Source organism: Marmota marmota, unplaced genomic scaffold, assembly GCF_001458135.2.
Source record: "Marmota marmota marmota unplaced genomic scaffold, marMar, whole genome shotgun sequence".
NCBI lineage: Eukaryota > Metazoa > Chordata > Mammalia > Rodentia > Sciuridae > Marmota > Marmota marmota.
In genome coordinates, this window is record NW_026000205.1 from 16,260,683 (window position 1) to 16,332,436 (window position 71,754).

The window sequence follows — 71,754 nt, forward strand, 5'->3', positions numbered from 1 at the left end:
ATATTGAATTATAAAATTTACTGGAGGAAATCTTTGTGAAACTCAGCATGGATTAAGCAAGCAAAGGGTACTTAGATAGGCACCCAAAGCACGATTCATAAAGAAGGAATAAAAAGACACATTGAACTTCATCAAAATTAAACTTTTGACCTGTGAAAAATTTACAATTAAAATAAAAGCTCCAGACTAGGAGTACCTGAAAATCACATATCTGATAAAGTGGGCTCATATCCAGAATATATAAAGAACTCTCAAAACTCAACAAAAAGGGAACAAGCAGACCGGTTTTAAAAGCAGGTTAAGTATCCCAGTAGAGACTTCACCAAAGAAGTTATATGAATAGCAAATAAGGAAACATAGAAAGGTGTTCAGCATCACTAGACATTATAGAAATGCCAACTAAAACCACATGAGACCTTACTACTATACCTAACTAAACGGGTTTTTAAAAAACAAAACAAAACAAGAATATCATGTATGGGTGAATATGCAGAGCAATTGAAACTATCTCTACCAGTAATGCAAAATGGTACAAGTGCTTGAGAAATAGGCCATGTCTTATAAAAAGTAAATATATATACTCCCCATATGACCCAGAACTGTCAATCGTAGTTATTTACTCAAGAGAAATAAAAAAAGTTTGTTCACACAAAATTCTGTTAACAGATGCTTATATAACAGATTTATTCATAAAATCGAAAAATTGGAAATGACCCAAATGTCCTGTACGTGGCGAATGGATGAACAAAATAGACTCTATCCATACAATGAAATAAAAAAGACCTCGGCGAGAGCAAGGAACAAATTACTGGGTGACCGAGCAACAAGGATCAATCTCATACATCATGCTAAAAGAAAGACACCAGACCCCAAGGGCTGCATACGCTATGTTTATGTTTAAATGACATTCTTCATGGAAAGATGGAGGACGTCACTGAGGTTGCCTCTGGTCAGGAAAGGGAAGCTACAGAGGGTGACACAGGGAGAGTTTGGAGAATGATGGAAACTGTAGCCATTTAAAATTTATTCTTTTCTTTCAAGGTTTGATACTTTCAGTCTATGATATAAACTGACGATAGAGAGATGATGGGGAAAAGAACACACAAAATTTATTACATGCCTAAGGCAAAGAGGGATAAGATAGCTGACCCCTGTAGAGAGCTTGAAGGGACAGGGTCTTGGGCTTCTGGGGCCAAGGGAGATGGCCAGGCCTACAGGAGAGGGCATGTAAACCACAAGTAAGGCTTGTCTTGTTATGCAGATGAAGTCTCCCAGATAAGAGCCACTTTTAGCAATCTGTGTCAGCTGGCAGACACTCAGGCCCTCAATCTCTTCTTCTGTAGAAGATCTTTCTTTGTCAGAAAGGGCTGGGGCAGATGTCAGAGAGAAAAGCCTCCGTCTGCATTTGCTATTTATTAATATAAATAGATTTGGATTTCTTTTTACCAAAGGACAGCTTTTCAGAGTCATTCTCATATCTGCAGAGGTCTGTGGTTTCTCTGAATAACCAATTTGAAATGTGCCACAGAAACATATTTGGAGTGGGATATTTTACTCTTCCACAAAACTTTTGTATTTTGATTGTGGCAGCGGTTACACTACTCCATGTGTTTGCCAAAACACATAGAACTACACTTTAAAAGAATATGATTTATTTCAAATTAAAAAATAAAACAAACACTAATAAAATGTCTATTTTTATTTCTGGTACTGGGGATTGAAGCCAGGGGTATTCTATCCACTGAACTACATTTCCAAGCTTTTTTTATTTTTTGTTTTGAGACAGGTCTCACTATGTTGTGGAGGCTCACCTCAAACTTGTGATCCCCTTGTCTTAGCCTCCCATGTCACTGGGATTACAGGCATGAGCCACCACTCCTGGCTAAAATGTACTTTTTGTAATTAAAAGTTTCATAGCTTATACTGTAATGCCAGATTCGTGGGACCCCAACAGACCTCCAGGAGCCGAATCTGATGCAATCACACTAGAGTCTTTATTGCAAGCTCGAGCCTGGACTCACAACCATTTCCAACTCAGCGGTCCAGAGGAGTGAGCCCCGGTTCTTTGTTCAGTGAGATTTTTATAGGTTTTTGGGGATACTCTATGTGTCACAAATCACACAGCAAATCATTTCATACCGCGGGAAAATCAAACAACAACTCTTAACATTGATTAGCACATTCACTGGCGGGAACAAGTTGGGGAGGGGTGATTGGTTAGTACAAGAAGAGGATTCGTTTGAACGGATTGGTTTAATCCGTGAGGAGTGTACGTGCTAAACTACATGGTTTCCCAACATGTTATCAATCACCAAGACCACTGGGGGGTCATCTGTCATCCTCCCTGTCTCATGCTGATTAGTGGTTGCTAGGGGGGTTGCTATGGGTCCTCACCTAGCCTAACTGAGTCAGGGACACCCGGGGCCACAGATCTCTCCTGTTATTTGCAGACAAACAATTCAGCAGGGTGGGTATGTGCCTAGGAGTGCTCTGTGGGTTTTTCCAAGGACAAGGGTCATGCATGCCCCCTCCCTCTGGACAGGCCTTGAGGTAGAAGCTGTTTTCAAAAATGGAGTCACATCAGTTTCTCAATACAATATTTTTTACATTCCTTTTTACATTGTTGCCTATAAATTGGGATTTGTGTGTGTGTGTGTGTGTGTGTGTGTGTGTGTGTGTTAGAAAAGTGTGATTGTGTTAGAATTTTAAAAGAAATACTGAAATCCAAGAGTCAGAGTTTGATGGCTGCATAGGTCTTAAAGAAGGTTTGGAAAACTTTCAAACTACCTCATTGTTTCTAGAGAAGGGAGGGGGGAAAAAAGCACAATTTTCCATTGTTTGAAACTCCGCCCCATATACTCTAGGTAAAGTTCCTCCTTACATCTTCCTAGGGATTCTTCCGCTATTTTCTAAGATGCCAGGCGTCATGACTTCCCCTTCTTTCCAAAGCCACACGAGGGAATTTCCTGGCTGAGAGGACCCAGGGAGGAAGCTCGATCCCACAGCTTCCCTCCCCCCAACCTTAACAAAACTATAAATCCCCCCAAATCTCACATAACAAAAGAAATAAAACTAGGGGAGGAAAATTACACAACAGAGGCATAGAAATTACCCTACCAATGTGAGGGCCAAATTCCTGCCAAAAATCTTTCAAAAAGGGGCAACTGGAGTTAAAGAAACAAGAATGCAGGGCTGGGGATGTGGCTCAAGCAGTAGCGCGCTCGCCTTGGCATGCGTGCGGCCCGGGTTCGATCCTCAGCACCACATACCAACAAAGATGTTGTGTCCGCCGAAAAACTAAAAAATAAATATTAAAAAAAAAAAAAAAGAATGCAGAAATATGCCTGGGTTCTCAATGCTGCTTGACCCCTCCCTCACCCTCAACCCCTTAAACTGTAAAGGAGAAGAAAGACCCAGAAGACAGCACTGGGGAATATCTTCTAATTATAGGAAAGATAGGAGAATAGACGGTTATCAGTGATTTTGAGAACAGATACAGAAATGTCTTCCACACCCCTACCATCTCCAGGCTCTCTCTGGAGGTAGGAAAATCCATTGTTTTGATGTTTTCTGGCTGGAGAGCTCAGCTAGAGGGCACAGAGCACAATCATGTGGCCAGTTGCTCTAATTTTCTCTAGCCATATACAGGCATTTAGGAGACAGATGAAGGCTGTCTGGCCTGAAAACAAGTCAGAACGTCTCTCTACCTCAGGCTGCACAAGACTGATTTCCATTGACTGCGGTGAAGAAGATCTAGGATCCAGAGGCAAAAGCTGTTCTCATTTTAAAGTGAGTACCAAGGGCCTTCCTGCCCACCTGTTGATGATGGGCCTCCTGATCCTCCCAGAAATATTGTGATATGAAGTAGGCACTGCATATCTGGTATTCTGGGCAGTGTGTCCAGGAGTGTCACCTAAGCGCTATTGCCCAACCCCTGTAGGTAGGAGAGGCAACAAATCTAAGTGAATGGATGATGCCAACTCTACTTTCTTCTCCTGCCACCAGGATTGTGTTAGCAAGTTTTCTGTTACTATGATGAAATGCCTGAGATAATTAACTTAAAGGAAATAAAGGTTTATTTTGGCTCACTATTTCAGAGTTTTCAGTCTTTGGTGGCTTGGCCCTGTTGCTTTGGGCCTGTGGAGGCATAAGATATCATGGTAGGAACGTGTGGCAGAGGATGCCTGCTCTCTTTGTGGCGGCTAGGAAGTAAAAGAGCAAGACAGGAAGGGTAGGGGTCCCAGTATCTCTTTTAAGGGCACACCTTCTGCTCCCAGCAGCCAAGTCAGCAAAGCTGCCTAGGTCCTTGTTGCTGGATTCAGTCTCCTATCCTCATAACAGATAAACTAAATTTTAAAAAATTAATTCACTTGTAGTTTTGGCCAAAACTGAGGAGAAGCCGCTAGCCTGTCTCTAGTGGTCCTATAGAAGTCATTAGATTTATAGAAACAGAAGACTTTGCTGGCACTTTGCTGGGTTTTGGAAGCCATTTCTCAGTTTCCATTCTCAGCAGGAAGAAACTCCAGATGAGAAAAGCAGTTATCAGGAAGTTTGCTTTTTTCATTTTAAAGGGAGCTCAGTTTCACTTCAACTAGGCCCCGCCTCCCAAATGTTCCAATACTCCCCAATATCACCATGGGCTGGGGACCTAATCTTAACACTTATTCAAACTGCAGCAAGTCCAGATGGCTTTCAGGGCTTACCCCCAAAGTCCTGTGTCAACAGAAGAAATTACACAGGAAGCTTAAACTAGCCAGTGTCAAGACTGGTCTTTGAATTACCCAAATATTCTTTGAAGTGTATGTGTCTCTGAAATGAAGGTGCAGTCTGCCCTCAAAGCCGGATTCAGAATCCAATTCCAGGAAAAAGAAAAAAAAAAATCTAGTTGCACTATGGTGATAGTTTTTCATTCTACTTCTATGAACTTTAAAATATTTACTCTAAACAAATGACAAAACAGCAAGAAAAAAAATTTCATCAAATTGAATGTGCAGTTTAAAAATAAAAAACCCAGAAGAGCCAAAAAGCAAAACAGTACCCAAAGTCTCCTCTTGACATCCTGCCCTCACCTCTCCTCTGCTCTCTTGAAGTGGCTATTTAAATCTCAGCTATTTTGTCCCAGCGGATAGGGTTTTAAAAACCTGTGGTCAGTGTCAGGCAGGACTGAGGCTTTCTGAGCTCCCTAAGGCCCAGAGGGCTGAGGACTGAATCCCCAGCTTCTTCAAGGGAGAGGCTGGCCCAACTGTGTAGATGATGGGAAGATCAAAGGCAAAGCAAGCATAGGGCTGTCTGTGCATAGGTTCTAGCTACTCTGTTATGATTTGGATGTGAGGTGTCCCCCCAAAAGCTCACGTGTGAGACGATGCAAGAAGGTTCAGAGGAGAAATAATTGGGGGTTGTGAGAGTCTTAACCCAATCAGTGAATTGATCCCCTGATAGGGATTAACTGAGTGGTAGCTGAAGTGGTAGGGTGTAGCTGGAGGAGGTGGGACTTGGGGCGTGGCTTTGGGTATATATTTCTATCTGGCAAGTGGAGACCTCTGCCTCTGCTTCCTGATCATCATGTGAGCTGATTCCCTCTGCCACACTCTTCTGCCATAATGTCCTGCCTGACCTCAAGCTCCGAGGAATAGAGCCTGCTGTCTATGAATTGAGATCTCTGAAACTGTGAACCCCTAAATAAACCTTTCCTCCTCTATAGTTGTTCTGGTCGGATCCCTTGAACACAGCAGCAAAAAAGCTGACTAAAACATACTCTTATTACTGTTTCCTGCACTATGACCAGGGAGTGATTTTGGAATCTTGATTTCCCATTTAAGAAGCAGGATCCTTCCGGTTTTCATTCTTTGGTGTTAAAATGGTCCTGAATTTCTCCTCTTCCCACCCCTTCTTGATCATCATGAGAACTGTGGCTATAGTCAGTGTCCATCAAAGACAATGTTCACGTTGCCAAAACCTGTTTGAATATCTGGAGTCCAAATCTCCTTACTCAACTTACATTTTTCTTGAATTTGTCATGCAATGTACAGAACGGAATATCTCAATGGGCAGTATTGCATCTAATTAAAACCCAGAATGAACTTATTTTCTTTGGGTTGGGGCCATGACCCAGTTTCAAGCCCAAAGGGAAGTCTTCTTTTCAAGGTCAACGCACAGAACACTCAGCAGAGGTGAGAGGCGGCAGATAGACAGCCTTATCTCCAAGTTATGGCTTGTCACTCCCCAGTTGTGTGTACTTCTGACTCCCTCCCTAAATATCCAAGGCTATTGCTACTCCTCCACGACTCGGCATGATGATTTTCTCTCTCATTCTGCCTCCCTGGAGACTATGAGGCCGGAGAACATGAACTTGGGCTCAGTCCCCATTGTGCACACCCACAGTAGTTACTCAATATTGTGTTTTGTTGATTCCAGTTGACTCTCTTTAGGAGAAAAGGCAAGAGTTGGGAAATGAAAGGATGTTCTGATACTAAGAGGGTTGGATTCTGCCTGAAGTTTCAGCCACACTTGTTAATCTCATAAACTGTTTTCTATTTAAGAGAAATCGCTCTTGACCGCTGGCGTCACAAATGCCTCAGAAAGGGCTCGCATCTGTCTATGATTATGTCTCTTTCCCTTTGAAGTTTTCTGTTGGAGAATGAAATTTAACGTTAGGATACATGCGTGCCTCCCTTCACTGCACATGCAGAGGGTCCTCATTAACAGGACAACCACTATCAGAGAAAACAAAACTAAGGTTGAGATGGAGACATATCAAGAATGAAAATAAAAAATGGCTTGATCTCCAAAATGAAATGAAGTTATGAAAAGATTTATTTTATCTTAAAAACCTAGATTATATTTGCAGTTACCGAAAACTCTTAAAATGAACAAAGATTGAATCATAATATGGAGAAGGGCAAAGAAATTCAGACAAAAGGTGTGATTGCTTGATATGACTTCCTTCTCTTTACATTTGATTCCTATTTTCTTCTCTTCTTCACATTTGATTCTTGCTCCATGATCATGAGTCAGTTTTGCAAAAACATGTAATCATTTGATTTTGCAAAACTGACATGTAATCATTTGATCAATTTTCTTAACTCATTGAGATTCAAATCATTCTTTTTTGAAGCACCTATCATGTCATTAATCTAGTTGATCTCTTCAACTGTTGACTGGTCTATTTTTTATTGTGTTGTTTATTTTATCAAAATGAAACATTTTTAAATGCATTTACCTTCAACTCATTTTCATGTGTTAAGATCATTACATTTGCCACCCCCAATTGTTACTGCTTGATGAAAAATTAATAATTTTATTTATCTTTTATTTTTTTTGCAGTATGGTGCTGGAATTGAACCCAGGAGGGCCTTGCCCATGCTAGGCAGGTGCTCCACCACTGAGCTATATCCACAACTGTTATGCTCGAATTCGAGACCCCCAAAAGACCACCAGAGACCCAAGATCGATGTAAACAGCAAAGAGGTGTTTATTGCGAGCTAGCTCGGTCCTCCGAGCGCACACACAGCAACTGGTGACACTGAGAGGCCCCGAGCCCAGGGTTTGCAGCAGTTTTATACATTCTTTGGAGAAGGCAGGGACTTCACATACATCATAGCATCTCTTAGCAAATCATCACACACCGGGGAAAATCAAATAACAACTCTAAAACATGATTAGCACATTCACTGGCGGGAACAAGTTGGGTAGGGGTGATTGGTCAGTACAAAAGGGGTATTCATTTGAACTGATTGGTTTAAGCCAAGAGGGGGTGTACGTGCTGAACTACATGGTTTCCCAACATGTTATCAACCACCATAAACTACTGGGAGGGTCATCTGGCATCCCAGGTATTTCCCTGTCTCATGCTGATTGGTGGCTGCTAGGGGGTTGCTATGGATCCCCACCTAGCCTGACTGAGTCAGGGACACCTGGCGCAGCAGATCTCTCCTGTTATTTGTAGATAAACAACTTAGCAGGGTGGGAATGTGCCTAGGAGTGCTCTGTGGGTTTTTCCAAGGACAAAGATGATGTCCCTTCCTTGGACAGGCTTTGCTCTTAGGTAGAGGCTGGTTTTTCACAACCCTTTTAAAATTTTATTTTGAGAAAGAGTCTCGATAAGTTCCCCCTAATGAACTTCAATTTGGGATCCTCTTGCCTCAGCCTCCCAAGTAGCCTGCATACTGTACTCAGCTTGCTGAATAATCTTTTTTTTTTTTTAAATATTTATTTTATAGTTGGAAACAGGACCTTTATTTCACTCATTTTATTTTTTACGTGGTGCTGAGGATCGAACCCAAGGTCCCGTGTGTGAGATGAGCGCTCTACCACTGAGCCACACCCCCGCCTGCTGAATAATGTTTAATCACACAAGGATGACCTGTGTAATATTTTCCCAGTATTTCGTTTTGATTTTTTTTCTCCTACTATAAAAAGATACAGTGAGTTTCTCACCTAAAAGCCACCATCTTCATTACCACTCCCAGTTCCTGGTGTTACAGAGCACAGAGCCAAGGAGAGAAAACTCTTCCTAGAACAGATCTGTGGGCTCTGAGTTCACACAAACTTGACTCTGTACCTGCAGAGTTTTGGGTCCTTTAAACATGGCATTTGAGTATGATCATCTCAAAGCATCTATGGCTTTAAATTAAGAGTAGGAATACTGGCGATTGCTTATTAGGCATTTACTATACACTCCCCAGTGCGCTGAGTGCTTTTACAGTTAGGTCACTCAAGCCTCACAACATCCCAGTTAATTCAGTTCTATGATTAATCCCATGATCAATCTCATTTCATATATGAGAAAAGTGAGGCTCAGAGAGTTGAAGGACTTTCCCAAGTTACCCAGCTCTTGGCTAGTCCTTGAACTAAGGAGCCTTGGTCTTACCTGGGTCTGTATCTGCTTCATTCTGGCAAGTTCCTGTACTGTCATTCCTATTCTGTCATTGTATGGATGCCAATCCAAGGCCCCTTCATAGGGACTCTTTTTTGAACTTGGGGCACTTGATCACTGAGCCACATTCCCAGCCCTATTTTGTATTTTATTTAAAGACAGGCTCATCAATTTGCTTAATACCTGCTTTTGCTGAGGCTGGTTTGAACTCTCAATCCTCTTGCCTCAGCCTCCCAAGTACTGGGATTACAGGCGTGTGCCGCCACGCCCTGCTTCGTAGGGACTCTTATGCCCAGCCCTCTTCCATTCCCTAAATCTTCCCTAATTCTGCTTTCCTCCCTGTTAATTTAACCCAAATATGCCTGGGGTGCCAGTAGCTCAGTCTATGGGTATTGTGGTCAAAGACAGAAATACATCCTGAAACAATTTAAACAGCCTTAACTTATTAAATCTCTACTCAGTCTTTTAAGGAAATGACACAAGTGCAAAACATTCATAAGGCTTAGCAAACTTTCCAACTCTCTCTCTCCACCACTGCCGAGTCCTCTTGGCAGCAGCTGTCCAGGACTCCTTTCCCCCTTGCAGATTTCCTATTTCTTTTCTTTCTCATATTTTTCCATCTCACAGTTTGATTATGTAGATCAGTTTTACCCCACTGGTGTTTTGAGTTTCATTTTGTCCTTCATCTATTATCCCAACCCAGCACTACCAAGGACAGGCCAGCATATGACCCAGAAAGCAAAAATCCTTTTTTCCTGGAAACCAGGTGGTGATGATGAGGGGTTGAAAACTCTTAGACATGAATACTTTGAGTCTCTGTAGCCTTAGTGAGATGAATTGAGCCTCCCTTGGAGCGAGCATGGTTTCTTGCTCCTGGCAGGAAGGGAGGAAATAGTTCAAAGCAAGACTTCCTGGTATGCGTCCCTCTTGTATCTTTGCTAAAACATCCTGTTCCCTGTGCTCAGGGTCCCATTCATTTTTAAAGACGTTAGCCCCTGTTCAGCGTGGTGGGCCACCCATGGGTTCTGCCACTGAGCAGGTGTGGTGGAGGGAGGTAGGGGCGGCTCAGGCCCTGACAGCCAGAATCAGCATTTTCATCTTCTCCAAGCAGCAAAGCAGCAACTCTCCCCTCCTGCCCACAGACTTTTTATACCAGCAATAAGACAACTCTGGGAAGCTCGTCTTGCATTAACTCCAGGGAGTAATCATCTAATCACATTCCAGGCTGATTTGAGGCACTCATCTGGACCAAATGCCTCCCTGCACCCCGGGAGTGGCTTTATGAGGCGGCAGCCAGGCCCCATCGAGCCTTATTGCTTAATTAAAAACAAATTCCCCAGTAATTTATTTATTTTTTTGTTTTAAATTTTATTTTTTAATTTTTTGCCTTTCCATAAAACCTGCATCCACACAAAGGGTGAGGGAGAAGCCAGGAGTCAGGAGAGGAAGCTGAGAGTCACAGTTCTGGTTGCCGTGCCACTTGGGTTGGGTTGACATTAAATGAAAGCCATCCTGCAGGGACAGAGCCTCTGAGCGCCTAGAGTGAGGAATGCAGCCGGGCAGGATGCCTGGCTTTTGTTAAGCAATGTCATCCTTCAGCCCTTACTCCCAGTTTTAGCATGACTGCTCTGGGCTGAGACAGACCCTTCAGAATGGGGCGATAAGTTCCCTATCTGCCCAGGGTTGCTACAGAAACCTTAGTGCCACACATGGAAGGTCCTGTGTGCCTCTCCTGGCTGTGCCAGTGCCTCTTTGTGCCCTGCAAGGGTTACATTCTGATTCCTAGAAGAATCCAGCCAGGATCCAGGAGCCTGGGCACCCACAGCCCTGCCCTGCCTAATAAGCCCAGGTCAACTCTGGGCCACTCTTTTTTTCTCTGGGCCTGTTTTCCCAACTGAACAAAGAGGTTTGGTTCTATTTGTCTCACAAGGTGATGGAGGGATCAGACTGGACAACAGAGTCACATAATAGCCAGGAATTCCCTTTCTATTGCAGGGCATGAGGAAGACAGCACTGGTGCCAAGGAGACAAGTGACTTTGTTTGTGAATGGACAGTAGCATCGAAGAGCACAAACTCTAAAAACCCACCAACACACATACACACACGCGCACACTCACACATATACACACACACAGCTAGCATGGGTTTGAGACTGGGATCTAAAGTGGGGAGGCTGACCTTGGGGACTGAGGGACTGAGCCTCCAACCTGTGGGATCTGACCCTATCTCCAGGTGGTTAGTATCAGAATTAAATTAAATTAGATTGAGGATACCAGCTGGTGTCCATGCAAAACTGATGAACTGATTACCTACTTGCTGGTGGGGAGAAATCCCCACACCTCTGGTGCCAGAAGTCCTTTGTGTTGATTGCAGTGTAACGGGCAGAGGAAAAACAGACACTTTGTTTTCTGAACACAGAGGCCAAGATGACAGGGTTCAGGTTTCAACACTATCTTGGGCAAGTGATGTAACCTCTGTGGGCCTCAATTTTCTTATCTAATGATAGCCCCATAACTCAACCTCATTACACAGTTGTAAGGAGTAAATCAGTTAATTCACGGAAAGTACTCAGAAGAGCGCCTGGCATGTGCTTATACATATTGTACATCTCTGAGTGTGTGTGTGTGTGTATGCTTCTATAGGTGTCTGTGAGCTTATGCACATACTTGTGAAGGATATTTGTGTACATGTATGTGTGTGCATGTGCACAGAGCAGGCCTTAGCCTGTGTACGTGATGTGTATGGGTGGACACTTTGTATGTCTAGGGACCTATTGACTGGGAGCTGCTCACCTCTCAGTCAATAGGTCCCTAGAACCTGAACAACAACTGATAAAGAACACAGAAGACACCTGTGCTCACCAGATGAGCATCAGCATTGCCTTCTTGAGGACTAGTTTGACAGATTTCTCTGCTCTGGAGTCTGGGGCATGATTGCAGCCAACAAGAAGGAGGTACAAGCTTTTCTTATCATCTGTTGGGCTTTTCTTTCCCTCGGGACTCTGCAGGGAGCAGGGGGAATGTTCTGGAAGGATCCAGATCCCTTCAATTTCTCACTGGGTAAAGGTCACGCAGTTAGCTACTAGCTGCATGGGGAGTAAGAGACAGTTGAGGCCAGAACCTGGAGGGGACCTGGGTGAGAATGAGCAGAGCTCTGAACTGTGGAACAAACCAAGTGCCATGGCAGGGGAGGTGAGAAAATTCAAGTATGACAGGACTAAAGGACACAGGCAAGGCGCCTTCCCTGAGGTGAATCTCTAAAGACTGAAAGCCACATGCTTCCCTAAGGTTTATCAGGGGTGGTCCACAGTGTGGTTCCCAGTTCTGAATCCAAAATCTGGGCTCTTTCCTCTGTGCTCTCCCCGTGTGCGCTCACCTAGGCTTACCAGGTTAGCACTCTTCCACTGAGCTAATCCCCAGCCCTTTTTATTATTTTCTTTTGATACAGAGACTTACTGAGTTGCCCAGGCTGGCCCTGAACTCAAGATCCTCCTGCCTCAGCCTCCTGAGTATCTAGGATTACAGGTGTGCACCACCATGCCCAGGTGTATTTATTTTTTATTTTTAAAAAGTGAATAGATTTACACATCAGAATAAGAAGCAGAACCTCTCAGCAAGCCCAGAGGACCTGACTCAAGCACCCTCCCCACAACCATCTCACCAATGAGCCAGGCCTGGCTCTGCCTGTATTTTGATTTTATATCAAAGGAACCAGATACTATGTCTTTTCCTGTCTTCTTTCTCTCAGTGTTGTTTGTGAGAGTTAACCACATTGAGGGAGCAACAGTTTATTCATTCTCATTTCTATGTAGATTTCCAATACATGAATATTCTACCTTTTATTTGTCCATTTGTCCTGGCTGAACATCTGGTTTACAGTTTGGGACATTGGTAATAGTTCTCAATGAACGTTCTCATACTTGTATTTGGGGGAACATATGGGTTCATTTCTTATGGGTAACTATCCGAGAGTGGAATTGCTGGACCAGAGAGGATGTGTTTTTCTGCTTTTCTAGAGATGGCCATATGGTTTTCCAAAGTGTTTGTCCAATTTGAATACCCAAATAGGGCACAGGAGGGTTCCAGTTCCTCCAAATTCTTCCTAGACCTTGACATTATTTTCTCTGTACATTTTAGCCATTTTGTGGGTTTATACTAATAATGTATGATGGTTTTAATTAGAGTTTCTTCAAAGACAAATAAAGTTGAGCTCTTCTTTATATGCTTACTGGCTCTGTGGATCTTTTGCCCATTTTCTTTCTATTGTCTTAACTACTTTTCTTTATTTATTTGTGAGAATTAAAAAAATACTATGGGTATGATTTTACTGTTGCATATATGCATATATAATATCTAATCTGTGGCTTGTCTTTTTCTCATTTAAGGCAGTGTGAGATTTTTGTTTGTTCGATTGTGGCTTTTTCCTAAGAGTCAGGGTCTTGCTAAGTTGAGCAGGCTGACTTCAGAGACATGATCCTCTTGCCTCAGCTTTCTGAGCACCTAGAATTATAGGCAGGCCACTATGCCCCATAAGGCAGTGATTTTTTTTTTTTTGTAGTGGGGATTGAACCCAGGGACAGGTGACCACGGAACCACCTCACCAACCCTTTTGATTTTTTGTTTTATTGTATTTTTTTGGCACCAAGGGTTGAACCCAGGAGTGCTTAACCACTGAGGCACACCCCCCCAGCCCTTTTGATTTTTTAAATTTTAGACAGGGGCTTGCTAAGTTGCTTTAGGGCCTTACTAAATTGCTAAGGCTATTCTTGAACATGAAATCCTCCTGTCTCAGCCTCCCGAGCTGCTGAGATTACAGGTATATGCCACCATGCCTGGCAAGACAGTTTTAATGAACAAAATTTCTTAATTTTATTTTAATGTTGGATAGTACATTTTTAAAGTCAAATTAGAAATACACAGTGAGATTTTCAGCTGCTGCATGGGTCTTTCATTATCCACTTTGCAATTATGACTTTGTCCAGTTAGCTAGGTGTGTCTCACTTTAGAAGCGAGGACTTCTTTAAAATTTCAAGTAATATACACTTCTTCAACCCAAAATCACATTTTCCCATGGGACTTTAATTTTAAAAATTAAGGATGAGACTTCTAGAAATAATTTTGTTCCTATGATAAAGTAAAATCACTGAGAAAAAGTGGCAAACCTTTACATGACAAGTCCTGATTATGCAGAAATGAGTATGGCTTATATTGGGGTACAAACTGGAATAACTTGTTCATAGAACTAAAAAGAAAACAGAGTTCTCTTTTCTACCCTTACAATTCTGATTGCCTAAAAACTTGCCTCCTGGGGTTGCAATTTCAGTAGGAGAGCTGAGCCCAAACACTCTTCTATTCCTGGCTTTCCTCTCCTCTCATGCCCATCATCACTCAGAAATAAGAGCCAAGTGGCCAAAATCAGCTCTTGAAAGATTGTAATCAGGAGCAGAGATCTTGAGCCACTTCAAAAAGAGGCAGCCTTTTCTGGGATATTTAAGGGTCATTCATTAGCATCTGCAGAAAAACATTCTAGAGAAGAGACCCTGCAAAAGGTTGTGGTGGCAAAAGTGGAGACTTTGACTGTTAGCCACATTGGGCCCAAGGAATACCAGGATAGGGGCCCCAGGGAGTGACCCTCAGCAAAGGCAGGCAGCTGGAGGGGCTCTAATGTGGCTTCTGTTATTGGCAGGGCCTGACAGTGGTCTAGAATTAATCTGCTGAATTTGTAGAGATTTGTGGGGAAAGCAGTGGTTTCGGAGTCAGAGATCAGGGTTCAAATTCCTGCTATCCCATCTTGCCAGATGAAGCCAAATTCCTGAGGCTCATGGGTAAATTTGGATGCTTGTAATTGCAAAGATTTGAAGGAATTACCCATAGAACACCAGTAGTGGCTCAATCAATGTTACAGATATAGGAAGCAGTTTGGTTCCTGGCCCTGATCCTGCAAATTGAAGTTCAACAGCCACTCTCTGCATCTGCTTACCTTCGGGCATCCTCAAAAACTCTAGGACATACCTGTGTCCATCTGCATGGTGATCCAGAAGTGAAAGAGAATCAACGCCTCTGGGACCAACTGGCATTGGTGGATAAATCCCCAGCTCCCTCACCTTTCCTGAGAGATAACTGAGGTGGGCATTGTATGCAGTCTCCCAAAGTTCCAGTGGAATCCAGCTCCAGTCGCCCCCAGGAACTTGGTGGGTGACACTCCCTTTATTGGCTACCTTCCCTTTTCTGTGTCACTTCCCTCCTCCATTTCTAGTGTTTCTCTTTACTTCTAAAATAAACAACCTGCATTAACATCCTTGTCTCAGGTGTTTTTCCTGGGTAGGGCCAAATTAAGACAGTTTCTTTACTTCTGTCTTCTCCCCCCCCCCACCCCCAGTATCAGACTGGCAAAAATTTGATGCCACAAATTAATTTAGTCTTGTCACTAAAGCCAAATGCAACAGAGCTATGTAGACATCTTTGCCTGTTGTTTTTTGCTTGCTAGCATCTTCCCTTTTGGAAGAAACACCTGTATTCTTTGGAGAACTACATCTTTCTCTCTCTTCCTTCTTTTGCCTCAGAGAAAACTGATCCCTGTCTTGGCTTTAGAGATGGACACATGGTGTGAATCTGGCGGGTTAGACTACTGTGTTTTCTAGCTGCAGTTGGTGCAGGGACCTGCCTGTGTTCTAAGGGAGTCCAGCGAAGACCTACCTTAAGCCCTTTGCAGGGAAAGTGATATCCTGGGGAGTCCAGCTGTTCCAGTAGGAACTACACGCCTCCCAGGAGCAGTTGGCAAGAAATTTTATTGGAGAGTAGAACTGTCATGAAAGAAAACACAGTTGAGATGGAGAAAGGCACATTCCTGACAATATCTTTGAACCCCCAAATCCAGTCATGTCAGAAGTTACAATCGCTTTCGATTACATATCCAACATATCACGCCCCTCCTACACACACACTTTTTTTTTTCCTTATTGCATAGGTCAAATTTTGAGTTTGATTTCCACAGTTTCAATCTATTAAATAGTTCAATTCTGCTCAGCTTTCTGATCAGGAGGAGGAGATATATGGTCTTGATTGACACCTTGCACCTTTCTAGAGTGAAGGTTTTTTCACTGGTGACCTTGGTGGAAAGTTACTACTTCCAAGGACTGCTTGAGTAAGGGATGTGTCTGCATTCTTCCATTGGTGAGGATATTTTCAGTTTCAAGTAGGAGAACTCCAGAAACTCCAAATTGGATTGGCTTAAGTGAGAAGGAATCTTGCATAACAGGAAGTTGAGAAGTGAGAGTTTCAGGGTTGGTTGACCGAATGGTTTGGCCATGTTCTCAAGGATACTGTTTCTATCCATTTCTCTGCCTGTGGTTGTCTTTGGATGGTGGCTTTCCCTTAGACTGGCTTCTGGTCTCCAGGTGGGGCAGAATTCCAGTTTCTCATCCAGACATGGCAACCCCTAGAGGAAGAAAAGGATACTATATAAGTTCTAGTTCCCTACCTCCTTTTCATAACAAAAGAAACCTTCCTTTAGTCCCAGGAGACATTTGTAAGTCAGGATACACTAGTTTATGCAGCAGTAATAAAACATTTCAAAGAATTAATTACTTAAAGCAACAGACATTCATTTTTTACTCATATTACCTGCTATTGCAGGTCAGTAAAGGGATTCTTATTGAAGTCCCTCAGAGACTTAGGCTAAAGGAGTACAATCATCTGGAATGATATTGGTGACTGTGCTGTGGGAAGAGAACTCTGGAGGGTCTCGTGCCAGTGGGTAAATAGTCTGACTTAGAAGTGACACACATGGCTTCTGCTCATTGGCTGGGGTTGACTATGGTCCCATTCAACACAAGGGGGCAAGGAAACAACATCTTCCCCTAATAGAATTGGTGAAATATTAGGCAAACAGCACTAACAACTGCTCACTTTGGCTAGTCCTTGACAAGGAGTGTTGGACTGCTTTGCTGGCTTAGAATCATTGGAGGGCACATGGGTGCTGCCCGGTCAACTACGAGGACCTTCACAGTCTATGAATATATCTCTAAATAGCAAGATGAACACTGTGAGGGTATCCTCATTGGAATAAACCAGTGGAGGGAGGTGCAGTTGGTCATAGGGAAGATGTCCATGACTCTGCACTAGGCATTCCATCAGAGCAAAAGCTACCTCCAAAATGGATTTGGATGCCTGGCAGATGTGAACCCTCTGAGAGTGTCACTAGGAGTCCTTGTAGGCATGGGGTAGAGGCTGCTCCTGGTACTGGTTGTGGCACTGTCCCATGTGTTGTTCCTGTGCTCACTGGGATGATTTCAGAGAAGGAAGCTCAGGGACTGTTGACAAAGTTCTGTTGGAGAAGCAGAGCCACTTGGAGATTAGATATAAAAGATTATTCCAGAACTTGACCCCTGGAAGCCAGTTCAACAGCCCACATGAAGCAGTTGTTTCTGGGTCTGATGCTAGAGCCTAGAGCACACTGTGGGCCAGGTAGTGGGGAAGGGAAGATGGACGTGTCACGGAGCACGCCAGGACAGACTGGACCTTGAGGTTGGAGCTGCGTCAGCTGCTCACTCTCTCCCTGACTCCAATCTCACCCAGGGTGTTCTTTGGAAGAGGCTGGCAGCATCTTCTCAGCAGGAGGCTGGAGAAGCTGCAGAAGGGCCTGGTAGGAAGGAGCTGCAAGAGTCATGGCCTGGCTGCCTCCTGTGTCACCCTGTGAGCCAGCAGACGCACCCCAGCATCACCCACTGACTTCCAGAGCACTAAGAAGCACTAAGAAGCCTGCAGCCTCACTTCCACCTCCCAAATCCGCCCAGTATCCATCTTTCCTTCATTTTGTTTTATCTTTCCTCCCTTCTTTTAAATATAGCACCATGATTTCCTTTAGAGGACTATCCCCTTTCCTGACAACCAACCCAGGTGTTGCGAAGGCACAAGCATGTGACCTGGGCCTGGTTAATCAGTACCCTGGATGATTAACCAGGGTACACTGTGATGTACTCTGTCACCATAGGGATGGGGACCTGACATTAAGGGTAAAATCAGGACAAAGACATTCTAGGACTAGAGGAAGGGTTCCCAGAAATATCTTTTTTCTTTTTAGCTAGGCTCCAGCTAGACTGAGGGAATGCAGAGCTTGAGCAAACATCTGTAAGCTATGAAGGGAAAACCTGTCTGAACAAGGAGGCAAAACAGATCAAAGGTAAAGTGAGACAGAAGAGGTCCTGAGGATGTTGTTTCATTCTCTGGATCAAACCATTCCTGAAGGCAGTACTACTCTGACCCTTTAATTTTGGGGTTTTTAAAATTCTCCCAACTTGGGTTGGGTTTTGTTTTTTGCAACTCAAACAGTCTCAACTGATGCACCCAGTTGCCACAGGTCAAAGTGAGTGAGTGTCTCCTGGAATAGCAATTGAGAGACCTGTCCACATGGGGCTACGGTGTAAAAGAGGCCACCTTAGTGCTCCTGAGATAGAGCAGATATATCATGGGCTTCTGCAGAGGGTAATGGAGTAAGAAAACCTGAACTGGAGTCCAGCTCCAACCCTGTCAACCTGTGACTTGTCAGGCTTGTCCCTCCCTCTTCTGAACACCATTTTCCTATTTTTTCACTTGTCATTGTCCCTAGTTCCTGAAGTTGTTAGAGAACTTTCTAGAATAAACCTGATTCATTGCTCCCTGATGTCTAGAGACTTCCATTTTTACATATAACTGAAATGAAATTTGGGGAAACAACTGACCTATGTGCACTTCATTTTGGTATTTTATTTTGTAGTCTATTCTAGGTCATATTCCAGCTATATTAATGACAAGAGCCAGTAAAGTTGTGATGCACAATTTGGAAACATTAGCCCCAACACTGTAACTGCAAGGCATGCTGAGACATGGACCTGGCATGTATGTAGACTGTGGGTCAGGCAGTCAAGGGAGATGTCTCAGAAGCACAGTCTTGCCAGAGATGGCCCTGAAATGATTCACAAGTGCCTGATGACACAGTTGTGGGGATGTTCACTGATTCACTTATTCTCTGAGCACCTGCATTGAGTCAGCCTTTGTGCTGAGCCCTGGGACTCAGAGTGAATTTCTCAGAGTTCAAAGACAAGAAGGCAGACACAGGTTTACAACACAGCGCAGAAGGATCATGACAAACACAGGTTCCCGGGATCTGGTCTCTAGGTGAAGGGGCATCTGGCCAGGCCTGTGGCTCCAGGAGTGACCATGATCACCTTGGAGACCCAGGGGATGTATCTGGGGTGCTGAAGCACTTCAGTTTTCAAAGCTCAAGTTTTTCAGACTTGTTCTTGGAGGTCATCCTATCCATTCAACAATAGAAAGAGCAAATTCAATGAGCACTTACTTTGTGCCTCGCTGTCCTTACAACAGATTCTCAGAGTGAATGATGTGCCCAATGCCATGCTAATTAAAGGCATACAGATACCAGGCTCCCCCACCAGGGTTTCTGGTCTAAGTTTCGGGCTGGCTGTTGAAGTCTGGGCTCTGATATTGTCCTGAAAACCCCCCAGGTGATTCTAATGTGCACCCAGAATGCAGCTGCACTGAGCTGGATATAGGTTCTTCCTCAGAAAGGCCATCCCCAACCTTCCTGCAAGAGCCACCAGGGAGTAGAGAAGAGCAGGACTGGGCAGTCACTGCAAGGCCTGGAGAGCCAGCTTTGTTCCTCAACACTGGGGAGAGGAGAGTGACTGAGTTAGGGTGGCTGGGAAAGTCTCTCTCTAGAAGGCGGCTGTTAGTCTGCCCTCAGAGGAGGGCCAGGAGTCAGCCTTCTGTGCACTCAGTGCTTGAGATCCTTCAGACTCATGTTGAAATCTAATCTCCAATGAGATGACATTAAGAAACAGGGCCTGTGGGAGATGATGAGATCACCGAGGTGGAGCTCTCGTGAATGGACTTAGTGCCCTTATTAAAGAGGCCCCAGAGAGATGGCTCACCCCTTTTTCATGTCACAATGAAAAGATGGTTGTCTGTGAGGAGGGCCCTTAGCAGACACCAAATCTGTAAGCGCTTTGATCATAGCCTTCCCTGCATCAGAACTGTGAGAAATAAACTTCTGTGGTTGATAAGGTGCCTAAGCCTGTGATATATTTGTGTTCTGGCAGCTTGAATGAATAAAGACACAGACATAGAATGGGGGGGACCATCCTGGACAACTTTCCTGGGACCACTGTAGGCTGGTGGGGCTGGAACAGATGCCCAGCTGCCTTGTTGGCCCAGGCTTGTGATAAAACCAGGACAGTTCCCAGAAAATGTGGTCAAATTGGTCCCCTCACCAGGAGCCAAAGGACAAGAGGGAGGCTGATGTGAGGTGGGGCTGAGCGGGGCAAAGGCCAGTCCATGAAGGACTCAGATAATATTTTACTGTATGCTCAGGGGACTGGGAGGAACACCTCTGGGAGGCCTGGAGATGTTGCCACAGGGTTGCAGGGAGCACTCGAGCCTCCAGGTCAGAATGGAAGGAGCCTGTGTGGTAGTGACTCTGTCATCTGATTTGGGAACTGCAGTCGGAGCTGTCCTATTTTGTGGAGCCCCCCACCCCCGCCCCGAGCCCTTCTGTCTTCATTATTTAGGGCCACAACTTACCTTTTACTCAACAAAGCCAGAATGGGGTTGCCACCATAAAGCCCCTGGAATGGGGCCCAGGTGGCTGGCAGGGCCTCCTCAGAGAAACATAAGCCTTTCGTGAGCGGACTGTAACTATCATTTACATTAATTAGGCAGCCGGATAATAGGGTGTTCAATAGTTATTGCAGTCTTTAAATTCTGCAGCAAACACCGCCAGGAGCCAGAAGCTGGCAGGGGCTCGTGCCTTGCAAAAAAATAGTCTTTTTCTCATCCTGGCAATGGGGCTTTAAATCTGAGGGAAAGGGAGCCTTCCTCAGGTCCTGGAAGGAGGGCCGATTTGGGGAGAGGGGCAAAGCCATATGATCCACCTGCTGGCTATGTGATCCTGGGTGGATTAATTCATGTCCTTGGCTAGCAATTGGGCCACTAATGCCCAAATCTCAGGACTACTCTAAAGTTCCACCAGGAGTTGGGCCATGGAGGGAACCGCTTGGCAAAACACCTGGTCCTGTATGTCCGGAAGATGATACTGTCATCTTGGCACTCTGAGTTTTTGGGTGACCCCACACACGTGAACCTTCATCCTTGTGCTTTATTCATGATGCTTATTCTAGAGAGGACATGGCATCAGGAGGTGGTGCCTTGCCTCAGGTCACAAAGTTGAGCAGGCAAGGACCCAGCCCTCCAGCGTCCCAGCTGTGTGCCCGCATGCATCCCTCTCCCTGGTCCCGGCTTTGCCTGCTTCTTTCTAATTTCTGGCTGCCCAAGGCTCCTTCCTCTCGGACTTTCCCACCTACCCACTCCTCTCTAAGGAGACCTCAGCAGAAGTCTCAGCCCCGCTCCTCTGCCCTGCCAGCCTCAGCTTCCTGCCCCTCCATCTAACAACCCAAATTGCTGATGCCAACCCCCCTCTCACCTAGTGGCCCTCCTTAGACAACTTGGTTATGATAGATGGAGGCTCAACTGAGTCCCTGAGGCCTTGATCATGGGGTACTGTTTCTGTGTATATAATGTCAAACCTGTTGCAGGCCACGGGTGTCTTCCACAGGCCGTGCCTCCTGGAGGTTTCCTGGCCCTTACTCTGGCCCCGCTGGTTTACTTCTCCACCTCTGCCCTGGATTCCTGCTGCCCTGCCCAGTGCCTGAACGTCCAGCGGCATCTCAGCTGCTCTTCCCTCTGGGTCCTGCCCCCAACCCTAATTCCTGGCTGAAGGTTCCTTTGCCCACCAGACTCCAGCTCAGCTCTGAAATCTTGTCTTAAGGTCAGGTCCTGAGGGAAGCTTGCTCATCTCCAGATCTTCCAGGGACCACTGACTTAAGCTCTGTTCCCTTCCCTGTCCCACCCCACAGCCGCCATTCACCATCCTACCCACTAAATTGTGAGCCTCACATGGGAGGGAACCAGCAGATCTGTGGCAACCACACCCTAGTGACTGAAGTGTTGCTGAATTCTTGGTCCCCACAGGTCCAGGGCAGAGAAAAAGTCAATATTTTGAGAGGCTGGGGGAGACAATAAAATTGTGAATTTGGTGACATACTGCATTTCTTAGGACTTTGAGTTTTCTTGCTTTAAATCTGTGATTCTTAGGCAGGGGCCATTATGATAATTGGGTCCTGCTGTTAAAGAACAAGATTGCCAGAGAAATGCTAAAATCATTTCAGATACCTATAAAACATTCACAAGATAGATTTAATTATTCTTTACAAATAACATTAAAAATATTTTTAGTTGTAGGTGGACACAACTACTTTATTTTATTATTTTTTTTAGAAAGAGAGAGAGAGAGAGAGAGAGAGAGAGAGAGAGAAAGAATTTTTTAATATTTATTTTTTAGTTTTCGGTGGACACAACATCTTTGTTTGTATGTGGTGCTGAGGATCGAACCCGGGCCGCACGCATGCCAGGCGAGCGCGCTACCGCTTGAGCCACATCCCCAGCCCATAACTACTTTATTTTATTTGTTTATTTTTTTATGTGGTGCTGAGGATGGATCCCAGTGCCTCACATGTACTAGGCAAGTGTTCTACCACTAAGCCACAACCCACTCCTACAAATAACATTTTTAATTGAAGTATAACATACAAGCACACAGATACAAAGTTTATAGTGCTGTGTTTTCACCCAGCAAGTGCACTCATATTTCTAGCCCCCAGGTCACAGAGGTACATGTGACAATGACAGCCCTTCAGGCTCCAGTCCTGAGCAGGAAGGTCACTGGGGAGACAGACCCTCAAGTTCCACCAGGAGTTGGGCCGCGGAGGGAACTGCTCTGTTCACTGCTTCTGCTGTGAACAGAGTAGCTTCTGTGTTTCGGGCAATGGTGTGGTGGTAAATATTGAACAAGCCCTGACTTCTGCACGTGGTATCTGCTGTGGTGTAAATACTGCTGTGGTAGGTTCAAGCTGCTGATGTGGAGTTGGGAAGAGATGCACCTATTGGCTGGTTGGTGTGAGCCTCTCTAGTACAGTACTGGCTTCGGGCCCATGTAATCATAAAAAGCATTGTAATCACACACTTTGCGGGGAGGCCAAGGGCAACTAAGGGTGCTTCCCATCTCACCTTCACTGCAAAGCCAGCTTCCACTGAGCAGAAGGCAGGGCCATTAGCAGCATTACCTGCAACATCATTTCTCTCTCTCCCTCCTTTTTTTAGCAGAGGGTGAAGTTTAGTTTGTGTAGATTAAATGTTTCCACAATAAAGGCCACAGCCCTTTTCTTTGCATCTTTGCTGCTGGAACTAAGGTCAAGAGTAAGTTGAGCCTTGAACTGAGGTTTCCCGACTCAATGTTGGCAGCACACCTGCACCCTGGGGTTCAGTGGGTGAAACTGAAAAGGACAGGGAAGCACTGGTCACATGTCACAGCTGTTTGCAGAGTGTAGATTGATCAGTATGAATAGAAGGAGGGGAAGGCCCCAATGATGCAGGCTTTCTTGGCACCTGGGGACTCTTACTGGCAAGGGTGCTGGCCAGCATGGAAAGGTGGGGTAGCATGTTGATGTCAGGGTATGGTGTTACTCTGCAGTGGACAAGCCACCTGGGGCTCTGTCTGGGCCAAATGGAGGTCACTAGGTGGCATTATGGCTTCTGTGTGCACCAACCCTTATCCACTATCAGAACCAACCTTTGTCTCATTTTTTTCCCTTTTTGGTCAGACAAGAAATATTTACTGAACATTTACAAAGTTTGAAAAGCCATGTTCTGCATCACATGGGGTTTATGATGGTTACAATGGAATATGAGGTAGGCAACATCCCAGCGTTCATGGAGCTTACTGTATCCTAGTGGGAGAAAATGACATTAAACAAGCAGGTAAAACTGTCAGCTACTGAGAAGGGCTTCAGAAGATGTAAGATGGTGTAATATGATATGGAGGGGTTGCTGCGGGGGGAACTAGGAGGGAAGGGGCCTCCCTGAGAAGGGGGCTTCCAAGTGTAGCAAGAGAATGCAGGGGAGGAGGTCACCTTAACCTAGAGGGTCCAGGACCAGAAAGTCTCAAGAAGAAGGAGTGGTAAGTGAAAATGCTGAGTCAAAAAGCAACAGGGACAAGGACATGGGAAGGGGGACAAGATGGCTGAGGTGGCAGGTGGAGAGGGCCTCAGCAACCCTGGTCAGGAGCATGACTTAATTGTGAGAGGTTGCTCATGGTTTTTAAGCAAAGGAGTGGCCTGATTTGAGTCATGTTTCCAAAGGTCATGTGGCGTGGCCAGTGAGGGACTGGCTGGGAGTGGGATGGCGGACAGAGGAGGGCTGGTGCAGGGAAGATGAAGAGCTGGGAGGAGAGCCACCAAGACCTCCAAAGATTGATTGGGGGCATGAGCACAAGAGAGGAATGGAGGATGGCTCCTGGTTTTGCCGGCTGAGTAACGGAGAGATGATGAGGCCATTTGCTGAAGTGGGAATGGAGGGGTATGGATTTGCAGAGGGAAGTCCACGACTCTGGGTGAGGCCCTCAAGTGGGGATGCTCGTTAGATATCCAAGTGCAGATGTCAAGGGAACGGAATTTTTATTCCCTCAAAAACCTATTACAGGTCAGATATGTTTCTAGATAATTGCAAGATGGAGGCCAGCCTCCAGAACTTAGAATTTGTCTCAAAATTAAAAAAAATAATAATAAGAAGAACTGGGGATATAGCTCAATGGTGAAGTACCTCTGAGTTCAATTCCTAGTACAAAAGCAAAAACAACAATAACAAAAACTCCAAATATGGAGCTCAGGGAACATACCAACAATATTTGAAAGTTTGGAAGAGAAGAATCCACCCAAGGACACTAAGCAGCAACAGTCAGGGAAGTGAGTGAAATTTGGGAGCATGGGGATTCCGAGGAGTTTTAGGGTGTAGGAACAATTAATGATGTCTGATGCTGATGAGAGAGGCCATAAGATCAAGATGGAGAATTGACTACTGACTTTGGAAAGACGAATCAATTGAGTGAGAGCTATTCAATGGAGCGGCAGAGGCAAAAGAAAAGTGATGTTTTCCATTTAATCCCATCTCATCCTACTCAACCCACCCACCCCAACCAATTCTAACCTATCCCTGTCTATCCTATCTCACCTGCTCCATGATACCACCTATGATCCATGATACTGTAGACATCTGGTATTTAGTGAGAATCTCTAGGCAAGTTCCTATAGTTTCTTCATCTTCCTCCCTCACCAAACCCCTCCTCTTCCAGGAACTCAGCCTGATGGACCAGGAGAGAAAACCTTTTCTGTGAAAGGCATATGGAGAGGGGAGGGCAAATCTTTTCTCCTGAGAGCTTCCTGTTATGACTGGAGAGTATCATCTTCTTTAGGCAAAGCTGACCAGGACACAGGATGGTGAATCCCATTTGGGGCCTGTCCATTCAAATTCCCCAAGGGATGGCAGCTCTGATGCTACTCTGTGTGCAGCCCATCTCTGCGCCTGTCTAGTTAGCAATGCTCGTCCTTCACAGCTCAGGAAAAATTACCAAGAATGTTATTGACTCTAATTTTAATTTGTCTAACACTCTTGTTAATGATGTCTATTTAAGACATCCATTAAAGGCCCATGAGGTTAATTAAATGGACAATTCCAATACAGTTCTATTAGAACCCCCTCTATTAAATTAATATTATAGACATTTAACAGATGTCTTAATGAGGCATTATAGCTAAGAAATGCAAACTAAATTAACACTAAAGCCATTGTCCAGAAAGAAAGCTTTTTATCATAATTTATGGCTTTTTGGAGGAATGTTCATGTTTACTTTTCAGAACCTAGGAGATCAGTCATTTGATGATCTTTTCTGTCATCCAGAAAATGCTGGCCCAAGAGTTCCAAATCTTAAATCATAGTCCAGACACCAGAGCTGGAAGAGACTTTAGACACCATCTGGAGTCCACCATCCTCAAACATCAATGATTGAAGGAAACAGCTGGGGTCTTAGATAAACACACAACTATCTAGGTCCTGTCCCTGGAGTCCGATGCAGCAGGTCTGAGGTACAGCAAAGGATCTGGCTGCTTTTGACTTGCACTCTGCTGACTTGGATGCAGGAAGTTCCAAGATCTCATTTTAGGAAACCTTGATCTAGTCAAATGGCCCCACTTAGCAGTTGGTTACACTAAGACCCCCCAAAGACTTCAGGACTTGAACGGATCAGCAGAATTCCACAATCTGCCCCATGAATTAAAACTTTCCTAGCAGTTCTTGCTATTTATCTCCTTCCATTAATGAGTTGGGCAGAACCTTAGGCATCTTCTATGGGGTTGAGACTGGCAGCCACACATCTCCTTCCTATCAGTGGACAGACCCTCATGAACCTTTCTCTGATTTCCTGGGTAATTTGTGATGATCCTGCAGCCTCCTGTCCTGAACCTGGGTTTGACTACAGTCTTTAGATCCCACAGCTGCCCAGGCTTGGAGCTACATCCTCCCAGGGGCCTCCTTGGTTCATTCACGTTGCCCACCTCAGTATATATTTCCTCCCACAATAAGGGAGAAAGAGTTTGGCATTTGTAAAAATAAAGGGGAACTTAGCAAACCAAGGGTTTTAGGATCTGTAGGGAGCAGCCCTGAATCTAAGTAACTGAAAGAGCAAGTAATATAACTCAGTGGAAATGGGAGCTCAGGGTCTAGAAATTGGGCTGGTTGAACTGGCTAGTGATCCCAACACCTCATATATTAAAGCCCTAAAACTCACAATATGACTGTATTTGGAGTTAGTTTGTTGTTGTTGTTGTTGTTTGTTTTGGTACTGAGGACTGAACTCAGGGCCACTTTACCACTGAGCTATATCTACAATCCTTTTTATTTTTAAATTTTGAGACAGGGTCTTACAAATTGCTAAGATGGCCTCAAACTTGATGTCCTCCTGCCTTAGACTCCTGAATTACTGGGATTAAAGGTGTTAAGCAACTACGCCCAGAAAGAAATAGGGTCTTTAAGGAGGCAATTAAGGTTAAGGGTGGTGCCCTAATCCAACAGGACCAACGTCCTAATTAGAGGAAGACACACTAAGAGACCTCTCTCTCCTTGCATACAGATGACAGGCCACATGAGAACACAGTGAGAAGGCGCTGGCTGTCTGCAAGTCACGAAGACTTCTTCTGGCCTCAATAGAAGCCAATCCTGACAGCACCTTCATTGTGGACTGCTTGCTTCCAAAACTATGAGAAAACAAATCTGTTGCTGAAACACCAGTCTATGGTATTTTGTTATGGAGGTTTGAGCAGACTGATAGCACCCTCCAGTTGCTTTTCTCCCCACAGAGAGGCTCTGGCTTGTCCCCTGGGTGCTCTGTGCTGCAGCTAATCCTCAATTCAGAGATGGCTCTGGGAACTAGAAAGGTGCCTCAGGGCCTGCTCACTCTGGAGAACAGTGGGTCTCTGGGCTGACACCTCCTGGTTCAGAAGCCTCCTAAGTCCTACTTGGAGGTGGTAGCCACATTTTCTCCCCATTGGCCTCTCTGGCACTTTTTCTGGTGCATGATTTACAAGAGGCAGACTTAGTTATATGGAACATGGGCTTGCATTTCAAGGCCTCAGCCTCTACTAGGGTCCTGCTCCTTGGTTAGACACAGATCAGACTGCCAAGTACCACTGTGACAAGGCTTGAGTCACAGCCTGTGGGGACATGGCCATCCCTGATCCATGCTCCTGCTCTGTGTAGCTTCATCAGGACCTGTGCCCTTCCTGACTTGGCCCTCTTATGCCTGGGAGGAGGATGTAGACCTTAGTGCATGGGACCTGGTGGCCCCTAGGTGGGCCATGGAGACAAAAGTGCATCCCAGAAACAAGCAAGCACAGCCACAGCTTTGTGGCAGGTGAGGGTTCTCACCAAGTCTCCTTTGGCAGAGTGGGAGAGAAGTCTACAAATTATACAGCCACTCTCACAGAAACTTGAGTCTGCGCCAAATGAAAAACAGATTTCACATGGCAAGTGGTACCAACAACTTTTCTGGAAAGCAACTGTGTATTTACACAACATTGGATGCCTTTTACATTGCAGAGGGGTGGGAATGGGCAGGATGGCTCAGGGAGTTATAGCACCTATGCCGTTGTTACAAATGTGGCACTTTCAGCTGGTTGGAAGAACAGAAGCTACTTTGCACTGAAGGCAGACATTTCCTTAGTGGGAAGGCAGGTAGTAAAGACAGTGTATTATGTACTTTAGCACATTCTCTTTCTCTTCTTTGCAGCCATTCTACAGTAAAAAATACAGCTCTAGAGCCAGGCTATTAGGTTCAAATCCTAGCTTTTTTGCTCTCAGTCAGTGAGGCCTTGTAGATACTATGCCAGGTTCCCTGTCCAAGGTTATACTGGCACTTGAGCTCTGTCCCCTAGTCCGTGCACCATAGCAGCAAAGACTGTGTGCTAACTGGAGAGAGCACCTGCACTGCCTCCGAAGCATCCTGGAGAGCAGTGGGCCCAACACACTGGATGGAAGCAGGGCCAAGCAGCGAGGCTGGTCCCGCGGAACCGCAGATGCACTGAGCTTCCAGGAGGTGCAGTGTCACAGAGCTAGGTCTTTCTGTTCTCCTGTCACAAAGAGTCAGTGTTTACACTTCCCTTCTCCACCCTGGGTGGAAGACACTGAGAAAGCAAAGCTTCTAGCATCACTGCTTCTTCTGGGCTAAGAAAAAGCACATGAATTAGATCACCAGGGATGCTTCTGCCCTCACCTTGGTGGTCAACAGACACTTGCTTCTTACAGGGAAGGAACAATTTGTCATCCCGAGCCATGTTTCTGACCCACGTGGCTTTCCCAGCACTAGCCACTGGAAGGCTGGTCCCCCACACCATTGGTACTTTGCCCCCTGGCCTATTTTTCCTCTGGCCCTGCATAGAAGGGCCTTGTCTACTGGCCTTACAGACTCCACCACAGAGAGCTAGAGTCAGGTTGAAAAGCCAAGTCTTTCAACAGCAAAAATGGTATTAAGATACGGAAAGGTGCCATGTGTTGGGGACTTCGGTTTTCCTAGGTGAGACCTTGGAAAGTGATGCAGTTAACCTGCCTCTGGAGCCCAGGAGACTCAGGAGGGAGAATGCAAACTGTAGGTTTAAGTTACTTGTACTGGAACAACTGCTAGTAAGCACAGATGGACCTAGTGTTTTGTCTCAGTAACCCACCCCTCTTCTAATCCCTGAAGAAATGAAACAGACATTATTACTACTGTGTATATATATGTGACTGCATGACCAATGTGATTCTGCAACCTGTATACTCAGAAAAATGAGATTTTGTAACCCATGTGATTCAAATGTATGATATGTCAAGGTCATTGTACTGTCATGTGTAACTAATTAAAACAAATAAAAAAAATACCAGTTTTTTTTTTTAAAGAAATGAGCCTTAAGTCACTTAGCAACTTCATCACTCACTCCTCTTCAACTTTCCCTCTCTCTCTTCCTTTTTTTCTTTTCCTGCTACATCCCCAGCGCTCTCATAACTTTCTTTAAACTGCAACGTAAACCTTAGTTAGCTCAATGAGTTTGATGGCAGGTACTTTTAAAAGTAATGTGTCAAAGATGTGCTGCATCAATGTGAAAGGCAGGGCATGATGGCACAACTCTGTGGCTCCCCTCCCTTTCAACCTGGTGAGTTGCAGGAATAGTTCTTTTTTTAAATATATCTTTATTTTATTTATTTTTATGTGGTAATGAGGATCGAACCCAGTGCCTCACATGTGTGAGGCAAATGCTCTACCACTGAGCTATAGCCCCAGCCCAGGAATGTTTATGCATACATGTATATTTTATTACAACATGAAGAAGTGATCATCATACAACATTCAGAAAACACAAAAATATGAAAAAGAAATAAACGAATAGTTCCACTCTTCAAATCAAGCAGGGTTAATCCTGGTGTGTTCTCTGCTATTCTCTTCTCTCCATGGGAGTAATATACAATTAAGATCACTTAGAAATAGACCTCTGTCCCCTGACTTCTTTACTCAGTGCATTGTGCATTTTCCCATATTACTCCATGTCCTTAACTCTCATTTCCCTTGGGTGGAAGTGGTCTACTACCAAAATCTCTTCACTGATAGGTGGCCTGTAGGGTGTTTCCAAGTTTCAGGTATCACAAACAATTGTCAAAAGTGGCAAAGAATTCACAGGTCAATTATTCCCTTTGCTTTGAATTTCTTGGCAGACCGTTCACTTGACCGAAGCTGGAATTTGCTCCCATAAATGTAGGAAACAAAGTCATCAATTTCTACTGTGAACACACAGTTTACCTTGGGGATAACTGGGTTAGGGTGGGGAGAAGAAAAAGGATGAGAAAAAAAAAATCCAGTGGTAAGCTCAATTTATGTAGAATGTTATTCACAAAACACATGTATTAAAAAAAATAAGCTAAGAAAATAGGAAACAGGGAAACCCACCAAGGTAGCAGCACATGACTACCTGTGGTTATTCTGTCATAAAGCCAATTGACTCACATTCTAAGTATAACTCAACACCTAATTCTCAGGGCCAAAGGCTATGAACCAAATTCCCAGAACCAGAAGCTCCCAAACAACTGCAGAAACAGGTTTTTCCACATAACCTTCAGACAGGCTCTTGGCCTTATGCTCAGTGGAGAAACTTTCACACCACTTTCTGAGGTTTATAATGTTTAGCAGAATATAAGAAGGAACAGTGACTGGGGGTAGAGTGTGTGCTGGAAAAACAAGAGAGAAGGAGGTGGGGATCTCTGAGATTCTGGCAGACCCAATGTGCCTGCTTGAGCAATGCTGGCCACAATGATATCCTAAGTGTCACCACAAAAAGCATGGTCCTCAGAACTCCAGGCACAGGAGTTCTCCAGGCACATGGTCCTCTGTTATCTGTTTACTCCTGTGGAAGGTAGCAACTTTTGGAAGATGGAGGGTCCCAAACAGAACTTAGACAGAACCAAGCAGTCGGGGCTGCTGGCCAGGTAAACAAATGCCTCCTGGGAGGCCCAATGGGCAGGGGTGGGCTCTGCAGGCTAGGAATGTAGAGTTGCTAACTATCTGCAAACTGTCCTGACTCAATAGGACAAATGGAACTCCTGGAGCCCCAAAGAGATACGGTAGCAGGTAGGGAGACCACAGTCCATAATACCCTTAGAGACATGGTTACATACCTTTCAGACGATCTTCTTTGGTGATAATTTTGAAAACATGCTTTGTTTCCTGTAGAAGGATTCCTGTGACACCCACGTATGAAGGGCATTTGGATTTTGTGACTGCAAACGAGAAAGGTAGCTGAAACCTCAGGCCTCTCTGGTGTTGGAAAAGCCAGTCAGCCAGTCCTCAAGGGTTTGGGGGTGCTGGTTCCATTTACTGACCTAGTAGCAGAATAAAGGAAGCACCCAGAGGGTAGAGGCTTCACAGCTTACCCAAGTGAGAACTCAGGTTTCCCAAATCCTTGCCCTGGAGCTTTGTATGGTCTGGGTTGTTCTTATGAGATGCCCTTTGGAAGGCATGTGGACACCAGGGTCTGAGGAAGGGTTTTGGAGACAAGAGGTCATAGGTGCTCAGCATCACCAATGCCCAATGTCTGTTTTTCTGATGGAGCCAATTGTCATTGGCAGAATCTGAATGAACACCTTCCTGTTGTGCATTCTCCAGGATCTCCTGAACTCTGACTGGAATGGGAGTCCTGCTGTAGAGCAGTCAGCAATGTGAGGTGAGTCACCACCATAGGCAGCAGGTGGTGACCACTGACTTGGTGTTGTATAGACATTCACTAAGCATCTACTATGTTCCTGATACAGTTGTAGGTAGTGCTGGGAGCACAGCACTAAATGAGATAATTCTGGATCCTGCTCTCATTCAATGTTCTAACAGTGGTGGTGGTGGGGAATGTGTGGCAAGACACAGAAAAATATATTTTCTCAGTAATAAGTTCTATGAAGAAAATAAGGACAGAGTAAGAAGGTAGAGGGGGCCACTTTTAGCAATGGCAGACCCTCAGGAGAAGTGATATCTGAGAAGGGGCCTAAATAATAAGAAACAATCAGTAGATGAACACACAGGATAACTCTCTGAGCAGAGAGAAAGAACAAAGGCAAGGTCCCTAAGGCAGGGCCAAGTCGAAAGAAGTGAGGCAGAAAGAAGGCCAGTGTGGTTAGACTACTGCCCAAGCGAAGTAAGCCGGGCCTTTCAGACAATAGTAAGGAGGGAGACTTACTCAAAAAGGATGGAAAGCTCTCGGGAGGTTTAAAGGAGGGAAGAGACATGAGTTGATGTGTTCTTTTTTCCCCTTTTCTTTGTGTGTGTGTGATAGAACTCTGGGCCTTGAGCATGCTAGGCAGGTGCTCTACCACTGAACGATACCTATAGCCCTTCATGATCTGATTTCTGTTATAAAACCTTTGGCTGTGTGATCTGGGTGAGGGGGAAGTGTGTCCGCTGGGAGAGGGTTAGGGAGCACCTGAAGAAATGCAGGAAAGATGGTGGTGGTTTAGATTTGGCTACTAGGATGTGCTGATGGACTAGAAGAGAATTAGAAAAGAAGAAACATGCATATCTCTTACATGTTTGGCCTGGTAGTTCTATTAATTAAGATAGGAAAGACCAGGGGTGGGGCTGACTTGAGGGGAGACTAAAAGTTCTGTTTTGAATACATAGTTTGAAGTTCCTACTGGACACCAGGCCTTGTGTTCAGGGAAAAGGTCTATGCTGGAGATGTCATCTTCAGAACCATCTGTCAGTCATAGCAGACTTTGGAAACCATGTGACAGGCTGAAAGGGACTCTGTGTTCAAGATTCTTGGCCATGCATAAATTCCCACAGAGTGTGTGCAGAATGTGTCCAACAAGATCAGAATAGGCCCAGATAGCTATAACCATCTATGACCATGCTGATAATCTGGAGATATTTTGAGGAACCCATGTGGCAATGCAAGCGCTATGTTGCTACTGAGTGATAGTATGAACATCTGGATGACCAGGTGCTCTTAAGCAAATTACCTGAAATAATAGCACCGTGAAGATCTGCTTTTAACAGCTTGGCTTGAATCATCTGTGGCTGCCTACAAGGTAAACAGAAGCCCTTAATTTATACCATGATGAAGAGTTCTGAACAAAGCAAACAGGGTCTACAAACTTCTGCAGCCAGGCAACACAGACAGCTGCTTCCTAAGGCTGCACTGACAATTACCCTAAGATTTGGGATCTATTCCAATGGGTAAGTCTTCAAAAATCAACTCACGTGTCTGGCTTGAGACCATTGCACAGGTCCCGGATATACTGTTTCCAGAGTTCATGCAGAGGGAGAAAAAGACTGTATCTGTGATCAAGTCAGAAACAGGTGAAAAGTTAGGCAATATCAGCTTGGTGTTATAATGTTCAAATAGCACAGAGCTTGATTTCATGACAATAATGATGACCTGGAACCATTAGGGACTGGGTGTAAATCCTAATTCCACTGCTGACAATTTAACTAAAATCAGATACCTTTATCTCTTGAACATCAGTTTCCTTGAAGGTAGACCTTTTTGAGGTTGTTTCTCCTAATGAGAAAAGAAAGGAGCGGCCCTTCTTTGCCCTGTCATTCTTCCTGCTGGCTAGATACCAGCCATGACACCTGGAGCTTCAGCAGTCATCCCAGACCCTGAGGAGCATCTACAGGCAATAATGTGCTGTTTGGGTCCCTGAGGGTATGAGACTGGCTGCCTTACCAACCCAGGGTGCCATTCATCTGTTCTTCTCATGAGAGAGAAATGACTGCAGTATTATTTAAGTAACTGAAATTGAAAGCTAATCTGTCACATAATATTGAACTTAGGGAGCCCTCGGTGTACAGGAGTTGATAGTTGTCATGCTGGTACACCTGTAAGGTGATGGAGCAAGTGGTGGGAAGGGGAGAGAACAGGTGAGAGTCCCCAAAGGCCTCCCTCCAAGGCTATTATCACTTGTCTTGGTGTTTCATGGGGACTCTACTTACATGAATGAGGCCATGGGTTAGAGAAACAAGAACCATAAACTCAAAGCCGAAAATGACCTCAACTTGTGAGGACAGCAGTGAGGTAACCCTGGGGCAGGTGACAATCACCTCCTTCACCCACAGCCTGCTGCTGGTTTCTTGAGAGGGGCCATGGACAAAATGACATATTTCAATTGTCTTCTGAAATGTGGGAGGCTATTTGGCTATGGATCTCCAAGCAAAAGCCTATAAATAGTCCCAAGAAACCCAAACTCAGAATTATTGCCAAAGGGAGACAGAGTGTCAGCCAGAGGAAAATGTCCTCCCACAAGATGGTGATGCATTCCTTTCAGAAATTTTCAAAATGTGTAGGCAGAATCTTTCTCTGGCAATAAAACCCCAGTGTGTGGTTCTGTAGAGTGATATTAAAAGCTACAAAGAGTTATATATTAAGAAATATCAGTTCTTCTTTTCTAAGAAAGCCAAAAGACAAACAGCCCGTTGCCATAGGCAACAGACTCACTTATGGCACTGATCTTATTAGTTAAGGCTAGGACAGAAGCCAAACACTGAAGAGTCCTCAGTCTCACCATGCCTTGCTATTAAAAGCAAAACCCAAACACAGTATGAATTGGTAAAGGAAGGCTGCCCCCTTGTGGAGAAGATGGAGAATTAAGTGGGGCAGAAGCTGCTTAGCCAGCCACAGTGCTCCCTGCCTACCTCAAGACTAGGCAGGGATAGGACAGCAAAGCAAAGGCAGGGCTCACCTCTGTTGCTCTGGTTTAATGTCAAAGAGCTGAAGATCCCTCCTCTGTCTGGCAGAGAGGCCTTTGGATTTCTTTTTCTTCTCCTTTCGCTTCCTGCGGGTGAAGTACTCCAGAACAACAGCCTTGCGCTGCAGCTGATCCTCACAAGCTTGTTGGCTCATGTGGGGCATGCTCCGCTTTAGGAAGGCCCTCACAAAGGCCTCTGCCTGACTTGCCTCCTGATGCTGCACAGAGACAGGGTGGATGTAGTATTCATTATTCTGGGCTGCCAGGACGCCAGACACTCTCACCCATCACTCCCGAAAGCCACCATCTTCGCTGACCCATCTGTCTACCCACTGAGGCTCACACAATCTTTATCTGCCAAGTGTTTGCTACCCACAGTCATCAAGATGTCACATCCATATGCCAACTTGTGAGTCTGTCACACTCAACAGTCATGTCAAACACTGCCTTCCTGTCCTGCTTCTCTGAGGTTATTCTGTTAAGGATTAAAAAGCCTTTTTATTTAGAAGAAGACTTCTCTCATCCTCAGCAGGGAGCAAAGCTTGGAAAATGTATGACAATGGTATTTATTCAGTCCCAACCATATGAAGGAGACTTCAGTAGAATCAAGCTATGTTGTGAGGGACAGGAACCTAAAACTAGGGAAAAGAGCAAAACTAAGAACCTCAGGGTGGCCAGGAAGTAGGAATTCTCATACTGAGCCCACATCACAGTCCTCTTTCCTTGGGTATCCAGCCCTATATTCAGTGTGGCTAGTCTTTAAGTGATCTGTTCCTGCACTGCTTGAAGAAAGGTGTCCAGTGCATCTCAGGTTCTTGGCTCACTTTCTCCAATACGGCCACAGTGTCAAGGTACTGTGAATGAGCACTTGTTCTTAGAGAGGACTTTTGTCCTCTGTCATAATTGTGTATAATTCCTTAAAAAAACTGCAATTGTCACTGCCTCTCAAGTTGGAATTCCAGCAATCTATTACTCATCGGGCAGTGGGTGTCTCTGCCCTCTGGTCTGCTATAGTTTTGGACAGTACTCTTTACTGAAGACCTGCCTTTTGGTTTGGCCATTTGCTTGGCTCTTCTTGCTCAAATTGGATTATAAATACTAGACTGAGGTTAAATGAAAGATGAAAACTTATGTGTCAAAATCTCTCCATGGGGAGGTGGTTCACAGTAAGGATGGAAGGAATAACACTTGTTTCAGCTTTATACTTTTAGACACTAACCAGAAATGAATTCATTATCATTATTACTAAAGATAAGAAGATAGTTTTTTAAAAAAATTCTTTTAAATACCTAAGTGGTCTTTCTTTCATAAAGCAGCAAAATAAAGGTATAGTAGTCTTTCAAAATCTTGATTTCAAGATCTTATTAGGAGCCACAAAGTAGAGCTTTTGCCTAAATAACCAAACATGTTGAAACATCCAGATATAATCTGTAAATTCCTCTTATGAAATGTGATTTGTACACCTTCTTCAGGAGTGAAGGGAGTACAGTGACAAGGTCAAATGATAGTGCTCATCAGGGTAGTTAGAGATGGGCACGGCCTAGTACTCCCTACATAGTGGGAGATGACAAAAGATCAAGGAGTCCAAGTTCATCAAACTTGACTTTGGCACAACAGGAAAGGAGGCTGGCATATGGAAACATTGGCACAACAGACCTTGATGTAGTCAAAGATGTCTACCAGAAAGATGAGAAGTAAATGCAGGCAAGTACAGTTAAACCAGTACTAGAGGCTTAGAAACAACCAAGACTTCTTCACCATTGCCTCTGTTGCTCCTGGACCTCCTCCCCAAAACTGTACCTGAACATCGTACTCTTTTGCCTCTTTCTGAGAAAAAGCACGGTAGATCACACCTGGGGGATGAAAGGGGGAAAAAAAGAAGAAATGATCTATTAGATATGGCTCAAAGATTGAAGGTTTTTCTAATTATGAAAATAACTATGCTCATTCAGAGGTTGAAGATGTGAAGCAAAGCTTGTTTTCTTGGGGGCGGGGCAGGGAGGTGGGGTGGAAGACTGAACCCAGGGCCCCACTCATGCCAGGCAAGTGCTCCACCACAGAGTAGCACCTCCCAACCTTCTTGGATGCTTCCCTTTGGCAATGTCTGTCCTAGAAGTTCCAAGGGTATGATTTAAAAAGAGTGCTTTTCAAACTTTAATGTGTTTAAGAAGTCTGGGATCTTATTAAAACACGGATTTTGGGTCCTTACTCCCAGATTCTACATTTCTAACAAGTATGCAGATGATATTGCATGTTATTGGACCACCCTTAAATTTGCCTAGTTAAAAACACAAGTCAGAATTTTGAGCAGTTGTTCACTATGTTTAAGGAAGCAACTCATTTAAAAGTAATGTGATATAGCTGTCCGGGATGCACATGGTTAGAAATACTACATTTTGCTGATTGCTTGATATTTAAGAAAGATTTTTCACATTTTAGTATTATGAAATTAAAATATATAATTGATGATATCCTTCACTGATAAAATATAGTGGTCTTTCGTCACTCTATATATTGGTCAATGTGGTGTCAACTTCTAAAAGCTTCTACACTCCTTTTTCTTCCTTAATTTGTCTGAAAAAGAAAACTGTGGTATTGGGAACAGAGAACAGGTGTGAATGGAATAAAATTGGGATAAAGGTCTAGCATAAGAGCTAAATGAGGGCTGGGGTTGTAGCTCAGTGGTAGAGCACTTGCCTGGAATGAGTGAGACCCCTGGTTTGATCCCCAGCACCACATAAAAATAAACAAATAAAATAAAGATATTGTATCCATCTACAACTAAAAAAATAAAAAAAATAAAAGAGCCAAATGACTAGAAAACTAAATTCACGCTGCACTTTATAATTTCAACCAGGTATTCTGTGCTTCCCTGAGTACATTTTTAAACATATATATATATATATATATATATATATATATATATATATATATTTAATTGTAAATGGATCTCCTGTTTAATTTATTTATTTTTATGTGGTGCTGAGGATTGAACCCAGGGCCTCACACATGCTAGGCAAGTGCTCTACCACTGAGCCACAACTCCAGCCCCTAAGTACATTTTGATCAAGCAAATCAAGGAGGTTTTTTTTTTTTTTTAAAAGAGAGAAGGAGGTGGGGGCGGGGAGAGGGAGAGAGAGAGAGAGAGTTTTTTAATATTTATTTTTTAGTTATCGGCGGACACAACATCTTTGTTTGTATGTGGTGCTGAGGATCGAACCCGGGCCGCACGCATGCCAGGCGAGCGCGCTACCACTTGAGCCACATCCCCAGCCCTCAAGGAGGTTTTAAGTTCTATATAGAGTCCAATTCTCCCTCAAATGGGAGATGGAAATTATCAATTGTTTGTAGGCATTTCCAGGGCCTGGAAATTTCAACTGTCATAAATGTCTAGCATTAGACTTGGAAGTCTCTCTGCAGCAATACATAGTTATCAAACACTCATTATTTGCTAGGAAGTTGATTAAAAGGCACATATATTTTATGTCTCATTATGGGGGGAAGAACAGTCAATGTAGATAATAAATGATTGGGTTGGATAGGGAAGATAGAGGCTGGTTTGAAAGTAAAGTATTTTATTTTGAAATAAAATACTAATACCTTTAGGACACTTCCCCTGCCCCCTCAAGGTTGCCAAGGTTACCTGCCTCCAGGGAATTGTTTTCTCCCTGCAAGTAATAGTTAAGGAATGCCTCCAGGGCTACTCTCTTCCTGCCTGTATTCCTAGGTGGCTACTTTCTCACTCTTGGATCACTCCACCTTTTGGTCCCCAGTCACATAGGTAAGATAATGGAAGAAAGGGAGCATGAGAACAAAGGAAATCTAAAAATCTATACAAGGGGCAGGACACCCTGACTTCCTCTGACACCCAGCTCTGAGACGTGTTGTACACTTGTGTTGGAGTTTTTTGGGTGTTTAATATTCACACCAGGGAAATGGGACTCATTCCTGATTCTCATCACCGGTATAAATTCACTTTCTAAGCTATTTTTTTTTTTTTTTGCGGGGCATGGAGGTGTGGGGGACTCGGGATTGAACCCAGGGGTTCCCTTGACCACTAGGCTACATCCCCAGGCCTTTTTATTTTTTGAGATAGGGTCTTGTTAAGCTGCTTAGGGTCTAACTTGCTGAAGCTGTCCTTACACCTACAGTCCACCTGCTTCAGCCTCCTGAGTCGCTGGGATTACAGGGATGTGCCACTACATTCGGCCTAAGCCCTCTTTTAAAATTGCTATTTCCATTTATGCACACGAGAAAACTGAAGCTCAGATATGTTGAGACACTTTAACTTGAACACATAGGTAGGAGGCGGCAGAGGTGGAGATCAAAATTCTGATCTTGATCTCCATGCTCTCTTGCCTAAAACGGTCCCGGTGCTTGCTTCCCCTCCCTGATATATCTCTTCTCGGTTCAAATCCCAAAGCCTTGGGTTCCTGATGATTCCCCAGCAGCTCCCAGCACTTTACACCAGACAAAGGTGGGACAACAGGTGATGAAGGGCCTGGACCGCAGACACCAGAGAGGTAGTGGCTAGATGAGGCCAATCTCTTGGGCCTTCCGGCTCCAGCACAGCGTAGCGCTGAGCAGTCTCCGGGAGCACCTGCCTTCTACTCTAAAGACAAATCCTAGCTCACAGACCGAGTCACCTTTTATGTAAGGTGTGACAATTCCCATTGTAGTCAGGTAGCCCTGACTTGTTTCACCCACTAGCACCAAGTTCCGGACCCTTACATCCCCATCCCAAACCAACATCTTGGCCCTCAACCCCTTACTCTTCATTGTCGGGCCGCTTCCGGTGCTCTCTGATGACGTCTCCCTCAGCGTCGTTCACTCTTTCCCTCTCTTCACTCTGTCCTGCAGCTCTCAGCCACGAGGAGGCTCTCTCTGCAAAATTTCGGCTGAAAAAGGTTCCTTGTGCCCGAAGCTGCGCGGTGTGAGAAATCCACTGACACTCCGTGGTCGGCCTCCGGAGACTTTGGGAGCGCGGAGTTGGCGCCGCTTGTGACGCCACCAACGCGTGCCGGCCTGGGTTGCGCAGGCGCCGTGGGGCTGATTCGCTGGGCGGTTTCAGTTTGGGTCTTCTGTAGGCCAAGTGTTCAGGGTGGGTTTAGGGCATACGGAATACTGGTGAAGACCTGGAGTATGGCTAGGCAAACCCATTTGGAGAGGACACGAGGGAGGTTGGGAACCGTGGAGGGCGCAAGTAGGACGGGGATGGTGGTGCTACGGGAGGCAATGATGTCTGCGTTTCCTAACCACGGTTATTAACAATCAGCCGAGGCCGCTTCAGCTGTCGGTGCAGGCAGTGAGGTTGGGATGGGGGCTCAGGATCTGTTTCTCTTTCTGCTACTAACTAGTCTTGTGCACTCGATTAAGGCGTTTCCCATGTCTGGGCCTCTTTCCTACTTGTAGAGTGAAGTCGGTCTTGCTGGTTTCAGCTTTTTTTTTTGAGGGGGTTGATTACTGGGGATTGAACTCAGGGGCTCTCGACCACTGAGCCACATCCCCAGCCCTATTTTGTATTTTATTTAGAGACAGGGTCTCACTGAGTTGCTTAGCGCCTCGTTTTTGCCGAGGCTGGCTTTAAACTCGTGATCCTCCTGCCTCAGCCTCCTGAGCCGCTGGAATTATAGGCGGGCGCCATAGCGCCCGGTTCATTTAAGCATTCTTGAAACCCAGAATATTGGTTTCCAGCAATACACTGAAAGGCACAGAGGTGGTTCTCATTGCTTTGGGGAAAGGTCCCAGTGTGAAACGAAGGCTTGGCTCCGACCCCTCTGGAGTGTCTGAATGCTATCCAGAACTTTGTGTCCTTAATTTGAGTTGACGTTAATTTGGATTGAATACTGGGCCTGCTCTGGGCGCTGGGTGGGAGAGAATAGCAGTATGACCCTTATACTCTCAACTTTGAGTGCTATGTAAATTCCTTTCTAAAAGGGGGAAATTCCCAGAACTGGAAATAAGTCCGTGGGTCTTGGTTTGAGAAACAGCAGCTTTAAGGATTCTTTGGGTGATGACCTTGTGCCAGTTTGATGTTGAAAATAAGAATGCAGGCCCTGAAACTTAGTGGCAAGAAGGTGACTCATATAAATGAGCTCAAATGTATTTACTTGATAGGTAGATTACCTGGTTCAGAATGGAAACAACATTTAGGTCAAAATGTTTTGCACTTGCGGATGCCTGTGAATAGCTAGGATCTACAGGACTGAGTTTGAGAAAGTGCTCGGGACTAATTCCTTGTAAAAAATCAAATGTAAGCTTTGTTTTTATTTTTTATTGACAAATAAAAATTTTATATATTTGTGGTGTATGACATTGTGTTTTGAAATATGTATACAGTGAAATAACTAAATTGAGCTAATTAATATGAATTTCTCAGTGATTTTCAAGTATACACTGTATTATTAACCTTAGTTTTCATATTGTATCATAGCATGCTTGACAAATGGGAGTTTTTTTTTTTTTTTTTTGGTGTGTGTGTGTGTGTGTGTGTGTGTGTGTGTGTGTGAGTGAATGTGCTGGTGATTTAAAACAGGGCCCTGGCACCTGGCTCTATACTGAAATACACCCCCTTCCCCACAACATAAACTTTAAAATAGCATGAAAATACAGTAGCCTGGAGGTGTAGCTCAGTGGTAGAGCACTTGCCTGGTATGTATGAGGCCCTGATTTTGGTCCCCAGTGCTGCACAAACAAAAAAGACTTGAGGCGACCCTTAGAACATGACTTCTGTGATTATGGAGATAGAGAAGGCTGATCTCTTTTTGTTTATTTTTTAGGGTTTTAGTTGTCTAACTCTCAATGATTCCTTCTCAAATAACCTTGGGAGTTTTGATATCTGCCAGTCTTCCACATAAATCTCAGATTATGGCCGGGTTGGGGTGGAGGGCATTTCTCCTGCTCACTAATTTTTTTTTTTTTAAATAAACAAATCACTTTATTGTCCTTGGAAAATAATTATGTTTTGTATACAGAGATATACCTGTAAGGATATTTGTGATTGTTGTTTAAAATAGCAAAAACTTGGAAACAGCTCAATATTTGACAGCAGTGGACTAAGCGAATAAAGTATGTGCTACTTTATTATATAGCTTAGTTTAAATGTTTTACAATCACAGGGAAGGCTTCAAAAATTCCCATACCTCTGTTAGGTGCAGGACAAGCTGAGTAAGCTGTCTGCAGGGCATGCCTAGCTGCAGGATGACCTGGCCACTCAAACCCTCTGTCTGGTTCTTTATCATCTGTTTGCTTCAAGCCCAAATGCCCAAGCCCCCGCTCAAGGCTGAGCACTTCACCCCCGCCCCCCAAGGCTGAACACTCAACCGGACACTCAAGGCCAAGCACTTAACCCCCTTGTGTGCCAACAAGGCAGCTTGCAGACCCAGAGACCCCATTAGATTTGGGCTATAAAAACTCCCTTCTGCAGGCCTCTCTCTCTTGCTCTCTCTGTCTCTCTTGCGCTTGCGCTCTCTCTCTTGCTCTCTCTCTCCTTCTCTTTCTCTTTTCTCCTCTGTTGCACTGCTGCAATAAAGATCTCTAGGTCGCTCCAAGTGTTGTGGTCACTTCCTTTCAACCTCAGTATCATCTTTGGAGATTTTTATTTAGTAGATAAGTCCCAAGAATCTGTATTTTTTAAAAAGTATTCTGAGTTCACAATTTTTAAAAAAGATGACAAAATATAGGGGCTGGGGTTGTGGCTTAGTGGTAGAGTGCTTGTTTAGCATGTTTAGGCACTGGGTTCTATTCTCAGAACCACATACAAATAAATAAAGATCCATCAACAATTAAAAAAATATTTAAAAATATTACAAATATAGATAAGTGCCGCAGTCCGGCTGGCTGCAGCAAAATAACCGGGGGGTGACGAATAACTTGTGTACGTTGATACAGCAGGAGTAGGAGCCGTTTATTGCAGGACAGGAGCAGTATTTATACATTCCACACAGCTTATCTAATTAACATAAACCAGATACATCAGTCAACCAATCAGGAATCTCCACACTTAATGGCTCACTTTTGTTACTTCTCAAACCACTCCCTCTGGCATTTTGCCAGGCACCATCCAGACTTGTTTATGAACTCTAACATTCCCCTGGCAAAATGCCAGGTGTTATTTTGACTTGTTTACAGACTCTAACATTTCCCCCTTTTGTTTAATTTAAATAACGACCATAGTGGTTTTTACAGAAACACCATAAATAACCTGCTACAAACAGAAAGGGAGAATACAAAATGCCACATCACCCCCCGGTTATTTTGCTGCAGCCAGCTGGACTGCGGCAGATAAGCCAAATATATGCAGAAAAAGAATTATGTGGGAGGCCATCCTTGCACGTGATTTGAGTTATCTCTCTGGCTGGGCAAGAGATGCTTAGGCACAGCTGTGTGAGACCTTTCCTCACCCTTCTCAGGTCCCAGGGCTTGTCCGTGTGGAGGCATGTCTGGCCACTGCCCCGAAGACCCAATCATCGCCCCTGACCTTGGGATGCTGCCCCCCTTAATCTTCATTGGATGGGATTTTCCCCAGAATTTTTTGTTCCCCAATAAAAGTCCACTCCCTGGCGTATTCTCTCTCTCTCACTAGCCTCTTCAGTAAACCTCACTACCACAATAGGTGGCTGGAGGCTGGAGCTAGGAGGAGCTGTCCTGGAGCTAGTTTAAAAGTAATTAGAGTCTCTTTAATTCAAAACTTCCTAGTGGTTTCTCACGTCTCGAACTGAACTTTCATTCATGAAGCTGGCGCGGATACTAAAGAATTATTCAAATACATGAGATTTACAGCTCATTAGGTAAGGATTCAGGAGTTTTTTGGTTTATTTTCTAAGTTTTCATTTGGTAAAAAGAAGACTTTAATTTTTTTACATATAAATGATAAACTTTCAAACATGGATATGTATACACTTTTTTCCCACTAGTAGCCTTGTGAATTTCCATGGGAAGTCACAGTTTGATGGCATCATTGCAATGACTTCCCCTGTCCTCAACATTTATTATGAAAAACTTAAGAATATAGAAAATTATTTCAGATATGGAAATAATTCTTCAGTGAACACCTATATGTTCTTAAATTCTGCACTTAACATTTTTATCTACCTGTACAGGTTTCTTACACTTATGGAGGAATGGAACCCAGTGCCTCACATGTTAGACAAGCATCTTACCACTTGAGCTACACTTTCAGCCCTGTAAAGGTTTTCTTATGATTGCTGCTATTAAGACATTCAGATTGCACCACCAGTGTTGTGGTGCATACCTGTAATTTCAGCTACTTGGGAGCTGAGGCAGGAGGATGGAAAGTTCAAGGCAACTTGGTGAGACCTTATCTCAAAAATAAAAAATAAAAATCACCAGAGATATAGCATTTGGGGTTTAATTCCTGGTATGGGAAGGAAAAAAGAAAAAAGACATTTTAGGTTGTTATGCTGAGTACTGAAGAAAAATTTCATGTATAAGCTTAAAAATATTAAGTTTCAACTATTAAATAAGAGCATATCTATGAAAACTAGGACATTCCTTGTAAATAAACAGCATTCATTTATCTCATAGCCTTTGGCTGTACAGTGGGAGAATTTTTTTCTGTAGTCCCTTCAGTCCATAATTTTGGATTAAAGATAAACATTTCTAGTATCATTTCCTGGCATTACTTTAAGAAAAGGTATTTGTTCAAAAGAAACCTTCAACAAAGATGTAGAAGGTTTTGTTTTAGTGAAAGTTGTGATCTATAAAGTTAAAAAAGTCAATATTATTTTACATATTATATATGTATGTATGTGTGTATATATATGCATACATATGCATATACATACACACATAATTTTTCTTTTCTGTATTTCTTTTTAAATAATTATACCTGGTGTGTTTGAGAGAGATCAGGTCTGACCTGTAATGTAGGTTGAAAATAGTACAGGTTGCATATTCTTTATCTGAAATGCTTGGGACCAGAAATGTTTCACATTTTGGAGGCTTCTGGTTTTGGGATATTTGCACAGATCGTTCTGGTTGAACATTCCTAACTCAAAAAATTCACTCTGAGGGCTGGGGATATAGCTCAGTTGGTAGAGTGCTTGCCTCACATGCACAAGGTCCTGGGTTCAATCTCCAGCACCACAAAAAGAAAAAAAAAATCACTCTGAAATACTCCCAAATCCAAAACTTTTTGAGCCAATACCCTGAGATTGCAGAACATTTCAGATTTTGGATAAGGGATGATCCTATACTTGCTTCCTAGAATGACTTGGAGCACTCAGTGAGATGATGCACCCATTAAAATGGCCTGGCAGAGACTATAAGATTTGAGAGATGATAGCCACCATGATTTATATCCTCACAAAGATCCAGGAATTTCTGAGGCACAAGATTATGAACTTCCCTGGCCCCGCTTTGCACTGGCCAAGTATAGAGCATTGACAAGGGGACCAGGGGAGGGGACATGTGGGAACAGGGAACCTGGTCAGAATGGTGCCAGTAATCAAGCATTCCTCAGGTTCAATAGTGCCATAGGAGACTACCCACTCTGACAGAGAATGAAGAGACTTAACAGTAAGGCGCCTATGCTAACATTGGTGTGTGTGTGTGTGTGTGTGTGTGTGTTTTGCTGGATCAATTCAAGCACATTTCATGTGCTGGGCAAATGCTCTACCCTCAGCTCAGCATTGGACATCTCCGCCAGGCAAACCCTTTCCTGATGAGTCAATGGCTACAGGGGCTCCTGATGCTACAGAAAGACCACATGTACATTCTCTGTCAGTCAGCTTTTCATTGCTGTGACCACAGTACCTGATAAGAACAACTTAAAGGAGAAAAGATTATTTTGGTTCACAGTTCCAGAGGTTTAATTCATGGTGGGCTGACTCCATTGATCTAGGCCCAAGTTGATGCAGAACATCATGGCAGAAGGGTGTTGTGGAGGAATGCTGCTCCATTCCTGGCAGCCAGAAAACAAGAAAGAGGGGAAGGGGCTGCAGGAAAGATGAACCCTTCCAGGGCATGCCCCCAGTGACCTGTCTTCTCTAGTCACAGTCCACCTGCCTACAGTTATTACCTAGTTAGTCCATTCAAATTAGGATGCATTGATTAGGTTACAGCTTTCACAATCCAGTCGTTTTAACCTCTGAATATTTGTAACCCAGGAGTTTTTGGTGGACCTCTTATAGCCAAACCATAAGTCATCCCTCAAGCCCAGAGGCAAGCAGTGACTACTTTAAGTCAGTTTAAGACTGACCATTTGGAATTCTGAACATAGGGCCTATGATACGTGACACATATGGCCCAAAATCAGTTTTAAAATCCAAGTTCCTCGGTTTTTCAACCTCCAAAAGTTACTGTTCAAGGCCATACATCCAGAAGTATAGAATACAACTAAAATAGATTCTTTAAGTTCCCTGAAGTTTCACTCTAAACTTAACCCACAGGAAATCTTCCCCTTCCACACACACTTCACTACTAGAAATTGAACTTGGGGTGCTTTACCACGGATCTCCATCCCTAGTCCTTTTTATTTTTATTTTGAGACAGGTTCTTGTTAAGTTGCTGAGGCTGGCCTTGAACTTTTGATCTTCCTGCCTCGGCCTACTGAGTCACTGGGATTACAGGCATTCACCATGTGTTGGTGGAAAGCTTGGTTCTGGTGAGGGGATGTCCAATGAACACGAGGCTCTTTGGGGCCCTAAGAGAGCTTCACCGGGTTGATAGGGGGGCGTGGGTAATTCCTGAGGTACTGGGAGGATTTGCAGGAAATTTCCTGCAGATTGCACCGGCATGTATGCACACGGCCCACACTTTCCCTTGCCTGTTCTGACTTGAGCTTTTGGGGAAGCAGACATTGGCTCCAGGCCCAAGATCTGTGTATTTACATATGTATGAATCCATTCTCCTTCAAAATTTGGAAAAGTGGGAGGGAGAAAGAAACTTAAATAAAGACACTTCAAACTGGGATTGGGATAGAGATAGAAAGCAAAAACGTCTGGTTTTGTGGTGCTTGAATCCTAAAGCCCAGCTGGAGGAGGGGGACATAGCTCACTTTTAAAATACTTGAAGTGGAGGGACCTGAGACGATTGAAACCTGATTCAGTGAAGAGGTCGGACCCTCAGCATAGCTGCCTGATAGAGGAAAAAGTGAGTCCTTTCTGGGAAATGGAAATACCTTTTAGCTTTCTCCAGTATCTTCTGTTCTCTAACGTACAACATCCAGCTTAAGATGTAGAAAGCATTACACATGACAACCCCAGCAGCAGGAAGCCATGACCTATATCACAAAAAAAGAACCATCACTAGAACAGAACCATAGATGCCCCAGATGTTTGAATTAGAAGACAAGGACTTTAAAATACAAAGATGAATACCTCACATCACACAGAGGGAAAAATGGACCCAATGGGTGAACAGGAGTTTCAGCAGAGACATGGGAATTCTAGAGATGAAAAATATTTTCATTGTTCTCTGTGATGGTAAATGTCTGAATATTCAAACTTAACTTTTTTAAAAAAAATAACTACTGAGAATATACCTCTTAATCATCTGATAAACAGATATTTGTCTTCTAAAAGGCCTGAGACCTCTCTGGGAGCCATGTCTGGGGTTGGGGATGTGGAGGTTGCCAACTTTGAAAGTGGCTCTATTTCTAGTCTGAGCTCTGAATCCGTGTCCATCTATCTTCTCAGTGCCATTAATGCTCTTCAATGAGGCTCCATCCCTCCTTCCAGAGTGTGGCAGTGGGGAGGAATGGTCCTAATTCATACTTGCTCTTGCAGAGCTCTTAGGCCATGAAATGGGGAATCTCAAAATTTCCCCCTGTAGATCTCAAAATCCTTGACAAAAAGACATGAGCAGACAAAAGCTGCCCACAGTCTGTAGCATTAGACCTTATTGTGTCACTAGATGGCAGTGTAACACAAGGAATGAAATTCCCTCATCCCAAGGCTCAGGGTTATTTCCCTCCTCCATACCTGTCAAAATTCCAGTTTAACAGGCTACTTTAAAGAATCACAGCCCCTGTGAGTGGAAACCTCAGACATCCTGGAGCCGAGTTATTTGTCTATAAACAATGTGACTGGATTTTGATCAACACCTCCATAACAGACAGTGCAGAGTCAATGGCTTAAGTAAGATAGAGGTTAAAAAGGAGAGAGAAATTTCGAGACCCTGGGGAAGAGGTGTGATTGTGGATGACATTCAGGAATTGATGGCGCATCAGTGAGGTGGAAGGGGAGGAGGAGAGGAGCTATTCCAGATGGCGGGATTCAGGGGGTAGATTGTAACCTTTTACAAGACAGGGATGCTTAGAGGAAGACGAGGGATTGATTTCCACTCCTATATATATATATTTTTGAGGTGCCCTTTTTTTCTTTTCTCTATGAAATGATTTTTCTGCCCAGTGACCTTGCTATTACCACGGAAAGAGACATTCATATCTGCAGAGTAAATAATACAACATTGGGCAGTGATGTATAGACATGACCTCATGAATTTCATGTGACAAGTGTCCTTTTCTGTACCGAGGTAGAAATGGAGAGAAAAAGAGATGAAGTTACCTAGCGAATTTGCTACCAATTAAGCTTTATTTATTTATTTGACATTTAGTGACTATCTGTTGACATTTATTGGTGACATCTGGGTTAGGAAGCATTGAACTGCAATTTTCCTCCTCATCATAGGAAAACAGGTACTTGTGGACGAGAGGCCAAAGGCAGAGGGGACAGCAGGAACAGGATGCTTGGCTTCATTATTATTACCTGTCACAAGCATGTGTGTCCACAGAGCTGGCACACGGTGGCGCACAGACGATGTGAGAGAACAGGAGTGACCGAGAGGCTGAAAGCCGTTGAAAAGCTCTGAGAAGGGCTGGCCTCTGGCTTAGGCAAAAAGGGGGGCTTCCTAAGCAATGTGATGCCAGGCGTACCACAGGATGCCTGTCCCCCACTTCATCCACCCAGGAACCAGCAAATTCCTGCTCCAAGAAAACACAGTGCCTGAAATTCGGACAATGGAGTCAGTCATTTCTTTAGGTGAAGCATTACTTTCTATAGGAGTTTGTTTTGAAATGTAAATGCCCCCTGGTGAGAGCAACAAATAAATCCTATTGTGTGAGAAGGGGAGTCCCCTAAACTGAGCCAGGGCTAATGTAGTCAGGATGGGGTGGGGGCCAAGAGGAGTTCTGGGAGGAGATCCAAAGCAGGGGAGGGGTTGGAGGTGGGCTCAGACTGACTAGACGCTTGGTTATTTCACCTTTTCCCCTGGAACCTGGAGTTAGGTCATTTCAAGTGGATAGATCACAAAGAGCTTCACTTACCTTGGTGTAACTGGGGACAAGAGAATTGTTTCCTTTTCTTGTTATTGCCTGGCTTCCCTCCCACCAAGGATCCCAATAAACTGTTGCACAAAGGTGTGGTGGGGGCAGCGGGGGCAGGGGGAGCCCAAGCCACTTGGCTTACCTAGCTGGGGCAGGGGCTGAGTTCTTCTGCCTCCAGCTCCTTGTTTGGGAGGTGTTATACTTTTCTCCCTCCTGGAGACCCACAAGCTTTCTTTGGAATCACAGAGCACAAATTTCTCATTGTGCTTGAAAGGTTATCTGTTATTAGCACTGAATCCTGAGCAGAAACCCAGCCCTGAGGTATATGAGAGCAGCACAGGAGTCACATAAATTCACTCTGATGCCCGAGGGGAGGCCTTTCCTTCTTCTTCTTTTTTTAATTAGGTAATTGATCAGTAACATTGATCAGGAAAAAATTATGCCTTGTTGACTATATTCTTGGATGAAGATCATAATGTTAATTTTCAGTACATCAATTCCCGCACCGGGCACTAATTGGAAGGGATAAAGCTGTGTGATCTATCACTGGGTGAGACTCAGGACAGCCACACCCTCAAAGGGGGTCCAGGAGATTTGATTTCACTCACCTATTCAACAGATAATAAAGAGGAAAAATGGCACTTGGTAGATGGACCCTGAAGTTAGAGATTTGAAAGCTGTTCCAGTTCTTTGGTACTAATGCTCTTTGATGCTCCCTGGGCTGTAGTGGGAAGGAAAAGACGACAGAGCAGAGCTTGGAGCAGCTCCTGTTTCTTCTGCTCCAGATAGGAGCCTCCTTCTTCTCCCCACCCAGCACTCCTTTATTTCCCCCTAAACTCCATATTTGTTACCATTGTGAGAAAACTTTAAGTTGAAAGATGGCAATTGGCTCAATCAAATATAGAAAGAGTCAGAAATAGTCCAACAGCAAAGTCTTCTAGGGTTTTAATTTGGGTGTTGACCAATTGCATTTTATAATGCGTGTGTGTGTGTGTGTGTGTGTGTGTGTCTTCTTTAAGATGGACTTAAGTAATTGTCAGCTTCCTGAGAAGCATTTGATATAGTCTGAGGGCAGATGCACCGTGTTTTTTTTTTTAACCTTTATTTATGTATTTTATGTGGTGCTGAGGATCATATGTGCTAGGCAAGGTGCTCTACCACTGAGTTATAACCTCAGCACCAGATGCATATTGTTTTGACCCCTGATCAGTGGATCAGGGAAGCCTGGGCTCCGGGTTCGATGTGAATGTCCCCTAAAAGCCCATATGCAAAGGCTTGGTCCCCAGGTTGTGCTACTGGGAGGTGGTGAAACCTTCAGGAGGTGAGACTTAGTGGGAGGTCTGTGATCAGTTTGTTCTGCCATGTGGCCTCTGTCATTGCCATCTGGCACCCCCACCAGAGACCCAAAGCAATAGGTCTCCCTGATCTTGGACTAGAACTTTCAGAAATATGAGGTTCTGAGATAAATAAACCTTTTATCTTATAATTATCCTAGGTATTTCATTATAGTATCAGGAAGCTGATTTTAAGATCCTCACTCATCTAGGTCACTGCTGTGTGCCCTGAGTTGCTGCATGGCCTGCAATAAAGCTCTGGAGAGGAGGCTTGGCACAGCAGATGGGGCGCAGCTTGGGTCAAAGAATGTAGTCTGGCATGGCCATTGCTCTGGTAGCTTTTCTAGGCTCAGGTTTCCACTGAAACTTTTGGATTCTCAGACACTAAATTGGGGAGGTCCCTTATCCAGGACAGCTCAGCTGTTTACTATATTTGGCTGATGTAATATTGTAGTGGAATAATGTCTTTTGAGCCCTTAGAATGGTGCATTTTAACATTTCCTTTTTCCAATTGCCTATTTTACTTTAAAATAATTTAGGGAAGTTTTCAGCGAAAATTTCATTACAATATCAGGTGTTATCTTTAATGGGACCAAAAATGTTACGAAATTGACTATAGTTAAATGCAGAAGGGATTGTTCTTCCTTCCTTCCTTCTTGCTTAACCCTTTAAAAATCCTGCTTAAGCTTTTCTGTTAGACCATGGACTCTTTGAGGCCCTGAGCCCTGAGAATAGGGGCTGGTAATTTTTCCCAAATGAAGATTGCTTTCTTAGTTCTCCAAGATTTTTTTTTTTTTTTTGAGAGAGAGAGAGAGAGAGAGGAGAGAGAATTTTAATATATATTTTTTAGTTTTTGGCAGACACAACATCTTCGTCTGCATGTAGTGCTGAGGATCGAACCTGGGCTGCATGCATGCCAGGCGAGCGTGCCACCGCTTGAGCCACATCCCCAGCCCCCTAAGATTGTTTTTAGCCAATGATGCTCCAATGAATCCTTGGCAAATTCAGATTTAAATGGGGCTGATTTTTCCATGGAACATCTCCCCTAGCTGACTGTAAGTTCCCTGAGAATAGGGTTCTGAGTTAGACTCCTTAATGGAGTGGCAGGAATATAGTGGGCACAGGCCAAGTCCCCATTCTTGGGTGGGCAGTTCAGAGCCTGTGACTATGCGACAGTGAGATCCCTCCTGGGATATTCAGGTTGCCTGCCAGACACAATTTCCTGTAATCGATTTGTATTGACTTGTGGACTCTTTTGCAAGTAGCTATTGTCTCTGCAAAAAGCATTCCCAAATCACACCAAACTGGTTGAGATTTGGGTTGTAGTGGTTTCTGTTAACTGAAGTGGTCACTATTAACTCTCATCTTGAGTTGAGGAAGGGAATTATTTCTGGAAGAAGGAGATAGCTTTGGGCTCTTGATTTCTCTGGGTCAGAAATTTGGGAGTGGCTTTACTGGGTAGTTCTGGCTCAGGGTTTCTCATCTGGTATCAGCCAGGGCTTCATTCTTCTGAAGGCTTTGCCAGGGCTGGAAGATCTGCTCCCAAGATAGTCCACCCACATGGCTGTGGGCAGAAGGTCTCTGTTACTTATCTTGTGTACCTTTCCAGAGAGCTGACTTTTTAAATTTTATTTTTTATTTTGTTGGGTCTTGTTAAGTTTCCCAGGCTGGCCTTGAATTTGTAATAATTCTACTTCAACCTCCCAAGTAATTGGGATTACAGGCATATGCTACAATACCGGGATTTGTTTTTTTCCACTTTTTGTGGTGCCGGGGGTTGAACCCAGGGCCTCTTGCACACAAGGCAGAGCAACTTCACTGAGCAACTTCCATGGCCTCCCAGGGCTGTTTGAGTATATTCACAGCATGTCAGCTGGATTCTTCCAGAGTTGATGATCCAATAGAGAACAAGACAGAAGCTGCAGTGATTTTTGTGACCTGCCTTCCAAAGATGCTATCACTTCTGCACTATTTGATTAGTGGCATGGGCTGGTCCTACTCATTATGGGAGGCGACAATAATACCAGGTAGTATGGATCATTGGGAATCATTTTGGAGTCTGCCTACAGCAGGGCTGTCTCTTGCTAATAAACAGACAAAGGGCTCTTGATTTCTCTGGGTCAGGAATTTGGGAGCAGCTTTACTGGGTAGTTCTGGTTCAGGGTTTCTCATCTGGTATCAAAGAGAAGGATAATAGCCCCCAAATCTCCCTGTCTTTCCTCCCCTGAACAAGCTGGCTGCCCCTGCAGGAACTACTTTGGTCACCTCTGCCTCAGGCCCCTGGCAGCAAGGAGAGTTCTGAGTCTGTCCTGGAGATGTTGCTGTTTTCTGTTGGTGAGTACGTAGCTGCCCCTGTTTCCAAGGGCTGTCCCTGCAGAGGGCCAGGAATCAGCAGGTGGCCTCCTGAGCTGCTCTTGCTGCAATTACTCTTTCTTCTCCACTTTGCACCTTCAGAGTGGAAGCTTCCTCTGTCCTTCATCGAGGCTGTGGTTCATATCTCTAAAAAAAATAAGCTTTTGCTTTGCTGACCTAGATTGGTCACAGCAAAGGCAAAGATGCATTTTCTCCTAGGGCCCAAGGCAGTCAGCCCCTAAATGAAGTTTATTTAATAAAGGAATTAGTTCCAGTTGAATTCTCGAGATGGAATTATGGGTTCATTTGAAGCAAAATGGAAGGGGCAGCAAGCTGGAAGGTCAAGAAAAAGCTAATAAAAACCGTTTTCTAAGCATACGTGATGCTCTATGTGAAAAATGCAATGTTTTGAGTGGGGACTGAGGATGGATGTAGTTCAGTGACGGAGCACTTGCCTAGCATGCATGAGGCCCTGGTTTCAATCCTTACACCATGAAACAACAATACCAAAACAATGTTTCCAGAATGAAATTTTCACTTCCCAAGCTTGTGGCAGGCTGTCTCTCTCCTTCATAGAACACCCTATGGAGACTAAATTCTATCTCAAATGTATGTTTAGGCCATGTCTCCTTGTTCCATTGTTTTCCATTCCTGGAGAAGTCTTCTCAGGGCTCATGCCTGGGAGTGAGCCCCTTTAGGTTTCTTGGAGGAGACAGTAGTTATTTATACTTCCCAGCATCTGCTCATCCTACCAGGAATAACTTCCTCGATCTTCACCTGAGGATCGCCATCCCACTTTCAACCTGTGTGATCACCCACACATTCCTTCTCCCTGGGCCCAGTGATTGGCTCAGGAAGAATTCATAATCCAGGTCATACCAACCAGGATCATGATGGGACTTTTGAAGAGTCTGTGAAACTGCTGCCACAAGCTTACTCCTGTATGTAGTCACCTGTGCATCAGGAAGACCTGAGAGGTGAAGAAAAGAGGCCATGAATTGCAGATCCAGCTATAGCAGAATTCAGCCCTATAAATTCTCCTTTGGCTTAAGCCAGTTTGGATTGCCAAATTCTGTCAACCATGGGAGATCCACCTGTACATATCTCCTTTGTAAAAATCAGGTGGTTTACCTCTTCTACATGGACCCTAGTGCTTCAGATACAGATGCTGTGGAGAAGAGATGTCTTTCATGCCTTGTATGTGGCTCTTTTGATATGTTTGTTTTTCATGAACTAGACTCTGGCTTTCCTGCAGCCAGGAACTAAACCAGGTTCCTCTTTGCATCCCTGGTGCTCATGCAGCCTGGTGTCAGGTGTACGGTAACTGCTTGATCCATTAAGCCTGATCTTTACATCTCTTCATGAGGCTATTCTGTACAAGGGTAGCATGAGACGTGATCCAAGGTGTCTTTGTTCTCTGCTGTCTCTCAGATGTGGAGAGAAATGAGGTATCCAATGAAGCAGCTGGAAAAGGAGGCTGGACCTTTACTGCTGTCTTCAGGCCAGTTTCCCCAGTTCTGGGCTTTGCACAGAAAGTTAAATCATCCCTGGCCCCCCCAGGCATCACAGCTCCCAAATTACACACTCTATTGCTCTGCAATTAAGCAATAATGCAATTAGAAATAATGCAGTGAAGATGATGCTCTGTGGGGCCCATTCTCCAAAATGCTTCATTTAAATATCGAGCTCAGTACAGAGAAAGAATAAACATACATATTTCTATTTTTTTAATGTAAAAGGAATTGTCTCAAAACAGTTGTGGGTCGTGAATCATCACTTCTATTCAGCCTGCAGTTTTCTGCTGTGAGATGTATCGGAGGAGTTGTTCTCTTGTGGTACCCACTCTGCTCATCTCACCACGAGCGGGGGTGGCTCCACAGGCAGATCACATCCCTTGCTACCTTTGTACCTCCTGGCACTTTACCATCCCTTACCTGAGGACCAGCTGAGAGCCCCATAATGTTTACCCCCTTTCCTCTCTTGGGGTTATGGGACTGGCTGCTGGGTTGGTGTGGTGGGGGAGGGGCGTGGAATCAGAGCTCTGTCCCTGGGCACAGTGTTTCTATGATAGTGGCTCCAGGCTGGGCTTCCCTGGCATTTCCTTGACTCAATGGGAAAAGTCATCCCTGGAGACTCCATTGTGATGTGGCCCTCTGGCTCCCAAAGCTAGTCCAGCAAGCTCAGTATGGACAGTATAGCAAGTGCTTTGTAAAGAATTATGTCCCACATTCTGAGATGTGACCTTTTTGCCTTTTTGGTTAAAATGTCTTTTCTATTTGAAATGTTAATAATAATGGAGTTTTTCAATGTTCCTGCTCACTAAAATTAGCTTTCCAAATTGTTTTGTATTAGGTTGAACCATATGAAATTGCTAATATTCAACTGTTTTTGACCTATAAAAATGGCAAATTTGCTCTTATTTGATCATTTTGACCAAGAAAAATGGCAATATTGGATGGTTCAATGGAACAACTTTACAATTCATGAGAAGTCAAACATGTGGGACTCTGGGGTGAGGTAGAACGACCTTTTCACTATGAATTGGTGGGTAGAGAGTCTAGATTGGTCTCTGCCCTAGTGACCTCAGCATCTCCCTTGCCTGGATGAGGCTCAGTCTTCTTAGCTATATGGTGGAACTCATGATCCTTGTGCTCCCCATCTCACAGGGTCATGTGGAATAATGTACATTAAATTAAATAGTAAAGTGCTTTGTGAATGTTGGGTGAATACTTGCAGTCTCAATAATTCTTAAGTACAGTGATTGAATCCATAGATTGGGTCTCCTGGGAGAAAAATGTTCCTCCTTTAACCCCCAGTTTTATCTCCTTAGGATGAAAATACTTGGGGACCAAGCTCTGGGGACTGTCCAAGGTAATCATGAGAGGCTAAAGTTTACATTTGCTATGGTGGCACCTTGCCAAAAATCAGAACAATTGAGTTAAAAGTGCAAAAATCAATCTGTCAGTGACTGTCACCAGCAGGTTATACAACCAGTGTGGATCTTTTTAAAAAAGAAATTGACTTAAGAAAAGAAAAAAAAAACTTGAAAATTCAGTCTTTCCTTCTCAGGGTGGCTTAGAGACCATGTTATTTATAAAATGTTTTGAAATTCTTGGTGAGAATAGTATCAAAGAGGAATAAAGTATCACTCTCCTAGCAGAGATTTCTAACTTTTAAAACCAAATGACTTTACTCAACAGTCTAACTACCAAAAATCTCTACTAATCATATTTTTGTCAAGGGCTTGATACAGTGGAAAATTATATACACCTAGGGAATTACAAGATTTTCAGATCACCTTAGAACCTTCATGACAATGTAGTTTAGTGTATTCGGTTTTTTGGAAATTGGTGTAGCAGATGTTGGCTCCCTGTTCATCTTCTCTCACCCTCCCCACTTTGATGAATATCTGTCCTATTTCCAATGGCCAACACCTGCATATCTTTGCCCAAGTGCTCTTTTGTTACTGGGCACAGCAAACCAGAAGTGCCAGGGAATCAGCAGCCCCAGAAAACAGCTTTCAACAATGGTAAGAGTTGGTGTGTAAATATCCCAGCTCCCTCATCCTTTGGGTAGGAAAGCTCTGAGGTGGGTTTTGCGATCTCCCATGGGACTGGAGTTCCCCAGAAGATTTTCCAGTGGGAATACTTCCAATCTCCCCAGTGTTCCTCAATGGGATTAGTTCTGTGTTTGGGTTAGTTCCAGTCTTCCTCGATAGGAACTAGTCTGATAACACACCCTTGATTGGGTGCCTTCCCTTCCCTGTATCACTTTCTCTCTACCCTAGATATTTTTTTTAAATATTTTTTTAGGTGTGGAAGAGCCCAATATCTTTATTTATTTATTTTTATGTGGTGCTGAGGATCAAACCCAGTGCCTCATGCGTGGGAGACAAGGGCTCTGCCACTGAGCTACAACCCCAGCGCCTACCCTACAGATACTTTATGACTTTCCAAACAAATTGGGTTTTGCTCAAATCCTTATCTCAGAATTTACAAGGGTTTCTCTTGTAAATTCCATTCCTGAAACAATGCAATGTGACCCTCTGTCCCTACTGTCCCCTGCATTTCTGTTTTGGAGGCTCTGAGGGAAGTTCAGTCAAGTTCATCCCTGCCATCTGGCAGCCTCACAGACAATTAGTGGAGTCTCCAATGAGACTGCATTGCTATCCTAAATGGGTACTTCCCCACACCCTGTGGGTGACTTGGACAGAGCCCTTGGCCGTCTGCTGACTGGTTAGTAAAAAGACAATGTTTGCAAAGGGCAAGACTGGCCACAGACAGGAAGAGCAGCTCAAGGAAGAGAGTCTGATACTGGTGGCAGTTGAGGCCATGGAGAGGACAGGATAGGACAGGGCAAAAGCAGAGGGAGAAGAGGGTGTGGGTGGGAAAGGCACGAGGATGGTTCTCTGCAGACCAGAACCCGTGACAGGTGAAGACAAGAGATACCCGGGCTGTTTAGGGAGGAGGTTTACAGGAAGCTGGGGGCCCAGGATGGATAGCTATAGGAACTCTGGGGACCGAACAAGGGGAACAGATGAAGCAGCCCACGTAGACCTGGCCAGTTGATGCAACTGAGCCGAAAGTGCTCTGTCAAGATGTAGAAACACTGATTTTAATTAATCAGTGGTGTCCCCATCACAGTCCCTGGCAGATGATGAAGTGAGGCTCAGGGCTGGGATCTGATTTGATCTGATTTGATCATTACTTGGTGAAAGTAATTACTTGGCTGAAAGTTTAATGGTTTGGTTTGTAGGCTATGTTAAATGTCCCTGTGTTAAAAGAAAAAAGAAAGCTCCATCAAAATGTCATTGACAACTCACTCCTTATCATATCTCAGCTAGAAAGAAGCTTCCTTTTAATCTTTTTGCTAAGGAAATAGGCTTTTCTTGTTGGGTGTGGGAGGGATGGGCTTACTTAATGAGACTGAAGAGGGGATGAGTATGTCCCCCTTAGCTGATCCTGCAATGGCCTCCCATTCAGAGCATGGACCCTGCACAGCCTCATCAGCACCTCCTGAGAGCTTGTTGGAAATGCAGGCTCTCGAGTCTTACCCCAGACCCAGTGGAGAAATATCTGCAATTAATAAGATCCTCCCATGATCTGTATGCAAAGAGATGTTTGAGAAGCCCTGCTATAAGGGACATCATTATAGTATCTACCAGGTCATATTGGCACTCAGTTCTATCAGTAGCCACAGCGGGTAGGGCTGGAAGCCATATTAGATACACGACTCTCTTGCACATATATAAGAGAAAGGAAGAAAAAGAAGGGAGGAAGAGAGGCAGGTGGGGAGAGAGAGAGAGGAATATGTACACACTCTTTCTTTAGGCAGCTGGATGTATATAATATATATATATATACTCAGGAGTGGGTCACTTTTTAAACAGCTGCAAGACCCTGAGCACAGGAAGCCAGTTGGTAGAGAAAGAAGATTGAAGCAGATGTATTGTGATGGTTTCTTGATCCACTTGAGCTGTTGCAACAAGATATCATAGACTGGGTGGCTTATGAACCACAGAAATTTATGTCTCACAATTCTGGAGGTTGGGAATTCCAAGAAGAAGGTACCAGTAGATGTGGTATCTGATGAGGGCCCTCTTTCTAGCTCACTGATAGTGCCTTCCCATATTCTCCACATGTGGAGCAAGTGGTGAGGATCTGAAGGGCACTAGTCCCAGGAGAACCCTCATGACTTAGTCTCCTCCAGAGACCCGTCCTCTTAATGCCATCACTTTGAGGGCTAGAATTTCAACACATGGATCTTGTGGGCATAAAACATTCAGATTGTAGCAGATGGCTTTTACGTTCTGGTTCTAGCCCTATCCTGAGGAACAAGCTGAAATTTTGTCCTTCAATTCCATGAATCTTGCCTGCATCCTGATAAAGATCCCAGGTAATTCTGTCCACTGGAATTCGTGGTGGCATGAAAAGAATCTGACTCTTATCTGCAGTTGGGGAGAACCTCTTGGTGAGGGTTCCATGGGAGGTAGATGGCACTAAGGGCACTAAGTGAACCAGGTCAAAGAGGCCACAGCCAGGACCACACGGGAAGGACAGCTGCTCATCGCAAGCTACTGCTACCGGGGAATGGTTGCAAGGTGTTCTTCTCCCCCCTATATCACTCCCTTCAGGAAGCCCCAGTGCCTTGAACCTTTGTCAGTGTTTGTCCCGGGGACTTCTCCGAGGGTGAGGAAGGGAGGGATCATTGATCACCTTGGCACCCACATGGATCTACCTCCCACAAAAGTGCACACACCCAAAGCCTGGTAATTCCCAGGGAAATGCCCAATTTAATGTCATGAGGAAGGAAGAATGGACACGGGGCAGCTAAAAACAGCAAAGATCTGTGTCCTGGATCAAGGACTTCGGTGGCAGTGATTTATATGGGGGTGGTTCCAGAAAGCAGAAAGGAGGGAGGGAGCACAGAGAGTGAGCCTGGACAAAGAAAAAGAAAGAGCCAATAAAGGATGTGTGAAATAGGTGGCTGCTGTGAGAATTAGGAACCCAGCTGCACGTGGTGATGTAGGGATGATCCTCCTGAAGTTGGGGAGTTAGGACAGCCACCTTCCAGGATTCTTGGGCCGCTGCTCAGCCCTAACATGCTTCTGCTATGCCCCTTCTTGTGCTGAACAGGCTTTGTGGCTTACAGGAAGCCCTGAGTGGAAAAGCAGAGAGACACAGGGCACACCCTTGAGAAATCTCTCTTCTACAGGTGCCTCAGTCATTAGTCTGGTAACTTCCACTCCAGAGTGGCTGAAGTCAGAGAGGGCTGAGGGAATGTCATACATGGCATAAAAAGTCACAGCACTCCTAAAGGTCACATCTCTGTATCCTCAGTGCCAAAGTAACCCAGACTGTGGGAACGTAGTAGATGCCCCAAATTGGAATGCCTGAGTCATCATCTCAGAGTCATTTGCATATGGTCTCCCAGTTAAAGTTCCCCTTTTCATTTTTAACAACAGAATGAATTGGGCATGAGAGAACTTTATTCATCGTAACAAGCAAGGACAAAATCTCTTAACTTTCTCTGTGGCTTCATACATTTTTTTCCCCTGTGTTTTGTATTTTGTCAAAGAGTGTACACTGCAGCGTGGCAAACACCATACATCTCTTCAATAAAAACCAATTGTTAAAATATTTCCTGCTTGATAGATCCTTTTCTTAGTCCCTGTCTCATAAAAGTTGATGGTGGGGCAGGGGAATGACACAATTCTCATTTATATGACTGCTTTTACTTTTCTACATGGTCAAGGAATGCATCCTGTGGACTTGGAGCTTCCTATTAATTTGCAAAACCTCCGCACAGCAGCCCTGATTCTGTTTTCTTGGGTGAGTCTCTGGACACAGAACAGCCTGACTCTGGTGAAGGTAAGAGACGACATTTCTTTAGTTTTCTTTGACTGGAGTTTTCCTTGTTATTTTTTTGATTTGTGGCATGCCTGCCTCACCCCCCACATCTGTCTCCCTCATGACAGGTGCCCTCTGATTCACGCAGTGCAGCGCCTTCTCTCCCAGCACCGCCTGTCGGATTGCTCAGCCCTCCACTCTCTGTGGCTGACTCAACGTTCGGCATATGCTGCATGTCACGGCCCTTGTCCAGAGGTTTATCTGTGTTCACGAGGGGTTCACAGGCTGCCTTTGGCTCAGGCAACCCAAGGCTCACTGGCTTTTGTTTCCATATCTCAGTACATCTCTGAAAGAGATCCAATAAGGCTGCCACTTCTGGTGACAGCTGCTTGTGAAAAAACACTGTTTTTTTTTTTTTTTTTCCCCAAGAGACAGTAGCTCCATTCTTGGGGGAAATCCAGCTGTGTCCGTGTCTAATAGGATTCTCCAAGCATCAGGAAGAGGAGGGTGGCCTCTTAAGGCCCAGCTCAAATGCCTCTTCAACTCAATTCCACCAATGTTTGATGAGCCCCTGCTATCTCCCCGACTCCCCAGGGACCCCATCACAATTAATTATGTCTCCTCCTAGGTACCTTTCTTTAACTCATGACTGTTTACCACAGCCCGGCTTGAATTCCAGTTAACTATGGATGTGTTCATTCCTCTTGATAGAGCGCCAGCTCCTTTATGGGGTGGGGAGGAGAGTCCATTGTCATCATTCATTTTTCCTCTTCGTATTTGCCTGTTTATAGAGTCATTATCAGTGCATATTTGTCAAATGAATACAGGTAATTTATGTCCAGGCTTTGCGAAATCTTGTGGATCCATGGTCCCTGTGATACTTCACATTTTTTCCCCTGTTCTTCATTGCCACCCCTCTAGTTCTTGGGCCATCTTTTGGGGGTGGAGGGACGTGGCAGGAGATCACCTGCCCCAGATGTGCCTCAAACTCCTCACCTAAGACATCTGCTCAGTGCCTCTCCCTCTCCCCTCCCCCAGGGAGCTGAGACTGAAGCCCACCATGTTCCTGGATAGTCTCTTTTCATAGAACATAGAACATAGAACAGTTGGAAAGTTCCATTTTCACAAACTGAACCTTACATTTTTTTTCTTGGTAAAATAGTATTTTTTAAAGTAACGATTTGATTTTTAAAAGTCAAATTTTATTACAGAAGTAATAAATGCTCATTACAGAAAATAGGAGCTCATTCAGGTATTAAAGTCTATACAGTCCCCCCCTGCATGGAGATATAAATCTTTTTTAAATTTTAATAGATTTTGTACTCATACCTCATTCCTTAGTATGGACAAATAATATCTTCCATTGCAGAGATATACTATAATTTGTTTATCCCATTCATAAGATGGTGTACATTTGGGTTGTTTCTACTTTGTCTTTGTTTTGTGCTACTATAACATAGAACATGAGCCTGAGTAATTTATAAAGAAGAGAGATTTAGTCCTTACGAAAACTAGAAGTTCAAGATCAAGACACCAATATGTTTGGTGAGACTTAAACTTTTAACATAAGGCTGTTGGTATACAGCCTTCCAAATCTTTATTCATGTGTGTATGCTTCTCTTTCTTTGTATAATAAAATCAGCATTCAAATCCTATTTTAAACATGCTATGGAACTTGCTATTTAAAGGAATTCTAAAGTGAATCCTTTTGAGAGATGGATAAGTCCCTGGGGATTTATTTGTGCTATTGGCTCAGGTAAAATCCAGAAGTCATAAACTGTTTATGGTGTGTGTGTGTGTGTGTGTGTGTGTGTGGGTGTTTGACATTCTGAAATTTTCTATTTCTGTCTCTGACTCTATCCCCATCCATCCATCCATCCATCCATCCTCTATTAGCCTATCATATATTTCCTAATTGAGTGTTGAGAGATTGACATAAAAAAACAGGCAGGAAAGCCAGACCTGGGTTGATTGAGTGCCCTCCACAGGGAGCCTCACGCACACAGTGCCACATATTTATGGCGCTCCCCAAGGACTGGATTACACGACAAAAGATTAACATCCCTGCTGCACAAATTAAAAATGCTCTATTATTTGCAGCATGGAGGGGACTAGCTGAAGATCAGCATCTTCTCTTTGAACAACATAATTGAATGTCTCTCAGCCTGAACCCCTCACTGTATTGATTTGAATTAATTATTTGTGCATTTGTAATCTCCTGGCTTCCCCAGCGCAGGAGTGCTCCACATTGCAACACTGCATGGCTGTCTCCTCCCAAACCGTCACCCTTAGTCTGGAAGCCTTTGACAGTTCTAAGGACAATTAATCAGTCAGATGGAATCAGTTTTCGCTGATAAAAGAGAGGCTTGCCTGTAAAACTGACATCCCATTTTATGGGAATTAACGTTCTGAAAAGCGACTGTGGTCTACCTTAGTTAAAAGCACCAATTCATTAGTTTCTAGTTTGGAGAAGCTATTGTGGGGTAGTGGTGGGAAAGAGCAAAGTTTTACTGTTGAGGTTTTTAGGGCTGGGTCAGTGAAGGGGAGCTTGACCAATACAGACCAAGTCTTTTGATACTGAGGGAGCAGAAGCATGTTTAGCTGCAAGTAGGAAATTAATTGATTATGTAGATAAGAGTCTGTTAGCAGATTGTGTTGTAGAAACATTGCAGACTTTCTTCCAAAGAAGAAAATTTGTATACTGTAATTTACAATGACGACAAAAAAGCGTGCATGCGCGCGCGCGCACACACACACACACACACACACAATCAACGTTTTCAAGGAAAAGAAAACTCAGGTCATCTGCAATCCAATTTAACTTTGTCACTGTGTTCTTTAATCGAAAACTGGATTCATGTTATTTGAAAACATCAATGACCTGTTTCAGGAATGGGATTGTGATTAACCCTAAAACTTCTTTTGCTCCAGGCTTCTTTGAGGACTATTCTGAATGACTGCAAGGTCTTTTGGTGCTGTTAGGGTGACCACAGCTGGCAGAAGCTGCTGAGGACAAAGGCAGGAGACTGGCCACAAACCTTCTGAGTGCAAACTCTCCTGCCCGCAGGTGCTCAGAGTTTGTGTGCCAGCACGCAGCCGTCCGGTGGGCAATGGAGAGCTCGGTGTTCTGTCTCAGGGAGCAGTTATTGCTCAGTCCCCACTGATTGTCAACAATAGGAATGTGGGCCTTGTATGGCCACATAGTCCATTTTTTTTTTTCAAGAAAAGTCAGAATGTGGGCCTGATATGCTTTGTCAACTGCCACTTGGCAACCTTCCACATGGGAGAAGGAGTTAGATGTAAATTTGTCTTGGAGGGGATGGTCAGAGAAAGTTGTTACTTTGTTTTCATTTTAATAATCCCTGATAGGAGTCTATCTTGTTTTTCTTCCTTTGTTTTTAGATCACCTGCACAGAATTCATTAATCACTGTTCTCGTCGATGATATTTGGCCATTGTTGTTCTGCAACGACATCATTCATTTACACATTTTTTTTTTTTTGTACTAGGAATTGAACTCAGGGCCTTGGGCATGCTAAGCAAGGGCTCTACTACGGAGCTACATCCCCAGCCCATTCATGTATTCATTTTGGATAATATAGTAAGTACCCTTATCTACCACTTAGTTTGAAAACTAAGATCTTGATAATCATGGTCATTCATCTTGCATTCCACATTCACCCCATCCCTGTGCCTTCCCACACCATGTAACCAGGGTCCTAGATCCATTTTTATACTCACTTCTTTGCTTCCCTTTTTATAGCATTTTATCTCATTCATTTCTCATCTATGTATCTATCCATCCTTCTGTCCGTCCATCTTTATCCTTTCTTCTATCCATCCTCTATATATCTATTGGTTTTGGTTCAATTTAAATTTTTTATTAAAATGGTATTATGCTTTATGTAGTTTTTTTAGTACAAAGGTATTAATTTTTGGGGGGGGGGTACTGGGGATGGAACTCAGGGGCACCCTGCCACTGAGCCACATCCCCAGCCCTATTTCATATTTTATTTGGAGATAGGGTTTCACTGAATTGCTTAGTGCCTCATTTTGCTGAGGCTGGCTTTCAGCTCATGATCCTCCTGCCTCAGCCTCCTGAGCTGCTGGGATTATAGGCATGTGCCACTGTGCCCAGTTTTATTTAGTCTTTTGAGACTTTCTTTTTTATACTGATAAACTCTCGATTTGATTACTTGTTGCTTATATTTACTCACTTTGGCTTTTGTGTAATATTCCACCATGAGAATGTTTTACAATGTATTTATTCACTTTCCTGTTCATGGGAACTTGTGTGTTTCTGGGCTATGCAAAGGAACAGCTGTGAGGTCTTCTTTACATGCTCTCTGGTGTGTGTAAGCAAGAGATTTTGCCACCGAGGAGTGGATTCTTTGGGCCACAGTGTTTATGAATGTCCAATTTTAAGAATTAGTGCCAAAGTGTTTTCTGATGAGATTGTACCAATTAACATTCCCACAATCAATACATGGAAGCAATCTTGTGGATCCATATCCTCTCCAACATTTGGCATTGTCAGATATTTAGATTTTTGGTAATTAAATAGGCATAATCATTGTGGTTTAGATTTGCATTTCATTATCTCTTGAGGCTTTTTATAAATTAACTGGTCATATTTTCTCTTCCATGACATGGTGGTCCATTACTTTTGTCTATTTCCCCCTTCTTTTGTTTGTGCTTTTCTTACTAATTCTTTGTGCATCCTTTTATTTATTTTTTGGTACTAGGGATTGAACCCAAGAGTGCTTAACCACTGTGCCACATCCGCAGCTCCCCCCACCAACCCACCTTTTTTTTTTTTTTTTTTTAAACAGGGTCTTGCTGAGTTGCTTAGGGCTTTGCTAAGTTGTTGAGGCTGGCTTTGAACTTGTGATCCTCATACCTCAGCCTCCCAAGCTACTGGGATTAGAGGCATGTGCCACTGAGCCCAGCTCTTTATGCATCCTTGATACCAGTTCTTTGTTGGTTATATTTTGTGAATCTCTTTTCACTTTCTTTATGGTGGCTTTTGTCAACCAAATGCTCTTAGTTATAATGCAGTCAGAGTTATTCATCTTTATAGTTAACACTTTGGGGGCTTCATTTAAGTAATTCTTTCTAATTTCAAATCTAACATATCATCTCTGTTTTCTACTAAGACTCTACCTATCATTTTCTCTTTTGAAACAATCAAGCGCAGGGAGCAAATCTGAACTTCTTTGGGTTTTTGCTAGTTGGTGGCAGATTAGACTTGGGGTGAAGTCATATTTTCTATGACTTGAAATATATTTTTGGTGCTCCCTGGGTCTTTTTCATTTAAAAGGGGTCACCTCTGGTGGTGTTTCTAGACTTTACCTCATGTTGTGTCTGCAGTCACAAAATGGGGTGGGTCCTTCATAAAGGTCATGGGTTTTCCTTGCATTTCCAGGGCTCCTGGGATGAGGTAAAGGGTATTATTTTTATGCCTATTGGGTTGTGCTGGTTCCTCTGGGATGATGACAGCAGGGAGCCCTGAGGGGCAGCAGCTGTGCAAAGCATGGGTGTCCAGGTTGGCCGAAGTCTCCCCATATGCTGGGACATTCCTGCAGCTGTGTATCTCACTGGAAGCAAAGCAAAGCATTGTATTGTAAAGCAGCAGACTGCTGAGCATGTTAAAGTGCATGCACAGAGGAGAAGATACACCCAACCTGTTACTACATGTATCCAGGTAAAGCAGAGCTTACACCCTCTGAAACACTGGTAAAGAGATGCCCCTGGTTGCTTAAGGTGGGGAGGGTTCCACAGAGAAATGATATAAAAATAAGCAAGAGCTTTCTACCCAACAGCCTCAGAAGACCCTTAGCTGCAAGCTCAGCATCTTGCAAGTAGCTCAGTGTTGTATTCCTGTCAAGGGCAGTCTTGGATCAGTTAGATAGAGTTGCCCCGGCTTCTTTTTTTCTGGGTCTGAGCTGTAACTAGGAATGTGGGGTTGAGATAGAACTGAAGTTCACAATGCTACTGCCTGTGGTCATGTCACCTCCTATCAAACTAAGAATTACTCTCCTCCCCCCAAAAGCTATGCTTTTAAATGTTGGTGGCTGCCTGAAAGACACAAGTGGATTGGCCACAAGGGTGCTGCAAACCAGGGGGCCTCCTCACTAGGACTGCAGAATGCAGGGGTACCCCCATGGGATATGGGGCATGGCTTGCTCCCTCCAGCATGCCTTCCACCTTTCCTGTTGCCCTATGCCTTGTGGTTCAGCCTGTGGTTCCCTTCCCAACTCCTGGCTCTTATTTCAGTGTTTGTTGTGATGCCGACCCACAGCTCCACAGACTCTTCAAGTAGATCAGGTGGTCCTCACAGGCTGGGACCAGAGCTCCTCATCACCCACCGTGTATTCTTTCCAAATAGAAGAACCCATCCCATGTCTGTTCCAGGCTGAAACCAAAATTTGAAGGAAAATGCACTTTGGTTAGTGAGTCCAATGTCACATTTTCCATTTTTGGCAAGCCTTCACCTCTTCTGGTTTGTATGCACCTCATAAAATCCATTGCAGGCTGCCAATTCTTTGTCTTCATTTTTGCAGTGCTGGATGAGGGACCCCAGAGAGCCCACTATCTGCATTGTGAATTTGTAGGTGCTCACTTCACTTCGTCTTCCTGTGTCGAGGGCCTTGAACCAGCAGGGGTGCTGACAAGTGCCCCACAGGGGCCCAGGGCCAGGAAGATTTGCTTTGGCTTTCTCCATGGCCTCGCTCTCCATTTGAGTTCCATTTGCTTCTATTATTGGGGTCCAGGTGGGGAATGAAGCTCCCACTTTCAGGAACTTGCCCAGCCCCACCCACAACTTCTTTCCTGGAAGTGCTCAGTCCCCAGGAAGCCAACTTGAGCACTCATTCCTTAGTGTTTGTCCCATTACTTTGAGCGGAACAAGGGGCGATCCAGGAGAGCGGTTTCTCCAGAGTCTCCCTTCTCTGAAGCCATCATGCCAGGTCAGGAGATTCTGGTCAGGACCCTGACTGACTACACTTGAGCAGAGGGAACGGCTTTTGGCGATGGGAAGCAACTCTCCGGCTTTTGGCTCCTGGAGTGATCTGGCACAACATCCTCCCGTTTCTGACACATCCTCTGCATTCAACCTGGCATCTGGGAAGTGCCTTTTTCTTTTCAAGCACAGAGGGCCAGTATTTAACATGACATTAGCCTGCTGCAGTATTGAGTTAACCATAAAAAGAGATGATCTTTCTGGACAGAATCACTATCCACCAGACAAAATGATTAAATTTACAGCTCAATTGGTGCTGATCAATATAAATGAAATGTGAAACAACTTAATGTTTCCTCCAGAAGCATCAGTCCTGAGGTTTTCTTCACACAGGCATCCCAAGACATCAGCTCCACACTAGGGAGTCTCTGTATTTGTGGGGTTATCTAAGTGCACCATTTCTCTTTCCTTTCAAACTGAATATTGAGTCAGGATCAACTGGGTTATGCAACAATAACAAACAACCCCCAAGTTCAGTGGCTTGAATTGGCAAAAGTTGATTCCTCATTGTGCTGCATGTTTAGTGCTGGCCAACAGGAAGGCTCCCATCAGAGACACTCAGGAACTGAGCTGGCTGAACACTCACTATTTTGAATGTTGCTGGTCTTCATAATAGAGGAAAAGAGTACTTTGAAGGGCCTTGTGCTGGCAATCAAGTCTTGGACTAGCTGGTCATGGTAGTGTATGCTTGTAATCCCAGTGATTTGGTAGACTGAGGCAGGAGGATTGTAAGTTTGACGCTATCCTCAGAAACTTAGGGAGGACCTAAGCAATTTAGTGAGACCCTGCCTCAAAATAAAAAATGAAAAGGACTGGGGGTATAGTTCAGTGGCAGTTTGATCCCCAGTACCAAATAAATAAATAAATAGATAGATAGATAGATAATCTCAGACTAGAAGTGGTGCATGTCCTTTGTGTTTACAACTCATGGGCTAAAGCTATGACTCCAACTGTCATAGGATGCCAGAAAGTACAGTCTTATCATGTGCCTGGTCAGTGGAGAATAGAGGTATTTGGTGAACAGTATCATTGGCAACCACATTTGTTTGAACTTCAGGTATAAAAATATGGCTAGATCTTAAACAAATCCATGGGATCTGGCTATTTAATGGGATCCTGTCATAGAATGAAGAATAATAGCTGAGTGTGCATTAACCCAACTCTGGAGGCTGGGGCAGGAGAAGCACAAGTTTGAACCCTGACAATTAAGCAAGATCCTGTCTCAAAATAAAAAATAAAAAAAATAAAAAGGTCCGGGGATGTAGCTTGGTGATAGAGTGCCCCTGGGTTCAATTCCCAGTAATGCAAAAACAAAAACAAACAAAAACCCCCAAACAACAATAACAACAACAACCAAAAAACCCCAGAAAACTCTCAGGGTATGTCAGTTTCTTTAAGATGTGTAACTTACCCCCAAACCTATAGATTTCTAAGACTCTAAGGAATCTCTAGATACATGAAGAAAGAGGGTAGAGGGCCCCAGCTTCTCTCAAAATTCTCTCTTCAAACTAGCTGCTGCAAAGCCAGTAATAGTAAGTGCACCTTGATGTATAATCTTCAAGTAGACAAATGCATTGTGCAATTAATTTAAAGCAAGAGGGAGAGCATAGTTCTTGTTTATACAACGACCACCTCTCTATCAGGATCCAGGCATCGGGCTCCTTTTACTCTTGCCACTGTGAAGTCCTTTGTCTGTAGGGGAGGCTGCGCAAGTGGTTTTCTCTGTTCACTGTGGCCTCAGCCAGGTGCTCTGGGCTATCCTCCATGCTGGGAGACATCCAGTCAAGTGTACAGCTGGTGTCAGGGAGCAGGAGCCTTGGCATCCAGGCTGCAGTGGGCACCGAGGCTGAACACTCATACATGGCTGTAGAAAGTTTATTTCAAAGGTGTTTTTTATTCAACTGTTATTTAGCAATATACAATACAGTTTATAAACAAGTGTCTGGCCTTGTTTGCAATCTTTATTTAAAAATAAATATTATTGACAGTGAATTTTAATTATGATGTCTTTTTTTAATCAAAATGTCTCAAAAGAAATAATTTAATAAAAAAGAAAAGCCCCCAAAGAAAAAGTAAATAAAAAAAATCCTAAACACAATAATCTACTAAAAATATTTTGCTTTGTCAGAAAGGCTTTAACCCAACATTTTTACATATTATCCTAAAGATAACTGCTCAACAGTTCGTGCAAAATGAAGACTTGGAGGGAAGGTGTAGAAAAGAAAAATATGTTGAAGTAGAGAAATCATTGATCCCATGCTCACTGCATGGTCCAAACTCCATCTTATTTGGAAACTAGATGCATTATTTTGGGTATTCTACATTTGTGTGACTTTCCCAAAAATATGATTTATTTATTTTCTGCGTGGACTTCTTCATGCTTTTCTCAGTCTCTCTGTGTCCATCTGTCGACGTGGTCCTCCCTAGGGGTGCAGGCAGGTGGTGTGTGCCTGCTGAGGTGTTCAGGTGCCACGTCTGTCAGTGCCCCAGGAGCAAGTGCAGGCACCTATGCAGAGCTAACAGGAGCAGGGACAGGAGCAGGTCTGTGGCGTAGCTGGGGCCGGTTCCTGCAGGGGATGAGAAAACAGGCTTGGTTAACCCTGGATTCACAGGAATCTGGCAACTCATAAGCAGACCAGGAGAGAGTGAGACTTCCGAGGCTTCTTGATCTTAGCTCCTGGCCGGAGGCTGCACATGTGGCTGCTTCAATTTCATGATAAAGCATTTTGTTGCTGCCACTGCTTGTTATTTATAGACCACACATTTCAGGAGCCTCCTGTGGTCAGACACAAGGTGCCCCTGGCCTAAGGGGGATGTGCTAGATTGTAGCTCTAAAGTCCAAGTCATTATCTTATTTTAATAGTTTGCTTTCTCTGCACTGAGTACTATCTATGCTGCAAAATGTCCTCAATAATGAAAACCTAGCTTCCCCTCCTCTTCCAGGAAGATGCCATGATTGCACACAATTCTACCCTTGCTGTGACTCCACTCTAGTTCCCTGCCTAAACTACACAGCTCAGTATTCCCAGAGGCCCTGCCATAGGCAACCTGAGTTTTCTGTGTGAATCTTCTTTCCACAACCACATTGTCAGTCCATCCCTCGAGCTGCAATGGGGAACTCAGAAATCACTGGATGGTGAAGGTGAGTGAGCTACCGTCCTTGAAAAATGACCCTAGCACTCTTAGCACTTCTACCTACTTCTCCAATGCAACCATTAACCTGGGTCCCTGGCCTGCCTCTGAGGCCTTAACACCACACTTTCATCCTGCCTCACCAGGGCCACTTGTCCAGCTCCCTATTAGTCCTCAGCGTCTCCAGCTGTTGCAAGGCCTCCTGTGAACCAGGGAAAGCCCACCCATGAACCTCAGGCTTCTCACCTAGGAAGTGGGATGCTCCCTCCAGGGTTGAGAGTAGCAAGAGTACAAAGCACCATACACACTGCTCTTTGGTGCTATCTAAACTGTAGGGAGCCTCACCAATAACTGACTCAGCGTCCAGCCCAATTAAGGGAAGCAGTTTCCTGCTCCGCCCTTCTCACCTGCGCCACCTGGAGGCCTTTCTCTTTCCTTCACCCACTCAGCCAGAGGGGCTGGAGCTCTGTACTTAGGAGGGGGTACAGAAGGCCCTTTTTTGTATAAACACCGTATGGTGCAGAGGGTGTCACCACCTTCACTCAGCTGCATGTGGAAGCTGCTACCAGGGTGGCCTGTCCCTCCAGTCTCACTCAGTGTGAATTTGTGGCTTCCCTAACAAACCTGGCCCTGAATGTATGACTTTCTGTCTTCTGCAGGTAAAAGCACTACTGGTCTTTTCTATCCAACATGTTTCCTCCACTCCCTAATCGTTCTTGCTCTGCCCATGGCTGGCTGTGTCATGGAGTTCATGCCCTGGGCCTCTTGTCTCCCCTTTGTAAAAGGAAAGGGTTGGACAAATGTTCTAGCTTGAAATTCCAGGATTCCCTCTGTCCATTTTGGGAAGTAGGGGCTGTTTTCAAACCTCTGAATGAAAAGGGGGTAGGGGCTATCCACTTTGCACATGTCTCATCCAGAGCTAATTGCTTTTGTGCACAGCTCTGAGCTCCTGCTGAGAAGTGCAAGGACAGGACAGATCCAAATGTGCTAACCTTCCTCTTCAGATCTTAATTTTCCAGACAGTTGTCACTCCTGGCCCTCCTACAGCTTGGCTCAGGATGCCACTCTGCCTCTGGCCATCCGTCAGCAGAAAGAATCGCAGTGCGGTGGTCACTCCAAAGACTCTGATTCTGCTTTGCTGCTCCTCACTGTCACGCATCACTGGGGAAGGACGAGGTGATGGGCGAGTTGATGGATGGCCAGGTGCCTGGGTGGAATTCACCGAGGCTCAGGTGTACAGAAAACAGGGATCTGGCCAGAAAAGCAGAGCACTGCCTCCTGGGCACATAAGGCCTGTGAGATCAGACCAAGCCCAAGGGCCTCCCTGATCTTCTTCCTGGCTCAGATCTTTATGCTCCTGCAAAACCCTGACACTTGAGCAGGTGCAGGTGAGACAGAAATAACTCATGTGAGGTATTTAAATGTGGATGCTTATGCATAGCACTCTAGACTCTCAAGCAGCGGCAGGAAAATGGTGAGCCAGACAAGGTAAAGCTGGCTCGGTGGCCTGGTTGGAGTGATGGGCATAAGAAAGGCAATGAGACTTTCAAATTTGCCTCCAAGTACCACTGACTAGTCACTGCCACTATTACAGTCTCACCTATGCAAGTTTAAAAGTTTGAAAATTGTGCAAGACTTTCCAAAGACCTTAAACAACCAGCCTGCCACTCTGCTCTGAAACAAGGAGGAAGCAGCAGGGCCAGAAGCCCT

General features: G+C 44.3%; 2 protein-coding genes across 4 annotated transcripts in view; both read right to left on the reverse strand.

Moving 5' to 3' along the window:
• Window positions 1-15,645: 15,645 nt before the first annotated feature.
• Pop4 (POP4 homolog, ribonuclease P/MRP subunit) lies at window positions 15,646-39,590 on the reverse strand. Of its 2 annotated transcripts, none has more exons than XM_015496944.2 (7): window positions 39,343-39,590; window positions 36,371-36,423; window positions 34,565-34,788; window positions 33,084-33,161; window positions 32,843-32,904; window positions 31,013-31,114; window positions 15,646-16,313 (listed from the first exon to the last, which is right to left on the reverse strand). In XM_015496944.2, exons 1-7 carry the CDS (start codon window positions 39,347-39,349, stop codon window positions 16,294-16,296), a joined length of 546 nt encoding a protein of 181 aa, XP_015352430.1. In that variant the 5' UTR covers window positions 39,350-39,590; the 3' UTR covers window positions 15,646-16,293. The 2 variants fall into 2 exon arrangements, with proteins under 2 accessions (XP_015352430.1, XP_015352429.1); XM_015496943.2 differs by lacking the exon at window positions 15,646-16,313 and adding an exon at window positions 29,638-30,151 and having other exon boundaries at window positions 39,343-39,588.
• Window positions 39,591-68,786: 29,196 nt separating this feature from the next.
• Window positions 68,787-71,754, reverse strand: part of Vstm2b (V-set and transmembrane domain containing 2B) — a 26,632-nt gene continuing 23,664 nt past the window's right edge. For both annotated transcript variants that reach the window (XM_048791019.1, XM_015497082.2), the window contains one exon: window positions 68,787-69,479. In XM_048791019.1, the coding sequence (XP_048646976.1) occupies window positions 69,391-69,479 (89 nt within the window). In that variant the 3' untranslated portion in view covers window positions 68,787-69,390. The remainder of the gene's footprint in view (window positions 69,480-71,754) is intronic.

Coding starts and splice junctions, on each gene's coding strand:
- Pop4 (XM_015496943.2), bottom strand. Junction 34,789..36,370: donor CAAAAGAGTACGATGTTCAG/GTACAGTTTTGG, acceptor GTCTCTGTGCAG/CATCAGGAGGCAAGTCAGGC. Junction 30,152..31,012: donor CAAAGAAGATCGTCTGAAAG/GTATGTAACCAT, acceptor ACCCTAACCCAG/TTATCCCCAAGGTAAACTGT.